The 72,089-nt window shown below is 42.9% G+C and overlaps 1 protein-coding gene across 1 annotated transcript; it reads left to right on the forward strand.

Moving 5' to 3' along the window:
* The first annotated feature begins 20,324 nt into the window (after positions 1-20,324).
* LOC115474769 (protein Tob2-like) lies at positions 20,325-31,354 on the forward strand. The gene is made up of 2 exons (XM_030210428.1): positions 20,325-20,478; positions 27,691-31,354. The coding sequence occupies exon 2, from the start codon at positions 27,752-27,754 to the stop codon at positions 28,682-28,684; it is 933 nt and encodes a 310-aa protein (XP_030066288.1). The 5' UTR covers positions 20,325-20,478; positions 27,691-27,751; the 3' UTR covers positions 28,685-31,354.
* Positions 31,355-72,089: the final 40,735 nt, after the last annotated feature.

Consider the following 72,089-nt stretch of genomic DNA (forward strand, 5'->3'; position numbering starts at 1 on the left):
TTCCTGGACGCCCAACTCCCTCTGCCTTCAGTATATCTCTATCTCCCAGCAGGTGTGGATGTCCCTTTCTCAGCACCTGGATTTCTGCCTGGGGTGGCGCCTGTGCTTTGCCAGTAGAGCAGGGGGGTGTTGTGGCTGGTGGTGCCCACTTTAAAAGGCATACTTCCCTATCCCTGCCTCACCCCATTCCCCCTCCTCCCGGAGTTCCTCTGTGGCTGCCTGCCTCTAACTTTCTTCACAGTAAAAAAAAAAAAAAAAAAAAGAGAGGCGATTTCTGAGGCTTTCTCTAGAACTCCTGGTTCAGTGCAGCTTGACCAAAGCTCGTTTGACTCAGTCTCCTGAGGTGAGAGTGGTGCCCAGCTCCTCCGGGGAGGTTCCCGCTGACAGCGCTCTGTGCGGGGTAAGTTGTTTTCTGTATTTGATGGCTGCTACCAAGGATTGGTGATTCTCATCGCCCCGGATTGGCCAAGGCGTCCGTGGTATGCGGATCTCTGACAGATGCTGGTGGACGCGCCTCTTTCTTTGCGTCAGGTTCCGAACTTGTTAGTTCAGGGTCCGGTGACTATGGAAGATCCTTGCCACTTTGGTCTTACGGCCTGGCTCTTGAGAGGGCTTAATTGAGGGACAAAGGGCTATTCTAATAAGGTTATTGCCACGCTCTTGCGGGCTCGCACACAGTCTACCTCTGTGACTTAAGCTCGGATCTGGTGCACTTTTAGGCGTGGTGTACTCCAAAGGCTATCTCGCCGACTCTGGCATCAGTTTTGCTTTTGCTGGACTTTTTGCAGGACGGGCTACAAAAGGGCCTGGCCTACAATTCCCTTCGAGTTCAAGCGGCAGCGTTGGCCTGCTTCGGGGGAATGTCTCCGGCTTGTCCCTTGCTGCTCATCCGGATATTGTCCAATTTCTCAGAGGGGCGCTTCGTCTCCGTCCTCCTTTGACCACATTCTTTGTGATGGGTTATACTGACTGAGCAGGGGCAGTACCATCCTGTAAGACAGTTCAGTTTTCTCTAGCTAGCTGCTGGTAAATGGGCACAACCCACATGTCTGATTCATCTGCTGCCAGGGGAGTGGCCAGAGGGGGGGGGGCGGGCCAGAGCCTGAGGTGAGGGATCACATTTTAGCCCCCCCCTCCAACCCTCCCCCGCCAGGTACCTTTGCTGGCGGGGGTCCCCAACCCCTGCCAGCCGAAGTCCCCTTCAGCGCCGGTCTCCGAGTCCGGCGCATTCGCTGATCTGGATTCTGCAGGATGTCGGGACTCACAGAAACAGAATCCAGATTAGCAAAGCACCGGAGACCAGTGCTGCAGAAGACTTCGGCTGGCGGGGGTTGGGGGACCCCCGCCAGCGGGAAGGGGGCTTGAATGTGGTGGGGGAGGGTGAAAGCAGGGGGCCAGGGCTAAATTTGCGTGGCCCCACCTAGCTACGCCCCTGGCTGCGACTAAAGGAAACAGTGTTACCCAGTAAAGCATAACTTCTCCACCCCCCCCCCCCCCCCCTTCTTTTTCTCTTGAGCTGCCACCTTTTGTCCTAGCTTTGGCTGGGGCTTTTAATACTTCTCTAGCTCTTCTTTTGTCCATATGGATCCTTGCCATGTCTACACCTTTTGCTTGACAGAGGTTGGTATGCCACACTTTTTTTGTTGCATTGGGCTTACAATGAATGAAAACATTTATTTGGTAATTATGCTGTGAAAGTCTCTGGAGTTAAATGACGGTTAGAAGGTTTTCTGGTCTTTGAGAGCATCATTCGTGCAGGAATTCTCGCCAGTGAAAGGGATGAAAACATTTTACTTTTGTTGCAGTTGTACAGTAAATTTATGGAGCTGTAGTAGAGTCTAAGAATATGTGAATGACTTGGGGTAGGGTTCTCACTTCTATCTGAGAAAAAAAAAATCTAACTGGAAATGGTGAATCTACCACTTAAATCACCTATATGCCAAAATATCATTTGTATAAATGCACACTCTCGCTTACCCTAATCTTAATTTTGTAGATATTGGTCAGTTTCTGTGATTTCTGCTATCAGCTGCTCTGCACATCTGCCAACAAGTAACAAAGAAATAATTTTAGGGGCAAGATTGTAATCTTCAGAAAACATTAGTCTTTAAAAACACAGGTCTAATGAAAGCCATATTCCCCTGAATTCTATATAACGCACGTTAAATCTGCACCTGTAACTCTAGGCATGGTTTACAGAATACGCCTACCTGTTTTTTTTTTTTCCCCCGATTCCATATATAGAATCTATTTCCATTAAACCGAGTAGGGAAAACATGCAGCAACATGGCTTCAGGAAAGCTTTCCAACATAGATTTGTAGGAGGTTAGGGTTGTGAGTGACAGGTGACTGGGGTGTATAGGGAGTTGTACCTGTGTAACAGTCCTGAGGAGGGGGTAGGGACCATATGGTATGATTGGGTGGGGGACAGGTGACTGGGGTTGTATGAAGAGTTGGAGGGTGTAGAAATATAGGAATGTAGTGGAGAGGGGAGGTCCTTGAAGACATCTTATTGGTACCCTCTATCACCAGGTGCTTCAGTTATTTTTCCTTGCCTTTGTTAAGGGTTGCTTTGTGCCAAAATGCTGGAGGAATGTTTGGAATGCAACAGTGGTCAAAATTCCATAGCACTAACAATTTTCCAAAAGAGATTCAGTTCTCTGTATATATTGAACTAGAATTTTTCAAAGGAGCAAATTTAGGACCCTGACACTCGGTTACAATAGCCCTTTTAAAAAATGGTATATATTTTACTAAATACTGGAGATGGGGAGGTAAAAGGCAGAAGAAAGGGTAGAGAATAGGTTTGCATAAGAGAGATGGAGTAGATGCTGAAGAGGAGGGGGATCTCCAGTCCTCACCACTCATGCATAACAATTATGTGCCCAATAGTAAGACAAACCCACACCAATCCTAGGAAAATCTTAAATAGAGATATTTTAGGCTTAGTTCTCTGAAACTGTTTTTGAACTTGTCCAGTATATTCTCACATTTTCTTCCTGCTTTCAAGTTTGGAGAACTACCAACTTTTGGGGAGTTATGCCTATGGGCAGACATACATCAACTTCTATATATTTTTCCAAGGGTCCATTTGTTGGAATGCATATAAAGGGTAAAAAGTCAACCTTAAAAATATATAATTTAAATGTTGAATTTACTTGAAACGTCAATCAGACATTGTAAAATTGAGTTCTCACAGATTAAAATTGTAAGGGATAAGGTAGTCCAATGATCAGTTTAGATCAATAATGAAAGACCTATATATAGTCATAAATTCTTGGATTTTACAAAGGTGAAAACTTGATTTAAAACTGATTTTCATCTAATTTTAAGTGGTTATAAAAGCATCTCCAGGGCAATAAGGGCATCTGGAACACCAGCTTAAGATGGGATAAGAATCCTTCCCCGATGACTGAACCCCACCCCACTCTCAAATATAATCTAAACAAAACATTCGTTCGTTCCTTAAAATACAGTCATTATGCACTGAAAAAGCTAACTCAAGCTGTTCACAGCATGTGGGTTTATGCAGGACATATGTTTAGGTTCTGAAATTAGAAGTGGGTCCCAGGACATTTTATTTTGATGAGTTTTATTACTATTGTCTATAAACAATAAACATTTTCAACCTGTATAGCTCAGTCTTGGTCTCATGTTTTCTTTTAGTCTTGTATCTGTTATTTTTATGTTTTTCTCACTCTTGTCTTTTTGTCTAGTGGATTTTTTCATTTTTCTTTTATCTATATTTTCTACCTCTTATGATTCTCTTCCCTTTTTTTTCTTTTTCTTCTTTCCCCTCTTCATGTACTGGTCTGCCTATTCCTCCCCCTCTTCTTCTCTGCAACTTATCCTCTTCCTCTCACACTATCTTATTCTCTTCATTCCTCTATACTGTCTTCCCATGACATAATCACCTTTTCTTCCCAAACAGCCCTGGCATAATCTTTCTCCTTCATTACTAAAACAACATCCCTGAGAGAAGATCCAAGATGGTGCCTGAAGTAGAAGTGCGTTTTGTTAGCTCCTGACTCCCACTGAGTTTCTGATAACTGGGCTAACCCTCGGACCAGAAATGGGAAAGAGGAAGGGGAAAGCCTGTATGCTCACCTCCACGAGCAGCGCTGAAGCCCCCCCCCCCTCCCCCCCCCCCCCCGCGACAGACGACACTGGAAGAGTTTGGGCTACAAATGCCAGGAGCTCAGGGAAACACTTTGAGGGGGACCAACGGACGAACAGGATCATAGCATAGAGGGAGTGACGCTTAGTCCTCCCTCATTTACAGCACCTCCGAGACCTGTAAGAGAACTGGTGGCAAGGGAGTTACAGCAGGCTGAGTCACCCGGAAGGGGAAGAATCTTGGTTGCTGCGAGTGGAGGACCCGCAGCCGTCTCGACCTCCTGTGGAAAACAATCAGGAAGGCAGATGTGCTATACTTCCTTACCCATAACAGCACAGAGTAGTCCTACGGGAGGGAATGGTGAAGTATCAAAACCGAAGAAATGCAAAGTGATGCATTTAGGGAATAGAAACTCCTCGGGAGACTATGTGTTATGCGGGGAGAATCTGATAGGTACGGACGGGGAGAGGGATCTTGGGGTGATAGTATCTGAGTATCTGAAGGCGATGAAACAGTGTGACAAGGCGGTGGCCGTAGCTAGAACGTTGTTCGGCTGTATAGAGAGAGGTGTGACCAGCAGAAGAAAGGAGGTGTTGATGCCCCTGTATAAGTCGTCGGTGAGGCCCCACCTAGAGTATTGTGTTCAGTTTTGGAGGCCGTACCTTGCGAAGAATGTAAAAGAATTGAAGCCGGTTGCAAAGAAAAGCTACGAGAATGGTAAGGGATTTGCGTTACAAAACGTATGAGCAGAGACTTGATGACCTGAACATGTATACTCTGGAAGAAAGGAGAAACAGGGGTGATATGATACAGATGTTCAAATATTTGAAAAGTATTAATCTGCAACGAACCTTTTTCCGGAGGTGCGAAGGCGGGGGGTAGAACGAGAGGACATGAATGAGATTGAAGGGGGGGCAGACTCAAGAAAAATGTCAGGAAATATTTTTTCACAGAGAGAGTAGTGGATGCTTGGAATGCCCTCCCCCGGGAGGTGGTGGAAATGAAAACGGTAACAGAATTCAACACGCGTGGGATAAACATAAAGGAATCCTGTTCAGAAGGAATGGATCCTAAGGAGCTTAGCCAAGATTGGGTGGCAGAGCCGGAGGCGGGGGGATAGTGCTGGGCAACTTATACGGTCTGTGCCAGAGCCGGTGGTGGGAGGCGGGGCTGGTGGTTGGGAGGCAGGGATAGTGCTGGGCAGACTTACCCGGTCTGTGCCCTGAAAAGGACAGGTACAAATCAAGGTAAGGTATACACAAAAAGTAGCACATATGCGTTTATCTTGTAGGGCAGACTGGATGGACCATGCAGGTCTTTTTCTGCCGTCATTTACTATGTTACTATGACTGTAAACACATTAGAACTTTTATGGAATGCAATTCAGGAATGAGTAATACCCTCCAACAAATTTCAAGCTCCCTTCGGGGAGATGTGACGGAAATCAAACAAACTCAGATTCAACTATCCGGGAAGATAGAGGAGCAAACCGTCAAGGTTGGAGTTCTAGAAAATGAGGTAAACGCTTCTAAAAATACTATCATAGCAATAAAAGACAATAACTACCAAGCACGCAAGATTGAATACTTAGAAAATCAGGATAGGAGGAATAATCTACGATTATTAAATTTCCCCAAGTCTCCTCTTATTCTGGCATTAGAAATGCTGAAGAAATACTTTAGGGAAGTTTTGGGTGTTCCATCTGAAGGCTTCCCGCCAGTAATAAAGGCCCAATATATTACGGGAATTAAGAAATGACTGATACCTCACAACCTGATTTAAATCTTTCAGACCTTCTTGAAAGTTCAATGGAAGTTATTTCCGAAAGAAACAACGTTGGTGTCAGTTTGCCTTAGAGCCTGACCGGAACAATATTTTAGATTATATTTCCGCCACATAAATGCTCTTTCCTAGGTGCCAAGATAAATCCAGAAAGATCTGTATCAAGAGACACTCAAAAAAAGAAGATAAGAGTTCTTGGCATTTAAACTAGGAATCCTTAGATTAGGAGGAGTTTTCCTCCTTAAATTTCCTTGTAGATGTATTGTCTCATTGAATTCTTCTAACTTTGTTTTTTTTCACACCTGGGAAAGTATTGGAATTATAAATAGTAAAGAATAAAATGGGGACATTCTCGATGCAGCTACGCTACTCGGCTGTGTATTCTTGAACTTCTACTCTATTGATTATTACTTAACATGTGAATAATTACATTAATTGTTGTACCTTAGTACTCAGCTCAGGAGAGGGACCTGGGGCTGATGGTGTCCGAGGATCTCAAGGTGATGAAACAGTGAGACAAGGTGGTGCTGAGGCCAGCAAGATGCTAGGATGCATAGAGAGGGGTATTGATGCCCCTGTACAACTCATTGGTGAATCCCGACTTGGAGTATTGTGTTCAGTTCTGAAGGCCATATCTTGCTAAGGATGTAAAGGACTTGAAGCAGTTCAGGGAAACGTGACAAAAATGGTACGGGGTTCGCGTGGCAAGATGTACGAGATGCTTGCTCAGCTGAACATACCAGGTGATATGATACAGACATTCAATATTTGAAGGTATAAATCCACAAACATTTTCCAGAGGACAGGAAGATGGTATAGAACTAGAAGACATGAATTGAGGTTGAAAGGGGGGCCGACTCAATAATAATGTCAGGAAGTATTTTTTTCACTGAGAACGGTGGTAGGTACTGGAATGCCCTTCTGCGGGATGTGGTGGCAATGGCAAATAGTAATGGAATTCAAAAATGCATGGGATAAATACAAAGGAATCCTGTTTGGAAGGAATGGATCCAAAGAAGTTTAGCAGAGATTAGGTAGCAACACAGCTCATTGGAAAGCCAGTGCTAGGCAAGATTTCTACAGGCTGTGCCCTCATTTGGATGGGCTGCAGTGGAGCTTTTCAGGGGCCTGACTTCAGAAATTTAGAACAAGAACTATGCCAGGCAGACTTCTACGGTCTGTGCCATGACAATGGCAAAGACAAATCAAGATCAGGTATACACATATGAAGTATCACATCATTACCATATGTAATGTTTAGCTTGTTGCGTAGACCAGATGGACCGTACAGGTCTTTCTTCCGTCATCTACTATGTTCAGTAGTCCATTTCTACTCTGCCTCCATTGAAGAAATTTGCAAGGTGCAATGTGGTGACCCACACCATCACTGTTCACTTCTGTGGAACAGAATTTGACGGGATAGCCGGTGTGGACAAGCAGTCCTGCAGAATCTTTTTACTACTTGAAAGGTCAACTCCACCTCCGGCCCTTTTCTTTTCCCCACCAGGCTCACTGCCTACTTAATTGCCAAAAAATTCATTTTGTGAGCCTGGTAGCTAGCGAGTCCACATCCTATATAATAAAAAGCACCTCCAACGTTCTGAAGCTGACTCTGTGAACGTGACGCCTTGAAGCATTCGTGCTCCTATGTATCCGTCTCCTGAAATGACGTTACATACTTCCGTGTCCGTAAAGACCAATCACTGGAAGGGAACGCTGCAGTTGCCAGCTAATGGAACGCGACATCACACGCATGAGGGTGTCATCGGCTGTCCCTTCCTCCCTCCAGTTCCAGGCCCCCTACCTCCAAATTTTAAAAGTCTACTTCATTTACGAAGTCGGGTTTACGGCGGCCGGCAACAGTGGTAACAGGCATGCAGGCTCGACTCTCTTCTCTCAGCTCTGGGCCCGCCCTTGCAGAAACAGAAATGAGGCGGGCCCAGAGACTGAGAGAGAAGGCGAGCCTGCACGCCTGTTACCACTGCTGCTGGCCGCCGTAAACCTGACTTCATAAGTGAGATGACTTTTAAAATTTGGAGGGTAGGGGGCCTGGAACTGGAGGGAGGGAAGATGACACCCTCATGTGTGTGATGTTGTGTTCCGAGGGGGGGGGGGGGGGGGACAATGACCCTGGAGCTCGGAATGGGGGGGGACGACCCTAGAACTCGGAGGGAGGGGGGGTCCATGGCACACACTCTTTTCTCACACATTCGCACCCGTCTCACTCTGTCACCACACACTCTCAAACATACCACTCCGATGAAAACCGTGCTAGCAGCCGTTTAATTTGTGTCGAAACGGGCCTTTTTAACTGTATAGAATATTATGCCTGCTTGTCCTTGGAGAAAGCTGTTACTTACCTGTAGCAGCTGGTTCTCAAGCACAGCAGGCTATATCTCATATCCCTCCTGCCTCCCCTTGGAGTTGTCTTCTTAGCTTTAGTACTGTACTGTCGGTCCTGCGCTTGAGTGTCTGGTGGGAAGGCACCTGCACAGTTGGGGTAGTGGCTCTAAGATAGTGTCTGTTCACTTGACAGTGTCCACCTAGGCTCCATGGATGATGTCACCCACATATGATACTATATGCCAGCTGTCCTCAGGAAAACACCTGCTACGGGTAACTAGCTTTTCACATATCTCTGCATTTTTCCCAAGGCTTCTTCTTTGAGGGGATTTTAATATTTATATACCTGCCCTTGTACTTCAGGCGATAAAGAGTTTGTTCGCCATAGCCCTATATGTCAGGTTGGCATGTTCTGGGCTAGATTCTAATGCAGTTACCATCTTGCATCCCTTGTCCCTGTCTTGGTGTGATCACTTTTTTTTTTTTATATCAAATTAAATCAAACTTACCCTGAACACTTTTTCTGTCACAGAAGTATTTGTGAGATTTCATCTCTAGATGTCAATAACTGGCTGATGCCTGCCCGAATTCTGTCTCTACACTGCCTTCCTAATCTAACCAAATACACAGCAGGGTGAGCTTAACACACAATGTAAGCTGTGTATGTTAATAGCATAACAATAGTAAAATGACCAAATGAAGATAACATTCCAACTGGATATAAACTTTAAAGTAGGCAAATAAATGTTAGTGGTCGTTGCTTGGATACTGTTTTACAGGCATCTTTTATCCTGATGTTACTATGTTGCTACCAGTATCTCTGCACCAGCCATACAACCAGTTGCTCTAGCTCACAGAGAATACTGGTATGACCCCTGAGGACAGGTGGGCTCCATCCACCAAATCACAGGCCCGGTTTGGGTCCTTAAACCTTGTGCTTTGCATATCTTCCAAGTTGCTTATCAGTTGGTCGACTCTTCTTCATCCTGTTGTGGTTCTCTTCCTGTCTGCTATCATAATAGGTAGCATGCAAGAACAATAATATATTCTATTTGCCTATTTGCGGATGATACTAAGATCTGTAACAGAGTGGACACCCCGGATGGGAGTGGAAAACATGAAAAAGGACCTACGGAAGCTAGAAGAATGGTCCTAAGGTTTGGCAATTAAAATTCAATGCGAAGAAAGTGCAAAGTGATGCACTTAGGAAGTAGAAATCCACGGGAGACGTATGTGTTAGGCGGGGAGAGTCTGATAGGTACGGACGGAGAGGGATCTGGGGCGATAGTATCTGAGGATTTGAAGGCGACGAAACAGTGTGACAAGGCGGTGGCCGTAGCTAGAAAGTTGTTAGGCTGTATAAAGAGAGGTGTGACCAGCAGAAGAAAGGGGGTATTGATGCCCCTGTCTAAGTCGTGGTGACGGCCCCACCTGGAGTATTGTGTTCAGTTTGGAGGCCGTATCTTGTTAAGGATGTAAAAAGAATTGAAGCGGTGCAAAGAAAAGCTACGGAGAATGGTATGGGATTTTGCGTTACAAAGACATATGAGGAGAGACTTGCTGAACTAACACATGTACACTCTGGAGGAAAGGAGAAACAGGGTGATATGATACAGACGTTCAAATATTTGAAAGGATTATCCGCAAACGAACCTTTCCGGAGATGGGAAGGTGGTAGAACGAGAGGACATGAAATGAGATTGAAGGGGGGCAGACTCAAGAAAAATGTCAGGAAGTATTTTTTCACGGAGAGAGTAGTGGAGGCTTGGAATGCCCTCCCGCGGGAGGTGGTGGAAATGAAAATGGTAACGGAATTCAACATGCGTGGGATAAGCATAAAGGAATCCTGTGCCGAAGGAATGGATCCTCAGGAACTTAGTCAAGATCGGGAGGCGTGGCTGGTGGTTGGGAGGCGGGGATAGGGCTGGGCACTTATACGGTCTGTACCAGAGCCGGTGGTGGGAAGCGGGACTGGTGGTTGGGAGGCAGGGATAGTGCTGGACAGACTTGTACGGTCTGTGCCAGAGCCGGTGGTTGGGAGTGCCGGGCTGGTGGTGGGGAGGTGAGGATAGTGCGGGGCAGACTTATACGGTCTGTGCCCTGAAGAGCACAGGTACAAATCAAAGTAGGGTAATACAACAAAAAGAAGCAAATATGAGTTGTCTTGTTGGGCAGACTGGATGGACGTTCAGGTCTTTTTCTGCCGTCATCTACTATGTTACTGATATATGTCGAATAATAGAAGTGAAGCACCTAATAGAAACATTAAACATTCAAACAACATATGATGCTCATTGTCAATACAATGAAATAACAGGCTGCCGGTGAGAAGCAATGCAGACATCTAGACAGACAGGTGGCAAGACAAAAGGCTTTTCGGCGAAATAATGGGTGGCTATAGTGAAGATAAATTATATTTCAGTGATTAAGGTATGTGAACTGTCTTAGTTACAAGATGTGCAACATGCTGGACATGTGAGTGAACAGCATGTCACCACTGAGCATAGCCACGCTATCATCTTATTTTCTTTTCCATGTTTTATTTTGTTTGATTTCTACTGATAACCTGCATGTAGGAAACCTGTCAGCCTCACACCCCAAATTTTGACAGTGAAATTCAGATTAGTATCATAATCTGGCAATACACTTGCGCAGGGACTTTTATCCTGGGAACTGATGATCCCACTGCAGCTCCTTGTGACTCTGGGCAAGTCACTTAAACCCTCCATTGCCCCTGGTACAAATTAAGTACCTGAATTAAAAACCGCTTTGAATGTAGTTGCAAAAAACCTCAGAAAAGGCAGTATATCAAGTCCCATTCCCTTCCAAGGTATACTCCAAACACAATGAATGCAAGGTTCTTAATAGAATATCTTTAACCAGACCTGTGTTTTAAAAGGAGAAAAAAGACTTCAGAAGCTGTTTACCATCTCCTCTTGAAGACAAACTTTCTGCTGACCCAGCTTCCTCAGTCCTTAAAAACCTAGTTACTTTATTTTTATATTCCACACTTTTTTTTTAGGAGACCAGGGGAGTTCTAAAAAAAAAGTGTGGACCCCTGTAAAAGACTCCCCTGTCTCCTAAAACAAAAAGTGTGGACCCGCCTCGCTAGGCGCTCATTTCTTGTCAGACCTCGCTTCAACTTCTTTTGTCTTCTGTCTTTAATTCGGTACTGACCCAACAAGAAAACAACTAATGTTTCTACTTCCTATTATAAACACTAAAATAGTCCATGAGAAACTGAAACATTCTTTCTAGTAATACAAAAGGAGGCCTTTTCACTAAAGATTAACGCACCTTATCTGCTACAAAACCCATTGTATTCTTATGGGCCTGCAACAGCTAGCCTTTAAAGATTCCACTATCCCTACTCAACACGCATGGCGCAGACCTGCTGGGAACCACCGTAGGGGTTAAAAAAAAAAAAAAAAGACTTCTGCAGGTACCCGTAAAATACGCAGCGCAGCTTCCTCTGCTGAGACATCTCGGGCTAGTGCTGCTGAGTGGGGAAGCGACTAGGCCTGAGACAGTACGGGTGTCTACTAGTACCTGTAATAAAGAAAATGTGATCGTAAAGCAACCAGAAGCTAAAGATAGGCCTCTCAAAGTCTACTGAGTCGGATCATGATGTATCCCAGAAACCTCCACTCGAAACGTTACGTTTCTTAGTCTCCACCCTTTGTCCCTGTTACACTCCTCCACCCCACTTCTTGCGCAAGTGGTACGCAGCACACCCCTCAATCTTACAGGCTAACGCAACAGACCAATCAGCCCACGCCCTATATGCTGCAGGCCAATAGGAAGTCCGTTGCTACCATGCCGTTTTATTTTTAGCTCAGGATCCTCCCACGCCATGGTTTCTTTTTACTCTATCCTGCTGTATCAATACTCCCCGGACGGACCCCGTGAAATATAGAGAAAATAGTCCCTGTGTGATGTCAGTCAGTGGTGGTAGCTAGTGGCTTCTTTTTTTCGGGGTGTCCTCCAAGGCAAGAGAGCCAGGCAGCTACAGTCGCAGAGTGTGCGAGAGTATTCCAGAGAACGTATACGTTTGATTTTGTTTTTAAATTCATATAAGTAAGTGCTTTTGTTTGGGGATGGGGGGTGGAGGTTAGTTTTCAGGGATCAGAGAATTCCCCTAAGGTAGGAAAGTATATTAATAAAAGTTCAACCAGCACAGCTGTAAGTCATGGGAGTCAACTTTTCAGAACAAAATTATGGTGGTGGGATATTATACTCAACGCACACTCCCACAGTAAAGGAAATAAGGCATTGATTCAAGCAGCCTTTTGTGTGTCTGGAATTGGTACCCAAAACATAGGAGCCGACTAATTTTGAAAAGTTGGCTCCTGGAAGACATGCACTTTACTTTCAGCTTGTTTAAGGTCCCTGTTTTCTTCATCTGATGAGAGCTGAGGCCTTGCGAAACAGCGGAGTATGCGAGCCGCCCATTAGAATCTCTCACCGGTCAAATTTCCCAGGCCTTCCTTACTCAAGACCCATCAGCTTAATTTGGGGGAGATGTGCTGTGTTACGATTGCAACTTACTCCATCTTTGGGCGGTGGGGAGGAGTCTGGCTGATATAAACCTCTCAACTAGAGATTACACTGATTCCCCAAAGTATAAACCAGCCGCAGATAAGATGCTGTGCGTGTGTTTTATATATAACGATATTAAGTAGTAACATAAATTGAGAGCAGATCAAGGCCTGTACAGTCTATCCAATCGACTGGGGTGTAACATGGCCACTCTGTGCAAGTTACGCCCCTCTATGCCCTATCAGAGGGTAAAGGTCATTTAAGTTTTATTTGGATTCCATTCTCTTTCTATATAGGATCCTCGTGATTTATCCCTTGCATTTTTGAGTTTTGTCATTATTATTTTTTCCAAGACTCCTACTGGGAAAGTATTCCAGGCATCCACCACCCTTACCATAGAACCTAACCAAATCTTGACCAAAATTGGCTGCTCGGTTTCAGCAGAAACTGTAATGAACCCCCTGCGGCTAAGGTTGCCAACTAGAACCAGATCGCCCAACAGGGTTGATCCAGTCCTAGTCTTACCCAATTGCATACAGGGACTTGTGGTTCAGATTTCCCCCATTGGATTCTCTAAAAAAAAAAAAAAAAAGCCAGACAACATGTATTGAGGTAAGCCCATGACTGCATCAACCCTGTCGGGCAAATCTGGAGCTAGTTGGCAACCCTCCCGCAGCAGTCTTGGCAGCCATTGCAAAATTTTAAACATCTGTATTGTATCTCTCGTATCTCTCCTTTTCTCCAGGGTATACATATTTAAGTCTTGAAGTCTCTTCTCTCACATCATTTGGTGCAAACCCAAATCGTTTGTTTCCTTCTTCTGAACCACTTAAGTCGTTTTATGTCCTTAGCAAGATATGGCATCCAAAACTGAACACAGTATTCTTTTTTACAGGGACGTGAACACCTAATTTTTCTGCTGGTTATGACTGTGTGTGTAGCCTAGCACATAGTGGCGTGAACCACCACCTTATTACATTGTTTTGTTTTGTTTTTTGCCATCTTGATATCCTCAGACACTGTCCCTTAAGAAGTGTTCTCTAATGCAAGACCCTGGGGACTAGTGATGGCCCCTGGATGACCTCTGGGCAGCCTTTCTCATCATTCTATTTTTTTTCTTCTGCTCTCTTCCTTTTTACCCAAGCTCATAACAGTAAGAGAAAGTGGATGTAAGGATGAGCCACATGCTTGAAGAACAAGGCATCAAACATATAAACGGCGAGTGACCGACTCACTCGCAAATGCGCAGTAGAGACTTCCCTCTCTGTCCCGCCCCGCTTCAATACGTGATGACGAGGGCGGGACAGAGAGGGAAACTGCGCCGCCGAGGTTACCGCACCCGCCCACCCGAGGTCCATGTTACACCCCCACCCCCACCACCCACACACCCCCCCGGCCAGGGCCCTCTCTCCGCTACTAAACTTACACATCCATTCGCCGGAATGCGCATGCACATCAGCTGAGCTGCCACGGCCTTCCTTCCCTGCCTGTGTCCCGCCCTCGCTGACGTTGATCATCACCGGAGGGCGGGACACCAGGCAGAGAGGGAAGGGCGACGGCAGCTCAGCTGATGTGCGTGCTGCGTTCCGGCGAATGGATGTGTAAGTTTAGTAGCGGAGAGGAGAGAGGGCCCGGGCCGGGTGGAGGGATGGCGGCGACTCCGGGGGGGGGGGGGGGAACGGTAGCGGTGGCGACCTCGCGAGGAGGGAGGGGGGAAGGAAGAAGGAAAACACCAATACCAGCCTGTTTTTTACGGGCTCAACCTGCTAGTTTCTCAAATTTGAAGAGAATGGATTTGGAAATGCCCATCTTCTTGACAATTACACACATAAAAAGTTGGAAGGCAAGAATGGTTAGCGTGGATGTTATTGACACACACTAATCAGTAGTGTTGATGCCGGGTGTTATTTTCAGCTCATTTGGATCCAAAGTGGCTCTGACGTAATGAAGACCACCGCCTTAAGGTCTCTTCCCTGGTCTGTGCATATCAGCCTCTGCTCTCGCCCCCTAAATTTTACACCTTCTTTGGATTTCTATATGCCAAATTACTGTGCACTTCTTTTCATTAAATTTTAACAGCCAAATATAGACCATTCTTCTAGTTTTTGTAGATCACATCTCATGTTCTCTACTCGCTCAGAGTTGTCCACTTGGCTGCAAACCTTTGTGTCATTTGCAAAAAAGGCAAACTTTTCCTTCTAACCCTTTAGCAGTGTTGCTCGCAAATATACCAAATAAAATTGGCCTCGGTAGTGGTCCCTGAGACACTCCACTACTCACCTTTCTTCAAGTGAATTCCATCTGTCAGTCAACTAGCTAATCCAGTTCCCCACTTTGGGTCCCAACTTCAGCCTGCTGAGTTTATTTATGAGCCTCCTATGAGGAACCATGTCAACTGAAAGCCACGTGGACTACATACAGTGTGTGTCCTTGATCCAGTTCTCTGATCACCCAGGCGCAAAGAAGTAAGTCAGATTGTTTTGGCGCAATATTTCTTTGGTAAAACTATGCTACTTCAGATTTTGCCATGTATTTGATTCTAGGAAGTTCACTATTGTTTCCTTCAGCAGCATCTCCATTACTTTCCAACCACTGAAGTCAGACTGGCCTGTAGTCTCTCCTGGTCCTCTCTCACCATTTTTGTGAAGAGAAACCACCTCCAATCTGTGAAACTCTCTTCCAGAGAATCCTTTATGCCAGTTTGGAGGATTTCATTTCTCTGGACATCTGGTCTGATGAGCCGATTTTCAAACTCATTTTGTCTTTTTCCTGATTTTTTCCCCTCCAAATTTGATCCTGTTTCATTAAATTTTCAGTTATTTTGTTCCCAGACACATTTTGTTGTGTTGGAAAGAAAAGCAAAACCAGCTGAAATTTTCACTACATGTCCAATAGAAAAAGGCTTAATTTAATGTACTTCTTTGTGTGTGGAAAACCGACAAAACTACTAAGGTGGCCAGTCCAGTTTTCTGTCACCTGTTCCTGGTGCATTATGGGAACTGCAATATTGATTTGAAATGGGTAAAATCAGGGTCTATATACCAGCGGAACTGGCCAAAAGGTTTCCCTCCTGGAGCATTGTAACTTTGCGGTTCTGAATGAGTAGCCATGTTTTGGAGAAGAGAGAGAGCAAGGATACACATTCATCCTCTTTTTCTTCCACCAGAATTGGCTTTTAATGGTATACAGATATTCCTTTAAAGAGAGGTGTTTGACATTAGGCATGATGCCCTGTTGAAAAGATTGATAAGCATGGCCCTCTCTACAAGTTCCTGCTTTTGTGGCCTTCATCTGTGCATCCCCAGAGCATTTTTCTGACAAGCTGAAGTTGAAACTGAGAAAAGAACAGGTACGAAAAAGGAAGGGGGATATGACAAACATTTAAATACCTCAAAGGTTTCAGTAAGGCTCAAGAAGACAACCTTTTCACAGGAAAGAATGGTCTAGAATAAGAGGTCACATTATGAGTCTAAAAGGAGGTAGACTGGAGTAACGTTAGGAAATGTTTTCTGAACAGAAATGATGGGAACATAGAACAGCATTCTGACAGAGATGGAAGGACAAAAATGGTAACAGAATTAAAGAAAGCATGAGCTTGTCACAGAAGATTCCTAGCTGTGAATAAGTGAAATCTGAAGCTGGGAATCCAGTAGAGTCAAAGAAATAAGATGCATAATAGCAGATAGAACCCTAAGGCCCACCTTTTCTTCCCAGTAGACTTCAATTGATTTAATTTAAGAAAGTAGCCAAGACCCTTCTTGATCTGACTCCAGCTTATTCCTCCCTTATTTAGGAATCCTTTATTTCTCCCAGTCTTTCTTTAAAGTTGGTTTCCATTCCCCTTTCCCTACCTTCCCTGAGGCTGGTTCCTAGCATCTATCATCTTTCTATAAATGAATGTTTAATGTATTCCAGTTTTCCTCATGAATGATCCCCACTGGAAACTCATATGCTTATGTTCTAAAACTTTTTTCCCAATGAAACCAGTGTATTTATTGCACCATTTCTAGCTTTGGGGGTTTTTTGTTTATCCTCTAGCAGTGTGTGTATTTAGGTCCTCGTTGACTCTCTTAAATCTTTAGTGTGATGGACTACCTCCAGAATTATCTATGTCAGAGGCCCCAAACTTTTCATAAGAAGGGCCATATGGGAATTTGAAATGGCTAAAAAGGCCGCTGGGGGCGAGGTGGGGCAGTGGCAACTCTTTGGTCTGTGACTTTGTTGCCAGTCTCATTGTTCTTCTGCCTTTGCTGCTGCTGTACATGAAACAAAATGAAATGTCCTGTGGCAGGCCCTAGTCTGGGGATTGGTTTATATTCTTTCAGAGGTGCAGCCTCCAGATCTGGACACACTACTTCCAGATGAGGTCTTGCTAACAATCTGTAGAAAAGCATTATCAACAACATTTTGCTACTATTTATTTTATTTATTTATTAGAATTTATTTACTGCCCTTTTGAAGGAATTCACTCAAGGCTGTGTACAGTAAGAATAAATCAAACATGAGCAATAGACAATTACAGGAGTAAAATTATTCCAATAATAATACAAAGTAAGGCAGAGTATACTACTTACAATGTCAACACGATATGTAATAGAACATTTTAATTGACAGTGTAGGGTATAAGCAAAGATGGAACATATAGATAGGCAAGAGAGTAAGAGGAGGCCCTGACCCTACTAGTGATTTCTATTATGCCCTGTCAGTCCACTGAAAAACAGGAAAGAAATAGTGAAGAGATGATGGTACTGTGTAGCAGTTAGTAGTAGTATTGTAAAAAGAACAGCTTAACAGTTTTCACTCCATTCTTTTTGGGGCAGCTACACTGCTGGTGGTAGGGACATATCTCCTTAGTGACGCTGCTTCTGACAACCACAACCTTTGCAGAAAGGGTATGTCTTTTAATTAAGCACATTAGTATGTCTGTCTCTTATTTGATGCTTTTCAAATTCATTTTAACTAAAACGCCTGTGGCATTTATTTAGGTACTATGTGTTCAAAAACAAGTAGAGAAAGCATGTGGAGCATGTTTCATTGAATTCTTTCCAACCAGTCTGCATTTATGTTGGCTGTGTGTGTGTGTGTGTTGTCTGACCTGGAGGAAATATGGCTTGGGTGGTTTGAATGGTGTCATATGCCAATATTCTGTGAGTTTGGAAAGAATAATAAAATGAAATCAGTTGTGATAGCCATTAGATGTCAGTGTTAACAGATTTGAAAGGATAGATCAATACAGTTTAAGCACAAGGCACTACTGTCCCAAGGCAACAGGTACTGGTATGCTTCACCACCAGGTAACAGTATACATAGCAACCAGTCACAAGCTACATAGTTCAGTCACTAGGTTTTACAGAGAATATGTAATAAAGTCAATAAAATACACATCAGAATTACCAAGTTAGCCCTGCAAGAAATTGGAGTGGTGCCATATGAAATTATTTCCATAGCCTCTGTGCATATGTAGGGGGGGTTCAGACTTTTTCTCTGCCCCCCCAGTTCAGTCTGGCCCATTTTCATCTGTGTCATTTTTTCCCAGCGTTTCTATTGGGTTGGAAGGAATAATGCTGATAAAACTGGTAGCTGTTGGTCACGGAATGGGAAGCAGAAAATGAAACAGAAACCAATGCTACATGCAGATTTCCAGGCCGCCAGTATTTGATTTTCCAGGTTTACCTACCCTTTCCCCTTAGCTAAGGATCCAGTCATTGGGTGCCTCTGATGATGGAATTCAGGCTGCTATTGACCCTAGCAGATCAGCAGCATTGTTTGCCAGCGCCTTACCATGGATAATGTGCTGGTGTCCCTCTTGGAAGGGCATGGAAAACTGCAAGATGGGTGGCCATCAGCACTGTTCTTCTGTCCTAGTTTTCTTTTTGTGGTAATGATGTAGCTACGTTTGGAAGAATACATGAGATTGTGGATTTCTAGCCAAATCTACAGCGTTTTTTCTGCAGGATACTCTTGTGTTTGCTAGGGTATTGGACTCCTGATGAAGGCATAGGCCGAACACAGACCGTGTTGAGTCCATCTTCAAGCAAATGTCAGCTTTATTGTACTGATGTGATTATATACACGCTTATTAAAAACTTGTGCTATTAACCTGGACTATTGCATTGGTCATTCCTAACCTTTTGCTTTTGTCTGGTTTTCTTTATCCCTCTACCATCTCCCCTGGGAGATAATTATATGCATCCACCACAAGTTTCTGTGATGAAATATTTCCTGATGGCTACTTCCTTAGAGCCTCACACCATGCCTTCTTGTTCTAAAATGTCAGGGCAAAGACATGAGGATTTATTTTAGATGTCACCTGAAGTAGGTAGAGTCACCATTTAGTTTTTGTTTTTTTTTTCTTCTTTCAAGCAGCTGCAGTACATATTAGCTGAAAACATTTGCAGCTAACTTGGATTTCTGCCTTGAATTGTCCTTAGCAGTCTCCACAAGCTCTGCTATTGACATACCTACCAGCAAGAAGGTAAAGGATGCAAACAAATGATCAAATATGTCTGTGCAGTTCCTGGCTAATCTTAATTCAGCTAACTTTAGTGGCATGACCATTATGTATGAGTTGCCAAAATAATACATTTACCGCTAGAGAAAAAGGTTATTTACAAAGTTATAGTAACAACATTAGAATAAAGATATGTACAGAGAGGTCAATAACAAAAACAATACTTTGCCCTACTCCCTGCCCTGTTCATTAAAACAATAATATGTGCATCTTAGCAACAGTTAAGGATACTTGGTGCACTGACTGACTCCAAGAAAAATTAATAATAAGAAAAAATATCTTTATGTAGTCTGAAATGGAAGGTAATGAGCATCTGGCACTTGGCCTTGGCCAGCTGTGTGCCAGGTGGAGGGAAGGCTGGCAGATCTAGCTTCAGCCCTGGTGCTGTAATAACTGCAATATTTGGTGGCCGGTTCAAATTCCACAGCAGCTTCTTTGATCTCAGGTAAGTCTCTTAACCCTCCATTGCCTCAGGTACATACTTATATTGTGAGCCCAACAGGGACACGGCAAAATCTTTCAAATAAAACATGATGTTGTTACTTCAACCCAGGTCAACCGAATAGGCTGATCCAGTTCTGGTTTTGGCCTGCGGAAACTTGTAGCTTACTAGATTCTTGGGGAAGTACAGCCTGTACAAACCCTATAAGTAATGGGTAAACGCGGCCTGGATCAGCCGGTTAAGCAGTTAGGGGTACGATGGCAGTCTCTAAGGCAGAGGCTTTCGCTCCGCTGTGGGCGCAGACTGGCGGGGTGGAGGCTTTTCAGTTACTACAAACTGAAGAAACTTAGGTGGTAGCAGCTAAGGTAGTTACAAACCAGAAAGCGAAAAGAGACGGCAGGATAATAGTCACTTTCGCTCTGGTCAGGAGAGAGTTAAGTTCTCGCCCCTCCCCTTTGGCCTGTCTTTGGAAAGAAGTCCCGGCTCTCCCCCCCCCCCCCTCCCTTTCCCTTCAAGGCGATGGGCTGCCGCATCGCGCTGGGCGTGTAGAGCGGTGTGCATGCGCGGGGTTGCTAAGGGTGAAACTTTTGCCTGACTTTGCTCACTCGGGCCGGGGAGAGGCAGCTCGGGCACAACGCACTCAAGAGAAAGAGGTAATCGCCCGGGCCGGCCAAGACTAGAAACCAAACAGCTGCCACCGACACTAAAAGAAAAGAAGAAACCTTCCCTCTCCGCGCCCGCCAAGTAAGTACTGGGGAGAGAGAGGTAAGGAGGAGCGGCCAGGCCACCTCTTCCCTGCACCTGACTGAGGGGAATCTTGTCTTTTGCTAAAGCTTAAGTCGAGTTATCTATAGCAGGGCCTATTTTATTCCTATGGGCCCTGCTGCAGATAACTCGAGCTAAGCTTTAGCAAAAGACCCCCCTCCCTCCTGTGGTTCGCGCTTTGTAAAGATAATATTGCCCTTTTTTAGCCTTTGGGGGGGGGGGGTTTCCGCCCCGTTGAATTACTGCGTTTCTTCAAATTCTTTTCTGTTAAACTTTGCCCCTGTAGGACAATTTGTGACTTCTATCTTGTTGTTATTAGCCCACTTAACACCCTTTTTTTCGGAATGGGGCAAAGAGGTGGAAAAATGGGGGATACAAATGCAATAAATTAAAAAATATAAGCTTTATTAGCTTTCTATATGGTACTTTTGTGTTTCTGATTTTTAATTATGGTTTGTGTAAAATGAAGGATGCTTATCCTTGCTGAGGCAGGGTAGAGAATTGTCCTCGCTATTTAAAGCCTTGATTTACGGTCGCTTAATATTTTCCTTCTTGAAGCTTAAAAACTTCACCTAAAAAGCTGGGTTTTGTTAGTTTGGCAGGCAGTGTAGATTAGAGGGTGTGCGGGATCCTGCAAGTGACAGTGTGACTTGAACTCTGTTTTTTTTTCGTAGTATATGTACACTACTACCAAGGTGTAAATTTCACACGACGGGGGAAGGCGGTCACGTTTAGTTAAATGCCCCGTTAATATGTGTAATATTATAATATCGAAGATTTTTTTGTTTGTTTAGGGAAACAAAATCAGAACGTACCCGAGGGAAGGGAAGTCAGATAATGCAGCGCCCCCCCCCCCCCCCCAAATGGAGGATTGCTTAAGTATTAGCCTTTGAGGGGCCCTTCTAGTGGTTTTGTTATTTACTTAACCAGTTTTTGTTCCGTATGGGAATCCTAACTTAAGGGATGTTGAACCAGAGACCAAAGCAGCATATTGTGCCCTTGTGGCTTTAATATCTCGGGCAACACTGTAGAAGGATAAAAATGAATAACAAGAATCTGAGAGGAAAAGGGTGTGGGGGTAGGGCCATCCAGGATCTCGCTTGCATTGAGCAATGGGTGTGGGGGTGGAAGGACGGAGTGCGCATGTGTGGTGGAAAATTTTTGCTTGCTTAGTCTTGAGTGACAAAGCATTTTGGGAAGTGAAGTTCCCAGGAAAATAGGTCACTGAGCAACGTTGTCGAAGAACTGCAAGGGAAAAAACTACACTGCCCAGAAAGCTGTAGGAACCATCATTTTGTAGAAATTGCCTTTGGTTAGTTATTGAAAATGCATCATCTTTTATTCCTCCTGCTGTGCTGGAGGAGCAGTACCTAGGTTCTGGGCTGAGCAGAAACTGCAGGTCTGCAAGGAGGCATTCTTTTGTATGTATGGGGACAGAACAGCATGTTTTTTTTTTTTTGTTTTTGTTTTTTTTAAAGAAAAGGTCTGCAACTTCTTTCCCTTCTTAGTTTGCATGTTACAAGGCAGGTTGATGGTTTTGGCAAGTTGAAGTGCTGTGAAATAGTAACTAGATAGGCTAATGATTCTAGCAGTAGTTAACCTTATCCCTAGTTAGAAGGTTGCAAGGCAGGATTGTGGGTTTGGCAAGTTGAAGTGCTGTGAAATGGTAACAGGTAGGCTAATGATTGTAGCAGTAGTTAACCTTTTCCCTGCAACAAAAAATCAAGGTTGTGATAACTGCTGGTTAGAAGAGCCAGTGAGCAGAGAGCAATTGAGTATTGCCAGAGGTTGGCTCAGGATCGTGGTGAGAGAATAAGACTACTTGCCCAGTTGGGTGTGGTCGTCTACCTAAAATGGCAGATTATTCCTCCAGCCTTGTTTTTCAGGGGTGTTGTTGAACTCTAACCTGCTCTTTAACATCACTGAGTGGAGACTATTTGTTTTCTTTGATGGTTGAAAGCCTTTAAACTATATCTGGAGCTTTTAAACTAAATATGAAGCTAAGGTGGTCGTTTTAGGTTTCCAGTCAGACAACCATTGCATAATGAAACAGTACATGGAGGATTTGGTTTGCTTTTAAGTATTTATACTTGTTTACGTGTCTGTGGAAGCTGTTTAGACTTTTCTCTGTTGTAGTTTTTATAGTTAGCAGTAGAAAACCTTAACATTTTTCCTTCTTCCTTGAGTTTAATTTGTCCCGGTTGCTTATTTGGACTCTATTTCTCAAATAAGCGCTATTGTGTATTTATTTTCTGCTTATCTCCCTGTAGACTTGGTTAAATAATAGCTCCTGCTAGCTTTAGAAAGTATGCTTTCCTTTTGGCCTGCTTGATTGATAATGATAACTTGAGCTTTGTAGCTGTCTGTGGCCTGCTTAAGTAGGGTTCTTTTCTTTTTTTTTTTTTTTCCCATATTGTGATAAACCAGTTGGTGTGAAGGGGGGAAGATCTGGTGCCACCACAGGGTGCTGGTTTTCCTTTCTGCTTTGGATAAACCAGTGAACTGCAGCTTCTGCCAAATCTAGTTGATGTAGTAGTTGGGATTTTCAATTTAGTGCTCAACTTTTTCAGTAGTAGCGTGAGGTGAATTACATTTAGGTACAGTGGGTTGTGACTTGTAGCTCCATATAGAAAGGTAGTGCACGGCCTATACCTTTCAACGTTTGTTTTTATTTCATTGCTTCTGAGAAGCCAGCTTTCTCGAGACCACTTCAGTAATTTTTTATATTTGAAAAGGTAACTGTGCCATCGTCTATCGCCTTTTTACTCACCCCCCCCCCCCCCTTCCTTGTTTCATAGATGGGATATTTTGTCCGTTGATGTGTGGAACAGCTGACATCTTCTACTTTAGGGAACTTTTGTACTTAAGAGTTGAGTAGAACTGGATGCTGGCCCTGGGTGAATATTTTTGACTGAATTTAGTAGTGAAATGAAGTGAGCAAAAAGCTGCATCCACTGTTGCTTCAGTATTCCCCAGACCAGAGAAAAATGTTGTGGCACCCTGTTTCTTTGTATTGGTTTAAATATTGAAACATTAAATCTGATGAGGCTACCTGGAGGTTGGTCCAAGAGTTCATGCATACAGTTCTGCCTGATGGAAGCAAAACCCTAGGACTGCAGAGGGCTCAGCAAACACACACTGCACTCTAGAGTAGGACTGGGGGAGGTGCTTTTTTTTTTTTTAACCTTGGCACAATGTTTCTGAACCTAGTATTAAAACCAGGGTTCTGTTAAATCACTTTCTTCCTTTACTGTTGTGGAGCAGTGAGGCTAGGTTTTTTTTTTTTTTTATAATGCTTACAGCAGTCTCTCTGTTCCAGGATCCAAATATACTACTAATAAACATAGCGTCTAGTACACAAAGGCAGAAGAAGCCATTGCAATTTCTGCTGTGCTTATCTCTCCTGTAACTTAGAAACTATTTAATATCTTTGTATCTGGTACACCAAAATGAGGTAGCACGCCTACCAGTGGCCTGTAGTGTCATGGAAGGATGTGCCCAGAATAGGTGGTTTATGCTAAATGCTTTTGTAACTTAACCCTTTAGTGTCCAATGTTCCCATCAATCTGTTCCCATATGGCTTATTACGGGAACATTGGACACTAAAGGGTTTTAAAACTATGTCCTAGTTACAAAAAAGATTTCCTGTTACTGACTTTCTTCCTCCAGCCAGCCAGAGAATGATAGCTCACACAGATATGCTTATTACATGAGGAAGAATCACATAATTCAAAGTAGATGGGCAAATTTTGAACAGTGGTTTAGTTTAACCTCAACAAAAAGAAAATATCAAAAATCCTGACCTATTTTTCTAAAGCCAGAAGTCCAGACGCTTTCAGCATCGTGCAGTGTGCCATTTATTTTGGAATGCTGTAGGACTAGTGTGAAAATACAAAATTTTACAAACCTGATTTTTGTATAATACATGCAGCATTTGATAGTTAATATTTCTATCATTGCCTAAGTTAATAAAAACATAAAAATGTAGGCAGATAAAAAACATATCTATCCAGTCTGCCCATCCATGCCATCTACTCTCCTTAGAGATCCTATGTACTTGTCCCAAGCAATTTTGATTTCAAATGTTGTTTTTGTCTGAACCACCTCCAGCAAGAGGCCATTCCACGAATTCACCACCCTTTCCATGAAGAAGTATTTTCAGTGTGCCCCCCTCATTCCAGAGCTTCCTTTCAGTTGAAAGAGACTTGCCTCCTGTGCATTTACCACGTAGGTATTTAAATGTCTGTCATAACATCTAGATTGGAAAATGTGGGGTACAGATGCAGAAATAAAATATGTCCCCTCTCCTGCCAAAGTATACGTATTGAGATTTTTAAGTCTGAGTGGAGGAGTGGCCTAGTGGTTAGAGTGGTGGACTTTGGTCCTGGGGAGCTGGGTTCGATTCCCGCTGCAGGCACAGGCAGCTCCTTGTGACTCTGGGCAAGTCACTTAACCCTCCATTGCCCCAGGTACAAATAAGTACCTGTATATAATATATGTAAGCCGCATTGAACCTGCTATGAGTGGGAAAGCGCGGGGTACAAATGTAGGGGGGAAAAAAGTCTGTTCCCATATGCTTTATGACGAAAACCACTGACCATTTTAGTAGCTGTCCTCTAGACCGACTCATCCTATTTATATCTTTTTTGAAGGTGTGGTCTCCAGAATTGTACACAATATTCTAAATGAAGTCTCGCAAGAATTTTATGCAGGGGCATCATCACCTCCTTTTTTTCCTACTGGCCATTCCTCTCCCTGTGCACCCAAATATCCTTCTAGCTTTCATCGTTGCCTTTTCTACTTGTTTGGCCATCTTAAGATCATCACAGCTGAGAGATGCGACCAGAGACTTACCCTGTGCATTGAGCTGATGTCCTCATCTTGATTGAGGAAAGCACCCTGCTGGTTTTTTACGTTTCAATCTCATGTCCTGCTTGGACTATTAGCCCCTGACGCAGCCCTTGTGGGCGAAACAGTCTGTGTCGGGCAAATCTCTGAAAATAAAGTTTTGAACCATATCACTGATTGATCTGCTTTGTCTCCACGTTGGATTTTGCGGATCGCTTGCCATCTTGTTTCTTAGTTCCACACAACTACTACTACTTGACATTTCTAAAGCGCTACTAGGGTTTTGCAGCGCTGTACAATTTAACATAGAAGGACAGTCCCTGCTCAAAGGAGCTTACAATCTCCAGTTCCTAACTCAGTCAGTTCAGTGCCCATACTGTTGTGGAACCTTGCCAAAGGCTTTTCTAAAATCTAAATACACCACATTTAGTGCTGTCCCTCAATCTGACTCTATGGTCACCCAGTCAAAGAAATTAGATTTGTCTGCAAGACCTGCCCTTAGTAAAAAAGCATGTTGCCTTGGTCCTTTAATACGTTGCATTCCAAAAACTTTACTATTCTCTTGTTTTAAAAGCATTTCCATTAATTAACTTACCACAGTCAGACTTACTGGCCTGTCGTTCCCAACCTCTTCCTTCTGCTTTTGTGGTGAGGGACCACAAAAGCTCTTCTCCAGCCCTCTGGGACCATTTTCAACTCTAGAGAAATATTGAAAGGTCGGGTAGTGGGGGCAGCTAGAACTTAACGTATCTTAAAAAAAAAAAAAGTCTTGTTCCCCCATCCACCACCATTTTAATGTATTGGCTATTTTCTTTTTCTTCTATTTGCATCTTTGCTTTCCTGAGTGTTCTGCCAGCTTATCTTGGCTTTTCCTAGATATTGTCCCCTGTCTTCCTCTTCCTGCGTTCTAGTAGGTTCCCAAACCTGGTCCTGGAGGCACCCCTAGCCAGTCAGACTTTCAGGATATCTGCAATGAATATTCACGAGAGAGATTTGCATGCACTACCTCCCTTGCGTGCCTCCAGGACCAGGTTTAAAAACCACTGGACTAACCTATTTTTAAACCACACATCTTGTGATCACTGGGTTCAAGGTGATCACCTGCTATAACATCTGAGAAACTCTCCAGATTAGTAAGCACTAAGTCCAGTATTGCCTCATCCTGCTTAGGTTCTGTTACCAACTGCTGGAATAGTTCCCCTTGTAGAGGATCAAGGATCTCCCTGCTTCTAAAAGAGTACACAGTAAGGATACCCCAATCAACATGTGGCATATTAAAATCTCCTGTTGGTAGTACTTCCCCTTTCACAGGTATATTTTGGATGTCTTCAATTAAATCTCTAAACCATCTTTTTAGCCTGCACGATCTACATTCCTTGGATGGGTATAATAAAATATAGTTTAATCTTAGTTGTTTTATGTATATACTAGAAAAAAAATGCCCGTTTCTGATGGGAAGGAAACAGGCGCTAGCAAGGCCATCCCCCACCCTCCCTCGTTGTTCCAGACTCCGCCCTGCTTCCATTTTCACCCCGCACCGCGTTACGGACCCCTGAACCCCCCTTCCGTGACCCTGTCGACCCCCCCCCCTTCTTGGCAAAAACCGTCCCCCACCGCCTTGGGGGACCCCAACCCTGGTCAGCCGAAGTCCTATGCTGGCCTTTGCGGCGTTGCTTCCTCAATGATCTGTTGAAGTTCCTCTGTGTGCGTCTGACGTCAGACGCACGTAGAGGAACTTGAACAGAAGATCATTGAAGAAGGAACACCGTGAAGGCCAGCACAGGACTTCGGCTGACGGGGGTTGGGGTCCCCCGTCAGCAGAGGGAGGTACTGGATGGCGGCGGGGGATGGTTTTCGACGGAAGGGGGGGGGGTCGACAGGGTCGCGGAAGGGGGGGTACAGGGGGCCATAACGCAGGGGGAGGGGGGTTTTGAAATCGGAGGGAGGGCGGAGTGTGGAACTCGGTGGGAGGTGCGTGAGGGGACACGGGGTGTTGATGCTCGTCGGGTGAGGGGGTGGGTTGGTGATGCGGCGAGGGGGGGGGGGTTCTGTGTTGCCCCGCTCCCTGCCACGAGCGGTGCACTGACAGCTGATTCCCATGCAGGTGGAGGAGTAGGGAAACACGCTTCGCGTGCTTCCCTACTCCTCTCCTTGCTTTGGAATCAGCTGTCACTGACGTCAGTGCGTGCCTGCCTAGCAGACCACCTCTGAGAGAGGCACGGTCCCAGGCACATTAGAACGTTGGAGGTGAGAATTATTATATAGGATATGTGTGTATACAATTGTTAAATGCAGAGCATAGTGAAGTTCTAACTTATTTTTTTGTTTGTTTTTGTTTTCTAGGATTGTTTGGAGCCTAATCTATTTTTTATACACTGCCCTAATTTCTTTGCTGTGAAAGAGTATGCATCTGGAGATTAAAGTTGCCCTGAATTTCATCATTTCATACTTGTACAACAAACTGCCCCGAAGACGAGCTGACCTGTTTGGGGAAGAATTAGAGAGACTGCTGAAAAATAAGTATGATGGTCACTGGTACCCTGAAAAACCTTTGAAAGGTTCTGGGTTCCGTTGTGTGCACATTGGAGAGACTGTGGACCCAGTGGTGGAGCAAGCAGCCAGGAGAAGTGGCTTGGACATTGATGATGTGAGGGCCAATGTTCCCGAGGAGCTGAGTGTCTGGATTGATCCTTTTGAAGTATCCTATCAAATAGGCGAGAAGGGTGCTGTGAAAGTGTTGTACCTGGATGACCTGGAGAGCACTGTGGAGCTGGACAAGGAGATAAAGAGCAGCTTCAACCCTGAAGCACAGGCTTTCATTCCCATCACTAGCCAGGAAAATTCCTTATCCAATTCACCCTCCCCATCTTTTGGTCAGTCTCCAAGCCCAACTTTCATTCCTCGCTCGGCCCAGCCCATCACTTTTACTACTGCTACTTTTGCTGCCACAAAATTTGGCTCTACTAAGATGAAGAAAGGTGGGCAGAGAATGTCTAGGTCACCCACCAACACCCTGATGAAGCACAAGGGCCTCTCTCTCTCTATGCACACTCTGAATTTTGGTGCAAATCAGGTGCCTCAGTCTCAACTCTCCCCCAATGCCAAGGAGTTTGTTTACAATGGTTCCTCTGGCCTCTTCTATGATGGTGAGAACCAAAACCTGCCTAGTCCAGCCCAGTTTAACAGTGCATTTGATGTGGCTCAAGTCTTCAGTGGCAGTAGCACTAGCAGTGGCCTCTTCATGGAGAAGACTCAGTTTGTGGAAGGGCTCAACTTCAACTTCAACACGATGCAGTATCCCAACCAGCCATTTCAACCTGTAGTACTGGCAAACTAAGAAATGGTTTTGCAAAAAAAAAAAAAAAAGTTATATAAATTAGCTACTGGAAGACAAACCACAATTTGTCATATTGTTGCAGAACACTTGTGAAGAATTTTTTTTTAATATAGTCAGGTGACTAGCCTTTTCTGCCATTTTTTTCTACAATTTGCTCTGTTTTTGGAGAATGATATAAGCTTAATTTTCTTCCTCACTGTTCCTCCAATTCATCAGGAGAACTTGAGCATTTGCCGGACATCAGCATAACCATGTTCTTCATTTCCTCCATAAGATACCTCTGTTCAGGGCCCAGATGGATGAGATGCCTCCGTGTGGCTGCCAGAGCTGCTTGGCTGTTCTACAGGGAACTGAAAAACTTGTTTTGAAGAAAGGGGAGGGAGAGAAACTATGTGATGTTAGATGAGTATCATAGTCTACCGCCTTCTACCAACACACCACAAAAGCTAGCATTGTCTGCACCAGTGGGGAAACGTGATAGAATTTGGACCTTATGCCAAGAGGATGGAGAGACAGTGGCTAATCCTGTGTAATGGAGCACCATTCTTTTCCCTGTTCCCTCTTATTACGAACATGCTCCCAGTACATCAGTAGAAATTTTTTGTTTCCCAGAAACGTTTTTCATTTCCCCATTCCAGAGGATATCTGGATTTATTCTGTTGAAAGTATGTGACTATATTAGCCCATTATTTCAGGGTCTGTTTTTCCTCAAACTTTTTTTATCCCCCCCCCTTTTTTTTTTTTTTATTACTTTGGGTGATCCACTCAGTCATTGGATTGCTTGCCTCCATAAGGCTTGCTGTCTTGTAGCTTTGCTCCTGGCTTGGAGATCAGATGGTGCTCCGTATGTATGTTGAATATCTGTGGCCTTTTTAAGGGATAGCTTCCATTGGTACTTTGCTTTTGGGAGTCATTAGCATTACCCTTTGTGTGCCCAACCTTTCCTTCTTTAAAATGAGAAGAGGTAGTTGTGTGTGGGGGTTGGGGTTTGTCAGTATTTTGGTTGCAGTTCTCAAGGGTTCCCCATAGTTGGAGAAGTGTATATTTTCTTTTCCTGGCCTGATTATGCAGAATTTTGTCCTGGGGAATAAATTGGAGGTGATGCACTTAAAAAAAAAAATATTTTTCTGACATACATTTCTCTCCATCCTAAACTCTGGCTTAGTAGTGACCTAGACTGAAGGTTCTCAGTTGGGGGCAAGGGTTGGAGTTGGGGAGAAGAGGCTGAATAGTTGTTCACTTTTTTGGTGCTTGATATTTTGGATTTGAAAAAATATAAAGTTCATGGTAAGAGTTTGGAGCCTGTGGGCATGAAACAGCTTAAAAAGTTTACTAGTCTCCTTTCAGGAGAATGGTAAGAGAGAGCAAGCAACCAAGGTAAAGAACAAACTTTCTTGTTAAGGCTGCTATGTTTGTCAACCTTATTTTATGATCAGTGTTAATGTTAGAAGAACACTTGAGTGTCACTGCTTTGTAAAGAGTGGTACTCTTGATTTCCCCTTCTTCCCTCTCCCCTTTGTGTTGGAACACCTTGCATAAGGGCTTGGTGACCTCCAAAATTGCACAAATGCACGGATGCACTCTGAGCTGAATTATTAATACTTTTAAGCACTCTCCCTCACCTCCACTTCACACCCAGTGCCTAATCATTCCTAACACAGGTTTTGGAAGCCTGAATTTGCTTCTAAATTTAAGCACCCACATGGATATTGTGGACTTTTTTGTTTGTTTAATCTGTTCTGTTTAATGTACAGATGCATGAATGGCAGGCTGTGTTTTAAAGCTCCTTGAAGAATGAAATTATTTCTTCTGGGAAGTACCTAGTGACTAAACAGTTGGGTGTTCCACTCTTAGCTATTGGACAAGAATGTGTATTATCTCGAAAGATCCTGATGACAAAGTTGAGGAAAGGAGCACATTTTGAGATACAGGAGAGACTCCAGGACTGGTACTGGATTGTACAGTGCCCTTTTTTTTTTTTTTTTTTTTTTTTAACAGAATGGATTGATGTACAGAACACTGAATGTAGGTAAGGGTGGGAAAAGACAAGGGGCCAGTCAAAAGTAAGACTTGTTACTGTATGACACTAGTAGGATTTGGTCACAGCTGCTCCCCACTCCAGGGAGTCTGCTGGCTTTGTCTGTGTGCTGTTGACCTTTTGTATGATGCTGAAAGCTTGTTGAGAATGTGGATGAACGCTAACGCTAAGTGAATGGGATGGATTGAGAGAAACTTTTAGAAAACTGGAAATGTCCTGTTGCCTGAGCTTTAATGTGTTTAAAAAATGTGGCAATTGGGGCAGGAAGGGGAGGGAGTGCAACTAAATGCCACTGCTCTGGAATTTGAGACTTTACCTAGTTGACCTTTTGTAGTTTGTGGAGGGTTATTAGGTGAGCTCCCTACTGTGCACTCCTATGTCTGGCTTTTTTTTTTTTTTTTTTGTCGAGTATTTCAGTTGCCGCTAATGCATAAACTGAATCATTTATCAAGTATCCTTGCTAACTATGAGCACTTGTTTTTGAGGTCAGAGGTTTTGTTTCAAGGCTGGTGTCAAATATATTAAATGTGTGGCAAAATGTTTAAATTGTTGCAGTGACTGACAAGGCTGTGAACAGGGACGAGTGACAGAAATGGCTACTGAAGCCCAGGGAACTGTTGACCTACTGACTCGAAAAAAGTGTTACGTAAATATTGTTGACATTGGTGTTCTGCAGTGATCCTACCTCTTTCAGCTTGTACATTTTAGTGTGTGGGTTTTTGTTTTTTGTTTTGTTTGTCACTGTGAACAACTGCCTTTGCATCGAGAGCCATCGTGTTCTTCAGGGTGTTTTCTATGCCAGAGAGACTCCTTGCATAGTTCTTGGACCTCCAATTCTTCTGCCATCAGTTGTTGGGCCCCTCAGTTCTTCCACATGACATGCAAGAGACAATTTGGACACCAGGCAGCACTCATTCTAGAGAAGAGAAGCATAGGAAGGCACCAACAAAAGTACCATGCAAGTGACCAGGAAGACTGCCAGGAATAGGACTGCCTGTCACATAATGCTGACTGCTTGCTGGTGGGATGCACTGGACCCATACGTGTGTGAGAACTTAAAAAAAAAAAAAAATTGGACAAGTGCAATTTGGCCTATGCCAAAATGGCTTCTCCCATTCCCCAGTTCCTTTAACAACATGTAAATGTGGAACAGCAATCACCAGAACTAGATGAAAGCTTAGATACAACCTGCATAGTGGATGTTAATTCACCATATCTAGTGAATGAGCACCTACTATGTAAGGGGGGGAGCCTCTTTGGGAATCTTGCATGTTGCAAGACATTGAGGAGGAATCAGTGTGGGGTTTTTTTTTCCCTTGTATTTCAAGAGTATGATGAAACTGTATAACATATACAGTAGCTTCACAAGTACATTCTGAGCAATGTGGAAAACCATTTGTCTTTCTTTTAGATGTTCAACACTTAATTTTGTTTTCTTGACTTTTTTTTTATTTTTTAAATTGGCACTAACCTACCTGGTTCTTAAGTTGATGTTGGATTTTTTTTAACTTTTTTTTTCTGTTTATAAGAATAATAATTTGCTACATTTTGTAAAATGTTAAGAGGTATATATATTTCTAAAAAAAATTGTAATTTCTTTTCAGAAGTTTTCTTAAGGAAAAAATATTTTTTTAAAAAAAGAAAAGGAATTTAATGAAAGGAAAGTCTCTCCCTCCCCTCCCCCACCAGCCCCCATGTTCTCTCGACTTACCCTTTCATTCCTTCAAACCAATCGACAATTGTAAAATCTTGTACAGGAAAATGCAATCATTTTGGATCTTAAATTATGAATGTTGAAGAGGGTAACTGGTTTTGTTTTCAACTTTATTTTTTTTAGGGGGGGGGAGTGGGTGGAAGGGGGGCTATCAAGAGAATTTAGTTTATTTACCAGAGAGAAAACAAACTTGAGGGGTTTTGTATTTGGAACATTGTGCAATATATATGATGGGGGGGGGGGGGCGGAATTCTAGAGTGTTTTGGTTTAGTTTAAGAATGATCTAAAAGCTGTACAGTTTCTATTGTTCCAGATTTTTTAAGTTTGTATTAAAAGCATGGTATCAGACTTTTCTTCTGTGTTTTTCATTTTTTACCGGTGGATGAAAGGGGATGGTGTTCAAAATTCTTTGTGATAAAATTGCATTTTTCTTTCTTTTGCAGCCTTTTGCATATTTCTCTGATTTTTGTGATGATGAAGGGGGTTTGGTTTGGCAGAATCATGTGAGTTAGATCAACCTGCATGGCTGCCTGTCCTGAAACTGAGCAGTCAAATTTTAACCACTCACTGATGTGGGAGTAGGAGTGAGAGTAATTCCAGCCCCAAAACCCCTAATGGAAGTTCTGGAAGAAATGAACCTCTGCATTTTTCAAGCACTTGAGACTTATTTTGCTTGAAGGGCAGTACTAGTCTCTTCTTAATTGCTTTTCATGTTGTAGGTACTGTTGAAAAGCAGTAGTCTTGGCCCATGGAGGAGGTAGGGGGGGGGGGTGTTTGTGAAGAGCAGCACTCATCAGTCTTAAGCTTCAGCGAGATCCAGATAACACTAAGCTAATTTCTTAACACTACAGCCTAAATGGGCCATCTAGTGAGCATTGAGAGATTTGACATAAGCTGTGCTTGCTGCCAGGTATGCACTCAAATCAGTTTAACTTTTCAGATGAAATATATTACATAAGTCTCATTCAAAATTGGGTCCAGGAATTGGTTCAATTAGAGCAAAAATCTTCACACTATTTTTAGAGTTTTCTACTTCTCAAACATATAAAAGGTTTTTTCAAAAACATACATTAGCCATTTTCCTGTTCTTATATTTTTCAAAGGCAACCTCAGCGGCACTCATTGCCAAAGATGTAAATCTGGCAATGTAACTAGCGCCCACTTCTTCATCGGTTCAGCCCTTGAGGCAGTTGAACCCTTTGGTCTGACTACAAAAGATAAGTAATTAAATTGATAAAAGTAAAAGAGTTTGAGATGAAGAAGTGGCCTTTGAAAAATATAAGAACAGGAAAATGGCTAATGTATGTTTTTGAAAAAACTCTCTTTGGAAAAACCTTTTATATGTTTGAGAAGTAGAAAACTCTAAAAAATAGTGTGAAGATTTTTGCTCTAATTGAACCAATTACTGGACCCAATTTTGAATGAGATATTTGTTAGAATCTATAGGGGACTGGTGCACAGTTTTTTAAACTAGCCACGATTTGGTTTATATATTACAAAAGAGCAGGAGCCACGTATATCTAACTTGTATGCTCAACATTCAAAAATACTACAAGTCATTCTAATTGACCTAGGTGGTGACTTTTTTTTTTTTTTTCATAGGAGCCACTCTTATGGCTCGCCTGCCTCCTCGTCGGTCAAACTCAGAATTGTTTCCCAAAAAACACTTTTTTTTCCCCAGAAAGTTTCTCCTAATACTTTCAACTATGAAGTTTTAAATAAAATAAACTTAGCTGTATATCAGCTGTGATCTTCAGATCTGCTGCCAACGCGGACCATGGTTTGCTTGGCATTAAGCCAACTGCTTTATCGGGGTGCAGACCTCAATACAAGTAGCTTGCCGTTTTCCATATTACCACTCGTATGAAAAACAGCAGGTTACTTATATTATCACTTATATATATTTTTTTGTTAGCCTTTTAAACTGGATTAACAGTGCGACTGCCCTAAATAAGCAAGGACATTGAATAAAGCCATCTGTTATTTTCCTTGTATCATGAAAAATATATTTAGGCTTTTTTAATCGGTGTTTATTCAGGGCCTCATTTACTAAACTGCGCTAGAGGCGCATTAGTGCTTTTAGCGTGCGCTGTGTAGGTGCCCACAATATTCCTATGGGTGCCTACACAGCGTGCACTAGCGCACCTTAGTAAACGGGGCCCTAAGTTGGCAGAAAATGTTCGTGTGTGGCAAATATTACATTTTCAAAAAGGTTAAAACACTTGTTAATCTATTTATCAACAATGTATATTGCCTTGAAGAGTAGGCAACTTATAAGATTCTCAATGGGTGGACTCAGAAGTAGTAATAGACATTTTTTAATGTAGAAGTTAAGTAAATAACTGCTATTAAGAAAGCTAGGATTAAACACAGAGTATCCTTAAAAGGTGAAGCAGAAGTAGGGATCAATCAGTGAGCCAAAATTTTGCAGAGTGATTTTTTTTCCTTCTCCAATTTATGTATTATGTTTGGAAGTATAGTATAAAAATAAACTGAACAAAGATTGAAGCACACAATGAAACTTTTCACAACGTACAGAATTTTTACATATTCCAAAACTTTCCTCCTAATATTGTTAACAGTGAGATATCTGGGACTGATGTGCTGCACACACTTCTTCACTATGAGGTTGTGGTAGACATTTGCTTTAAACGTAATGCCAGTATCAAGAAATTTGTACCCGTTCTGGAGTTTGTAAAGTGATGTGAAAAAAATATTTACCCCCTCTTAATTTCCCCTGTTGTTGTATGTCTGAACAGGTTCTGATTTTTAAACAAAATGTAATTTTAGACAAAGGGAACTTGAGTAAACATATTTATTTAAGCAACAAACGGGTACGTTAACTGTAATTCCTAACTCCCTTTAGTAAACATGGATTTTTAATGCATGTTAACTAAAATCTAACGCTGTTCTTTTGGGGGGAATTTTTTTTTTTATGTAGGTTGTGCGTTAATGCAGTTGCATAACTGCAAGGTTTTAATATGGGAGCGGTTATCAGGAGGTACTAAGTGATCAAGCGTTAACTGAGCTGTTTTCCCATTAGTGTGCATTAACAAGGACACACTAACAATCATGTTTCCATGCTCATGTCACACCCACATCATGCCTTCTCCCAGAAAAATTTCCTATTGTGCATGCTAACAGGTATATTACTGCAGAACACCTTAATTTGCTTATGCAGTAACCCTGTTAATGTGTGTTAAGGGCTTAACTGACATATGCTTACTAAAGAGCATTATCAGTACACATATTGATCGAAATTTAATTGATAACTAGATTCAGCTTGATTGCAGCCCCCCCTGTTGAATCTGTGTACCATGAGATGAACTAGTCACCACAAAATTTCTACAAAAATGCTGTGCTATGGATACAAAGAAATTCCAGAAGTGAGAGAAAAAGTTGATGCAATAACACTCGGGGGGGGGAAAGGGTTACAAAACCATTTCCAGAACTCTGCAACTTGACCAAACCACAGTGAGAGCCATTATCTTCAAGTGGAGAAGACTGGTGAATCTTCCCAGGAGTGGCTTGCCTGCCAACTTAACTTATTCCAAGGGTGTAGTGCTAACTCATCTGCAAAGTCAGCAACATCCGAGCAGCACATCCAAAAACTATGCAGGCCTCAGCTAAGGTCAGTATGCATAACTTCATCGTAAGAAAGATGCTGAGCAAAAGTGGGATTCATGGGAGAATAGTGGGGTGAAAACCACTGCTATCCAAAACTAACATCACTGCTTATTTTACATTTGCAAAAACACACATGGATGATCCCTAAGCCTTTTGGGATAATTTTATAGGAACAGACGAGTCAAAACTGGAACTTTTTGAACAACACAGGTCCCATTATGACTGGTGTAAAGCAAATATTGTATTCCACAGTCAAACATGATGGTGGTAATGTGATGGCATGGGGATTCTTTGTTACCTTAGGACCTAGAAAACTTCAGATTATTGAAGGAACCATTAGTTCTGCATTGTACCAGAAAATTCTTAAGGAGAATGTCTATCAGTCTGTGATCTGAAGTTAAAAGTGCAATTGGGTTGTGCAATCAGATGATTGAAATACAAAAGGAAGTTTACTACATCTTGAATGGTTGAGGAGAAACGAAATTAAAGTTTTGGATTGGCTTAGTCATGCCTTGAAGACAGTTGAAATGCTGTGGCAGGACCGAAGACAAAGCAATTCATACATGAAAACCTATAAATATGTCTCCATTAAAGCAGCTGTGCAAAAATAAGTGGGCAAAGATTCCTTAGAGGAGTGGCCTAGTGGTTAGGGGTGGTGGACTTTGGTCCTGGGGAACTGAGGAACTGAGTTAAATTCCCACTTCAGGCACAGGCAGCTCCTTGTGACTCTGGGCAAGTCACTTAACCCTCCATTGCCCCATGTAAGCCGCATTGAGCCTGCCATGAGTGGGAAAGCGCGGGGTACAAATGTAACCAAAAAACAAACAGCAGTGTAAAAGACTTAATTGTTGCTGCTAAATGTGGTGTAATCAAGCTTAGGGGGAGTTACTTTTTCCACATTGGGTGATAAGGGTGTTGGATAATTTTTGTTCAACAGTTATATTTTTATTCATTTATATGTTCAGGTTCCCTTTCTCTAATAACATTTTGTTTAAAAGATCAGAAACCAGTAGACATGCATGTAGCTATAGGAGAAATCAGAAGGGGGCTAAATATTTGTCACTGTACATAGGGGAAAACATTCTAGATATCTGCTTATAGCTTGCCTAACAAATTGGAATTTAAGTTATGGTGTCATTTTGGTAACAGCAACACAAGATCCCTCCGTTGCCTGTTAACTCCTTCTGAGAAACAAAAAAGCCTGCAACCAAGTTATTCAAACTATGTACCATACCAGTAATAGCTCTCAGGACCCTAATAGTATTACAACTTACAAAAAAAAAGGGCTACAGCCACTGGAAAAGCTGAAGAAGGTAGACTGCTAGCAGAATTCCTTGCCTTGGTCAAACACGCCAATCTGCACTCCTAAATAAAGGATAAAAAATTAGAAATGAAAATCCTAAACCACTGTGAGCATACAACACAGGAAGAAATAAACATAATTAAATTTCTCCTGCACTGCATAAAATAGAAGAAAAATACATATTCTAAACATGACATAGTAATCATTTTGGTGATTGGAGCAAGGTTTTTTTTTTTTTTTTAACCACCATTGTATAGGCAGTTTTTCTGTGGTCCTGATCTTGTCACCCTTTTTTTTTTTTTTTTTTTTTTTAAATCTTTAAATCCAGTTCATGGTCTCCTTCCTCCTTCCCCCATTTCTTCTTCCCTATATCTCTCATGTATTTCCTTTTCATCTTTTTTTTTTTTCCTCCAGTTCTCTCTTAGCTAGATTTTAATTCTCCTTTCCTCCTTCTCTAGCCTACAGTCCTTGATCTACATTTTTTCCCCTTACCTATCTTCCTGCTTTCCAATTTCTATTCCCTTTTCTCCCTACTCAACTAATTCCCTTGTCTCCCACTTTTTCCCATCCTTCTCTTCCCCTTCAGTCTTTCACTTACTCCATAGAACCCTCTGTACTTGAGCTCCTTTCCAGCCCTTATCAGTCTTATGTTCTTCTCACATCCCTCCTTTGGCCTCTGGCCATTTCTTTTGTTTTTTCTTCCTGCTTAAGTTCCTATTGCCCTTTTATCTTCTCACAACTCTGTTTTCTACCTTCTCTGACTGCTTCACAGACCTGTATCTTCCTTCAATCTCCCTGTATCTACCTACCCATTTAAAACTTGCCCTTATTATACCATGTCCCTGCTTCCCCACTCCAACCATCCAAAACCCCTATTCAGTTACCAAATAGGTATGTTCCCACCCAGTTCCTGAGTTCTTGTTCTGTTATCACTAAGACTTCACTTAGTCTGAAACCCATGTTTTGAGGGGGAGGAGGGAGGCTACTTGCTATTCTGAGGGTTCCTGTCTTGTAGTAAGACTATTACACAAAGCTCACATCCCCTTCCACCATTCACCCAGTTTCTCAACATTCCAAGATTTTCCAACCATAGGTTTATCTCCTTCCCCCACACCCTCCTTTCTATACCCACCCCCTACACTATTTTAAAACTCCTCCTCCACTTAATTCTCAGAGCTAGCAGGCCTTGGCTCCTGCTGTTGCAGAGAGAAAAAGCAGTGATCATGGCCACAGAGAAGAGAAGGACTTTATGTTACTGGGGCAGCATTTATTGTAGCAATGTGGAAGGGTGCGGAATACAGTGTCGCTAGTGCAGGCTGGTGGCGGCAGTGATTGCAACGGGTGCAAGGGTAGGTTCAGACTGCAGTTGTAATGACTGCCCGAGGGGGGTGGATAGCAGACCTGCAACATTTCCAGTGGAGCCAATGGTAACTGATCATTGGGGGGTAGTGAACATAAATAAGAAATGGTTATGGGGCTATCAAGCATCTACCTCCATTTTGCCCCAGCCTGTAAGCACAAATTTATTAAGTAAAGCATAGGCTTGTTGACTTCTTCAAATTTTTGGTGACACACCTGACAAAGCGATTGAGAACCACACTGGCTTAATCATAACTAATAAAACATCACTTGACTTGCCAGGAATGCTACCTTGGTTTCAATGTATTCCTAAACCACATGTTAAGACGGACAGCTGTACATGTGACCTGTCTTCATCTACTCTTCTCTAAGCATTCATCTGCCATGATGTGGTGACAGGAAACTGAACTAAATTGTCCTGTGGTGTAATTCAGTTTGGCATTTATTTTAATGTTTGCTCATATTTCTAGCAGGATAAGTTTCATTATAATGTTTAATGATGTATATGTATTTGTAGTATTTGCATAAGACTGTTGAATTTTCAGTTAACAGTAGCACACTCGTATTTGCATTACAAGATGCACTGTAAACCTGTATACTCCAAAAGAAGGGGGGGAGACCCTAGTTGATAAAGCGCAAAATGCAACCAAGAAAGAAAGGGGGTCATTGATGAAGCTTGGCTTGTGCTTCACTTGCACTACATTTTGGTGTTTTGAAGCACAATTATTGGTTTACTGGACATTTGTACTCGGCATTTTTGGACACATTTATTGAAATTGTTTTGACTCCTGCTACAGGCGCTTTGTGGCGCTGAAATGCAGACTGCGTTGTCAGTCATTTTACTGATTGATTTTTTTTTAATATCCTTTGTTGTCTACTTGTCCACCCCATTCTTCCTTTTTTGGTTCTGTAAACATGTATGCCACATTTTAAGCTTTTTATTTAAATTTTTCCAAAAACTTAAAATTTGGGAACTATACAAAAGGGGAATTGAGGGTCTTCCAAATAGTCTTTATTTCTTTGAAATCTTCTCTTCATTTTCTTTCCCTCCATATCGTGCATCTATCACTTTTTCCAACAGGGATATAAAATTCAGTAACATTTCTTGAATCAATCCTTTTGATTATATTTTTCCACACTTTCTTATAATGATGATGCAATCTCAAATGGTCATCTTCTCTATCATATTTCTTCCACACAACCCCCCCCCCCCCCCCCCCCCCCCGTTTTCAAAGCCGCGCTAGCGGCAATGCCGATGAAGCCCATTCATTTTGAATGGGCTGTGTTGACACTGTCGTGTGGCTTTGTAAATAGGGGGTTACATTTATTGAGAGGATGGTTGAATGAATTTTTATGCGCTACTGCAGCTAGTGTGCTGGATCAGTACAGCTCTCCTGTTAAAAAGGTTTGCTCGTGGATAGTTCCAAAGATGCACAAGAAAATCTTTATCAGTCCTTTTTGTTAACACAGTTGCCCTTGCTCAAAGTTGCATGTTTAACTGAATCCTTAAGCGAGCAGAGGTTGACACATCTATCGAGTACAAAGCTAAACATGGTATCTTTCAGCAAATTTTAATACATAATTACACAGTGCTGACTTTGGCAGATTGAAAATAATAAAATGGGTGTGTTAATTAGAGCAAAAAGTTAGTGACTCACTGGGACTTCCATTGCTTAGGTGAAGACAGTTCCATGTTTAAACAAATACTCTGACCTTTCTAGTCTCTCAGCCTGTGCTTGTTCTGTCTACTCTCAAAAGACATGGGTTCCTTTAAGCAACTGTGTGAATATTTGAAAGGAAGGTAATTCACACTCCAATACAAGCTCATCATTATGAGTTCTCGGAGGACAAGCAGGCATAATATTCTCATATGTGGGTGATGTCATCCACGGAGCCCAATGTGGACACTGTCACTTTAATTCTCTGAGGACAAGCAGGCTGCTTGTTCTCACATGTGGGTGACGTCCGACGGCAGCCCCAGGAATGGAATCTACCTAGCAACAAAGCTTGCTAGAGCCCTCGCATGCACCGCACATGCGCAACTGTCTTCCCGCCCATAGCACGAATGTGCCTCAGTTTCTTTTTTTCCATGGTTCAGTGCGGCTGTTTTTTTGGCTGTTCTGCGTCCCTGAGAGAGAGCCCTCACACCGTCTCCACGGTTTTTGCATTTTTTCATTGTGTTTGAGCAAGTCGCTCGTGTTTCTTCGTTAAAAAAAAAAGTTTTCCTTTAGTTCTTAGTTTTTTCCCTATAAGTTTCCTTTTGTTGTCGTGAGTGGCCATTTTGGCCGCCCGTAAGGGTTTTTTTTCCCTTTTTTGTGCCCTTCCTTTGGCACCATCGCGGTTTTTGACTTCACCGCTGTGATTTTTCCATACATGACCTCGAAGATCACCAGCGGCTTCAAGAAGTGCACGCGGTGCAGCCGGACAATCTCAGCCACTGATCCACACGCTTTGTGTATTCAGTGTCTTGGGGCTGGTCATCGCCCCGATGCTTGTACTCTGTGTCTTTCCTTAAAAAAGCGGACACAAGTGTCGAGATTGGCCTAGTGGGAGCGCCTGTTCCGAGCTGTGCCTGGTCCTTCGGCGTCAACGTCGATAGCGGTACCGAGATCGTCGAGGACGGTATCGATGTCGGCACCGGAGAGTGCATTTACGTCAGGAGTGCAGGTAATGGCTGTCCAGAGACCCTCGCACGCTGACAGCAGTGACCCATCGAGTGGGTCTCCACCTGCCTTGAGGGCTCCTGCGGTACAGGCTCCCCGGGACCGACCTCTTTCGGACCCAGCCCTGAGGAAGCGTGTGGATTCCATGTCCTCATTGGTACTGGGAGGTACCGCTGACGTGCTTCGTGTGAAGGCAAAGCAGCAGCATCATTGGTCACCTTCCCGTCACGGTACCGAGAGCTCCGGGACGCAGAAGGATTCGGCACCCACGAAACGTCGACGCCAGGAGGGACCGCTCACCCTCCATACAAGAGGTGTCGATGCGCTCATCTCTGGACAGCCCGGTACCGCCTCCGCGCCCTAGGCAGATTCTGACCGTCGCCTGTACCGACCCCACAGCCTTGCCCGACAGACACTTTAGACGAGCGCCTCCGAGCCATCCTTCTGGGGATTCTGGAAGGGCTGCTGCGACCATCTGTGCCAGTACTGGTGGTGCTTGCGCCCTTGGTACCGTTGAGAGATGCGGCGGTTGGTTCTCCGCCCGTGGTGCGGAATACGATGCCGGTACCACTTGCGGTATCGGCCTCAGCTGCCACCCAAGTTGACTCCCCATTGACGTCACTGAAGGGAGCTTCATCGCCGGCAGCGTGGGAGTCTTCTTCTTGGCATAGCCATCGAGGACATGGCTGCTCGGCGTCGAGACAGGCCCGGCTTCGGACTGAAGTCGGAGAACTCATGTCCGATACCGAATGGGAGGCCTCGTGGGAAGCAGAGGAAGAGCCAAGATATTTCTCTGATGAGGAGTCTTGTGGTCTTCCTTCTGATCCTACTCCTTTGCCAGAGAGAGAGAGCTTTCTCCCCCCGAGAGTCTGTCTTTCTCTTCCTTTGTTTGGGAAATGTCTATGGCTATTCCCTTCCCTGTGGTTACTGAGGATGAGCCCAGGGCCGAGATGTTTGAGGTCCTGAACTATCCTTCGCCACCTAAGTAATCGTCCATGGTACCTCTGCATAATGTCCTGAAACAGACATTGCTGACGAACTGGGCGAAGTCACTAACTAATCCCTCCATCCCCAAAAAGATTGAGTCCCAGTATAGAATCCACAGAGACCCAGAGTTGATGAAGACCCAGTTGCCTCATGACTCTGGCGTTGTGGATTCTGCTCTTAAGAGAGCCAAGAGTTCGACGGATTACGCCTCGGCACCCCCGGGGCGGGAGTCTCGAACTCTGGACTCTTTTGGGAGGAAGGCCTATCATTCTGCTATGCTCGTATCCAAGATCCAGTCGTACCAACTCTACACGAGCATCCACTTGCGGAACAATGTGCGGCAGCTGGCGGACTTGGTCGATAAGCTCCCATCGGAGCAGGCCAGGACTTTTCAGGAGGAGTCAGGCAACTGAAGGTGTGTCGCAAATTCCTGTTCAGGGGTGCTTACGACACTTTTGATGTTGCGTCCAGGGCCGCTGCTCAAGGGATAGTGATGCGCAGACTCTCATGGCTGCGTGCCTCTGACCTGGAGAATAGAGTTCAGCAGTGGATTGCGGATGCTCCTTGCTGGGGGGATAATATTTTTGGCGAGAAGGTCGAACAGGTGGTTGAGCAGCTCCACCAGCGGGACACCGCCTTCGACAAACTCTCCCACCGGATGCCTTCAGCATCTACCTCTTCAGGTAGATGTTTTTATGGGGGAAGAAGGAATACTCCCTATGCTTCTAATAGGCGTAGGTACAATCCACCTTCCCGACAGCCTGCTCAGGCTAAGCCCCAGCGCGCTCATTCACGTCAACAGCGTGCGCCCCAACAGGCTCCTCCAGCTCCCCAGCAAAGGCAAGGGATGGGCTTTTGACTGGCTCCAGGCGAGCGTAGCCGCTATCAAAGTGTCCATGTCGGACGATCTACCGGTCGGGGGGAGGTTAAAATTTTTTCACCAAAGGTGGTCTCTTGTAACCTCCGATCGGTGGGTTCTTCAAATAGTCCGGCTAGGAAATATGCTGTTAGAAATATGCAATCTGTCCCTAAAATCGAGTGTAATACCGGAAGACTGGAGGGTAGCCAATGTTACTCCGATTTTTAAGAAAGGTTCCAGAGGAGATCCGGGAAATTATAGACCGGTGAGTCTGACGTCGGTGCCGGGCAAGATGGTGGAGGCTATTATTAAGAATAAAATTGCAGAGCATATACAAAAACATGGACTGATGAGACAAAGTCAGCACGGATTTAGTGAAGGGAAGTCTTGCCTCACCAATCTAATGCATTTTTTTGAGGGGGTAAGCAAACATGTGGACAATGGGGAGCCGGTTGATATTGTATATCTGGATTTTCAGAAGGCGTTTGACAAAGTGCCGCACGAAAGACTCCTGAAGAAATTGCAGAGTCATGGAATCGGAGGTAGGGTATTATTATGGATTAAGAACTGGTTGAAAGATAGGAAGCAGAGAGTAGGATTGCGTGGCCAGTATTCTCAGTGGAGGAGGGTAGTTAGTGGGGTCCCGCAGGGGTCTGTGCTGGGTCCGTTGCTTTTTAATGTATTTATAAATGACCTAGAGATGGGAATAACTAGTGAGGTAATTAAATTCGCCGATGACACAAAATTATTCAGGGTCGTCAAGTCGCAGGAGGAATGTGAACGATTACAGGAGGACCTTGCGAGACTGGGAGAATGGGCGTGCAAGTGGCAGATGAAGTTCAATGTTGACAAGTGCAAAGTGATGCATGTGGGTAAGAGGAACCCGAATTATAGCTACGTCTTGCAAGGTTCCGCGTTAGGAGTTACGGATCAAGAAAGGGATCTGGGTGTCGTCGTCGATGATACGCTGAAACCTTCTGCTCAGTGTGCTGCTGCGGCTAGGAAAGCGAATAGAATGTTGGGTGTTATTAAGAAGGGTATGGAGTCCAGGTGTGCGGATGTTATAATGCCGTTGTATCGCTCCATGGTGCGACCGCACCTGGAGTATTGTGTTCAGTACTGGTCTCCGTATCTCAAAAAAGATATAGTAGAATTGGAAAAGGTACAGCGAAGGGCGACGAAAATGATAGTGGGGATGGGACGACTTTCCTATGAAGAGAGGCTGAGAAGGCTAGGGCTTTTCAGCTTGGAGAAGAGACGGCTGAGGGGAGATATGATAGAAGTGTATAAAATAATGAGTGGAATGGATCGGGTGGATGTGAAGCGACTGTTCACGCTATCCAAAAATACTAGGACTAGAGGGCATGAGTTGAAGCTACAGTGTGGTAAATTTAAAACGAATCGGAGAAAATTTTTCTTCACCCAACGTGTAATTAGACTCTGGAATTCATTGCCGGAGAACGTGGTACGGGCGGTTAGCTTGACGGAGTTTAAAAAGGGGTTAGATAGATTCCTAAAGGACAAGTCCATAGACCGCTATTAAATGGACTGGAAAAATTCCTCATTTTTAGGTATAACTTGTCTGGAATGTTTTTACGTTTGGGGAGCGTGCCAGGTGCCCTTGACCTGGATTGGCCACTGTCGGTGACAGGATGCTGGGCTAGATGGACCTTTGGTCTTTCCCAGTATGGCACTACTTATGTACTTATGTACTTATGTAGGATACTCCCTCAATTTGATATCAACACCTCCAAATTGCCCACCAGGAGCTCAATCCTTCAGCTTCCAGCACAGGCAGGTACTTGCAGAGGAACTCTCCGCCCTTCTCAGCACCAATGCGGTCGAGCCCATACCACCAGGGCAGGAAGGGCTGGGATTCTATTCCAGGTACTTTCTTGTGCAAAAGAAAACAGGGGGGATGCGTCCCATCCTAGACCTAAGGGCCCTGAACAAATATCTGGTCCGAGAAAAGTTCAGGATGCTTTCCCTGGGCACCCTTCTTCCCATGATTCAGAAAAACGATTGGCTATGCTCTCTGGACTTAAAGGATGCTTATACTCACATCCCAATACTACCAGCTCACAGGCAGTATCTTCAATTCCGTCTGGGGACACGGGATTTTCAGTATTGTGTACTACCCTTTGGTCTCGCCTCTGCCCAGAGTGTTTACAAAATGCCTGGTGGTTGTAGCGGCGTCTCTGTGCAGATTGGGAGTGCACATGTTCCCCTACCTCGACAATTGGCTGGTGAAGAACACCTCGCAGGCAGGAGCTCTACAGTCCATGCAGATGACTATTCAACTCCTGGAGCTACTAGGGTTTGTGCTAAATTATCCAAAGTCCCATCTCCTTCCAGTTCAAAGACTAGAATTCATAGGAGCTCTGCTGGACTCCCAGACTGCTCACGCCTACCTCTCCGAAGCAAGGGCAGACAATCTTCTGTCTCTTGATTCCTGGGTCCGAGTGTCTCAGCAGGTCACAGCTCGGCAGATGTTGAGATTGCTTGGCCACATGGCCTCCACAGTTCATGTGACTCCCATGGCCTGTCTTCACATGAGATCGGCTCAATGGACCCTAGCTTCCCAGTGGTTTCAAGCTGCCGGGGATCTAGAGGACGCGATCCAGCTGTCCACGGGGTTTCTCATATCCCTACTTTGGTGGATGATTCGATCCAATTTGACCTTGGGACGGCCCTTCCAAATTCCTCAGCCACAAAAAGTGCTGACAACAGATGCGTCTCTCCTCGGGTGGGAAGCCCATGTCGATGGGCTTCACACTCAAGGACGTTGGTCCCTCCAGGAAACCGGTTTCCAGATCAATCTCCTGGAGTTGCGAGCGGTCTGGAACGCTCTAAATGCTTTCAGAGATCGGCTGTCCAATCAAATTATTCTAATTCAGACACAATCAGGTTGCAATGTTTTACATCAACAAGCAGAGGGGCACCAGATCTCGCCCCCTGTGTCAGGAAGCCGTCCAGATGTGCCTTTGGGCTCGCCATCATGGCATGTTTCTTCAAGCCACGTATCTGGCGGGTGTAAACAACAGTCTGGCCAACAGGTTGAGCAGGATAATGCAACCTCACGAGTGGTCTCTCAACTCGAGAGTGGTACGTCAGATCTTCCGAGTGTGGGGCACCCCCTCGGTGGATCTTTTTGCCACTCAGACCAATCACAAGGCCCCTCAGTTCTGTTCCAGACTTCAGGCCCACGACAGACTAGCGTCAGATGCCTTTCTCCTTTATTGGGGGGAAGAGCCTCCTGTATTCGTATCCTCCCATATCCTTGGTGGGGAAGACTTTGCTGAAACTCAAGCAGGATCGCGGGACCATGATTCTGATTGCGCCCTTCTGGCCACGTCAGATCTGGTTCCCTCTTCTTCTGGAGTTGTCCTCCGAAGAACCGTGGAGATTGGAGTGTTTTCTAACCCTCATTACTCAGAACGAGGGGGCTCTTCTGCATCCCAACCTCCAGTCCCTGGCCCTCATGGCCTGGATCTTGAGAGCGTATACTTTGCCTCCTTGCGTCTGTCGGAGGGTGTCTCCCGAGTCCTGCTTGCTTCCAGGAAAGATTCCACTAAAAAGAGTTACTCTTTTAAATGGAGGAGGTTTGTCGTCTGCTGTGACAGCAAGGCCCTAGATCCTCATTCTTGTCCTACACAGACCCTGCTTGAATACCTTCTGCACTTGTCTGAGTCTGGTCTTGACCAACTCCTTAAGAGTTCATCTTAGTGCAATTAGTGCTTATCATTACCGTGTAGAAGGTAAGCCTATCTCTGGACAGCCTTTAGTTGTTCGCTTCTTGAGAGGTTTGCTTTTGTCAAAGCCCCCAGTCAAAGCTCCACCAGTGTCATGGGATCTCAATGTTGTTCTCACCCAGCTGATGAAACCTCCTTTTGAGCCACTGAATTCCTGCCATCTGAAGTACTTGACCTGGAAGGTCATTTTCTTGGTGGCGGTTACTTCAGCTCGTAGAATCAAGTGCGCTCCAAGCCTTGGTAGCCCATGCTCCATATACTAAATGTCATCATAACTGAGTAGTCCTCCGCACCCTAAGTTCTTGCTGAAGGTGGTGTCGGCGTTCCATCTGAACCTGTCAATTGTCTTGCCAACATTCTTTCCCCGTCCTCATACCCGCCCTGCTGAACGTCAGTTGCACACATTTGACTGCAAGCGAGCATTGGCCTTCTATCTGGAGCAGACAAGCCCATTCAGACAGTCCGCTCAAATGTTTGTTTCTTTTGATCCCAACAGAAGGGGAGTGGCTGTCGGGAAACGCACCATTTCTAATTGGCTAGCAGATTGCATATCCTTCACTTATGCCCAAGCTGGGCTGACTCTTGGGCTCATAGTGTTCAAGCCATGGCAATGTCAATGGCCCACTTGAAGTCAGCCACTATTGAAGAGATTTGCAAGGCTGCGACGTGGTCATCTGTCCACACATTCACATCTCATTATTGCCTTCAGCAGGATACCCAACGCAATAGTCGGTTTGGGCAGTTGGTGCTGCAGAATCTGTTTGGGGTTTAGAATCCAACTCCACCCCCCTAGGCCCATTTTTTGTTCTGTTCCAGGCTGCACTCTCAGTTAGTTATTACTTTTCAGGTCAATCTATGTTACGTCCTCGCCGTTGCGAGGCCCAATTGACCCTGTTTGTTGTTTTGATTGACCCTGGAGGCTAGAGATACCCACATGTGAGAACAAGCAGCCTGCTTGTCCTCAGAAAAAGCGAGGTTACTTACCTGTAGCAGGTATGCTCCGAGGACAGCAGGCTGATTGTTCTCACCAACCCGCCCACCTCCCCTTTGGAGTTGTGTATTCCTTGTCTTTGCTTGTTATCTGACTGAGGCACGTTCGCGCTACATGCGGGAAGATGGTCACGCATGCGCGGTGTGCGCATGTGCACAAGAGGGCTCTAGCAAGCTTTATTGCTAGGAAGATTCCATTCCTGGGGCTGCCGTCGGACGTCACCCACATGTGAGAACAATCAGGCTGCTGTCCTCGGAGATTACCTGCTACAGGTAAGTAACCTCGCAATCTTTGAGATAGTGCCCCCACTGCGTATGCACGGGTGCCTTCCCACCTGACGTTCGACTGCAGAACTAGCAGTCTATTATTTTCCACGGAGCAGAAATGTTGGTTTTCTAATCTCTCCTCAGCACATCAAACTTTGCATCTTGGTGCCTTCCCTTTTTTGGGGCTATTTTATCTTTTCTGTGTTAATTTTATTTAGTTCATTTTTTTTTCTTCAAATGATTTTCATTTTTCAATTTTTGGCCTTATGGGGCCTCTGCTCCCTTCTTTTGGTCAGGAAGCATGGATGATTTTCTTGTACACGACTACTCAAGTTCCTCGGGCCATAGAGCCTTGTGTTGGCCATTTTTCCCTCCATGTCAATGAGAGTGCTGAGTGGCTTTAAGAAGTGTATTTGATGCAGTAAGACTATTTAAGGCACATACTCCCATAACTGGTATGTTCCGTGCTTGTGGCTGGAGCACCAGGACAAATAGTGTAGTCTCTGTCTGTGCATGCAAGCAAAGATCTTTAAAGCCCATAGAGTCCAGCATGAAAATTTGTAAAGTAGCAAGTTGCAGTTTGGAAGCACCTAAGCTCTGGAAGATTCATATACACACAAGATTTGAGTACATGTGGATTAAAACAACATCCTGATCTAGGTAAAAACAATGATCTTCCTGCCATAGGCGCCGACTCCATGAGTGCTGTGGGGGCTCGAGCACCACAAAAACTGAAAAACAGCCAAACCCAATCTCAAAGGGTCAAATGTAGTGAATATACACTAATAAATGACAAATGGGAAATACCCTCAGAAACCAAGGTCACTGCCAAGGTCTGACCATCAAGACACTGATATCTATATAAGATTTGTGTGCCTGTGATCTTATCTCTTTCATGGGGTATATTTTCCCATAGTTTGTCAATAGAATTGATTCACAATGAAACCATTACTTCAAAACATTACTGAGCACAAAAAAACTCCAAGCAGCAGCATTACTTAAATAAACAAACTTAGCTGTCTCATTGCTAGCTGAATGCCCCACACTTCAAACTGGTGACTTTCAACGGGGCCCAGATCGTTTAGCCCACCTCAGGGCTTCGTCAGGAACCACTCAACTTTAGCATAATTGTTGGGGTATGAATCTACAAAAGAAAAGTTTTGTGTCTCAGAAAATTCAAAGTAAATGCACCATTCACACACTCTCACCATCCTATCCCACAATTACAATGTTCAAAGATAAAAGATAAGAAATGAAGAAACCCACCCAATCCAATGGCACTTACTTCTAGCTATCCAGTTTCTCAGGTACTATTGGGTTATCCCAGGGGCTAGGAGGATACACAGAATCAGTAGTTTGTTAATGGCAATGACACCCTTCTAACGCGGGCACACCGAGGTATCCAGTAGTGTAAGGGGATGTTTGAATTTTGGGGATGTTTATGCCCTTTTGGAGAACAGAATTCTTCACTGCTGTGCAGTAGATTTCCAGTATTGGGATATAAAAACTTTATGTGAGATTGGATATCTAAATGGATATGATTCGAATTTTATATTCTGTCGCAAATAACTATATCATGAATGATAGGGGTATGGGTTATACATTAAAAAAAGTTATATATACGGTCAATTGTCTCTGACCTTTATCGGGAATAAGCAGGTTCAAAGTGTCAATTTTGCAACAGATGGGTCACTTTAGAATAGCAGGGTTTTACTAGAGGTGTGGACAAGTTCCTGAAAGAAAGTCCATAAGTCACTATTAAGAGGGACCTGGGAAGACTTATAGAATATTCATTTCAGGCTTTTCTAGGGATAATCAGCGAAACCTAATCTCTAGTTTGGGATCATGCCAGATCCTTTTGACCTGAATTCAGGATACTGGTCCTGATGGCCGTCAGTCTGTCATTGCATAACAGGATTTATGTTTTCATGTTGCTTTTCAGGAATTCTATCCTAAGCCCAGTATTGCTACTGGGGGGGGGAACATTCCTTGTGGGTCACATCACGTGGACATTCCTTCCTGCAACACAGAAATGTTGGTGCTTAAAAGGCTGGTGGGTATCTCTCACCAATTATTTAGTACTGAAGGGGGGCATAACTCTCCTGAGGGGTACCGGTCTGCTCTCATACCATTTACCGCCTGGGTGTTATGTAGGGAGCCAGCCATCGGAACTGGGGGTGCGCCATGCAGTCAGCCTCCTGTACTCAGTAGATTCTACCTTAATGGTTGTCCTATCCTGGTGTTCTGTTTCTTATCAATCGGAGCGTCTGGATGGGTGTGGGAGAATCCTTGCCTAGATTCTTCCTTTTAGGGGAGATATTGATTCTTCAGTAAGGGGGAAGCTAGTGCCTCTGGTCACAGATGCCTGTTGATAATTTTGAGTTATTGCTTCTGTATTGCAGGCATTGGATAACATATTTGGGTAGTATGCTCAAAATACCTGTCTTGATCGTCTTCCCTTAATTATATAAGGGAATACATTACTTAAATCTGTAAAAACGGTTCAAGATCATCTGACTTTCAGGAAGTCTCTCAAGACCTACTTATCTGGGCAAGCTTACCCTAAAGATCCCGTCCTGCCTCTGTAATTCCTGGACTCCAACTCCTCTAAAGATCTTGTGGACATAACTACTTTCTCTTAACCCTGTACCTTTCCGCCCCTCGTATCACTTTCCATTTATTGTACTTTCCTCTTTGTTAACTAAATGTTGTAAGCCACATTGAGCCTGCCAGTGTTGGGAAATTGTGGGGTATAAATGATATAAATAAATAAATAAATAAATATAGACGATCCTCTAGCTGGCATTGGGTTTTCATTATTGGCTTGTCTTCCTTAGCTTGTAAACTCTTAGGGACAGGAACTACTTGTACCTGTATACAATTTGTTATATGGTGCCCTGATTTAGGGTACTATATAAATAAATAAATTGCCACTTAGCATGTGACAATAAGAGGAGCTGATAGACTTATATATAGAACAACATCAGTTCAACTGTAATATTTTGCCTGCATGGCACAAAGTTGCCTTGCCAGTAGAGTTTATTGACTCTATCACCTTGTCTATTTGAATTTATCCTGGCAGGGTTTGATTGTTTGCAAACCTTGTCCAGCTGCTGTTGAAAGGTAGCAGATTTGGTAGTGTCAATCCGCTTGATCAGTTTTATCAGTGCAAGATACATCATTCTACTTTCATTGATCATTTTTTCTTCAATTACTGGTATCTGGTAGCTATGCTGATCTTCATAATTAAAAGCCCCATATACTGACCAGCATTTAAGGTTTGGCTTGACTGTGATTAAAATATCTCGGTAGATGGAGGTTATCTACATAGTTTCCCTCTTGCTATGCAGTTATGGGTCCATGGATGTTGTTTGCCCTCTGCCTGGTAAAGCATTTAAATCTGTGGTCTATCCTAGGTCCCAGTTCACATAGTTTTATTTATTTATCTACTCCTGTATCCCACTATTATCCAAATAACCAGTTGCGGTTCAAAGTGGCTTACAATTTACATTTTGGTGGAGTTCCAAAGGTGGTGTGCAATGTGGAGAGGACATCTATAGTTTGTGTGGCTATTCAGAGAGATTTTGAATAGATAGATTTGAAGAGGAAAAGGTAGTGGTAGCTTTCGTGTTCAATTGTAAAGTTTTGGTGAGTTACTGCCTTAGGGCATACATGCTTTCAAGCATCAGGTGGGCAGTACAACGATGTTAGTTGGATGTGCATCATCCGGATTAAACTGGGCAGTATCTGATTTAGGGCGCGAGGCTAAAGGATGTTCTGTTTTCCCCAATGGTTTAGAACTCCATACAAGCAGATGGTTGCATCAAGACCAGCACGGGTACCGTTAACCCTTTGTTTGAATTTACTGTTCCTCAGTGAGGTGTAAAACACTGATGGAAGGCAACGGCTTACAGTGTGGAATTAGATGGTTCCAAAGTCGAACGGGGGCAGCAGGGACTCATACTATTCGGAAGCATCTATACCTATTGGTTTTGTGATACGTCTGGCCCTAGCCACCGAGAGTGTCCTTGTTGAGAAACATCTCTCATGATCCGGGTAGAATAGATTGGGCATCATCCCCCTAGGCATGCCTGCTGGGAGAACCAAAGTGTGAGGATACAGCTGGCATAAGCGCATCTCTAAAGGCATTCAACTTGTATGATGGCAGTGGACACTGTACATGTCAGCATGGTGATATTGCTTTACCCTGACGACCAACAGCTGCATCCCCATTGAGAAGCATCGATCTTTAGCTGTGTAAGAGGGACTGGGCATCATCGCCTAGGCATGTATAGCGAGAGAGCCAAAGTCTGAAGGTGCAGGTTACATAAGTGCATCTCTAAGGCCCTTTCACTGTCATATGATGACAGGGGCAGAATGCATACTTGGTGGTTACATGATTCAATCTTATTTTCTTGTTCTGTTTCTGCAGGTTTTGACGATCAATCACAGGAGAGTACAGGCAGCATCTCAACTGTTGTTGTTGGCGATGCAACTACCTGGAGCACTATAAGAATTTGGAGTGTGATATCCCCCTTTACTATGCTATTAGCACTGCAGTGGCCAGAGAAGGGATCCAGGAATGTGAATGGATGAATTGACAATCAGGCTTGCAGTGCAATGATTGGCGGTTGCCACATTCAAGCACAAGTGCTGTCCAAGGACAGAGGTATCTCAGCTCTGGGAGATAATGTGCAATTGCTCATTAACAATGGCTCCCATTATAACTACTTAACAATGGCCACCCCCATTAGCTGCGGCCAGGGGCAAGTTAAATTAACTACCCCATGCTGGTGGCGGGAATACCCAAGCCTGAGTGATTGGAGGAGCACTAATTCATCAAGTTACGGTTTGGTGCAGATGGGTTCACTGCACATGGGTTGGACGCACCTTGCTGCACTGCGGGAGCGTCCTGTGTACTGCATATAGCGCATTTGGCAGTCATGCTTCTGGCAGCGGACTGGGTGCTTTCATTGTAGCTTGTTAAGAGCTTACAGTGTGGCTCGGGTATCCTGTTTTTGATTGGCTGTATTATATACAGTTATGTCTTCTGATAAAGCTGCGGCCAAGTTATTCCCACTTAATCCAAAGTGAATGTGTTATTTATTAATTTGTGTTCAGAGTATTAAGGAGCTGGGGCAGGGTGTCACGGTTGCCTATGTTAAACCCACAAAGGTGTGTAACCTGCATGGAGTGGCAGGTACAACCTTAAACAAAGTCATAGAGGGACGTAGCCCTCACAGAGTGGCAGGTATAACACTAAACAAAAGCATAGAAGAGTACAATCCATCAAATACAACCCTAAACAAAGGCATAGAAGGGTGTAACCTGCACAGAACAGTAGCAAACAATCTTAACCACCTTAGCGGGGCAGACTAGATGGGCCATGCTGGTCTTTACTTGCTGTAATTCCATGTGTGTACCTGTGCACAGTTTTACAGGGGCCTGTTTCTGCTTGCAAAATGTACTTTACATGTGGAAAAAGCTTTAGAAAATGGCCCCTTTGTTAGATCTGTTAATCTTGGCCCTAGTTTACCTTTATTGTTAAGGTTTGCATATTATCTTAGCTTCTAACAGCTCTGTTCCAAGACTTTCTCCCCACCTCATCCCAAATTCACTTCCCAGCTCTCTGTTCAATAGCTGAAAGTGAATTTTGTGTTAGCACATGAGTTAAATAATAGAGTGAAGAGGAAACCTTTATACAACTACCAATAGGTTTGAAAGATGCAAGCAGTCAGGACCACTGAGGAGCATTCCCACAAAGGGATCATATTAATCCCCAAAACCAAAGCCTACACCCTGAAATGTCATCTGTAACCCAGCTCTGATGTTCTCCTTTCCTCTTAGTGAGTCCTTTTCAGATGCCAGATTACATTGCACATCTTTTGGATGACAATCAAATAGTACTTCTACTTAATTTCCTTAAACAAAGAAAAGCAGCATTTTATTGAGGATTTCTTCTCTTTGTTTTTAATCACATAAAAGCAAATTATAATATGTAGGTCCTAGGGTCCTCATTCATCAAGACCTTTCCCCCAGAGACCCAGAAAGGGACAAAAAGCTTTAGAGGGAGCCCAAAGGGAGATGTACTGTCTGTATTACTTGCTGTACTATACCAGCATGGCTCGATAGTTCTTCTGTTTACCTCCATTCACTATTAGCAGAGGGAATGCTGCCAAACACAGGAGTATATGTGCTTGTGGCAGATGAGGAGATGCAGAGTTCAGACTCCTATTCCCCTGTTTCTTCATCTTTTTTCTTGTTTGTCCTTTATTCTTTCCTACAGTTGTTCATCTTGTGCCCCAGTTCTCAGAACATCCTTCCTCAGGAGTGAGGACTTGCCTCTATCCCCAGCAGCTCCCCTCTCCCTAAACAGCTCACTCTTGTTCAGAAACAGGCCTCTCCCCATCCCCAGCACTATATCATCTGCAGTAAGCCATTCATGTTCTGGCTTGAGTTTCACACTTTTCAGTTGCCTCCTTTGTGCCCACAGTTGCCTTCAATCGCAATGTGCTGACAGCAGCAGAGTCAAGCCCGGTTCTTTCCCTTCCCTTCCCTGGAGCCAGGGCTGGTACCAGGAGCATTCTGTCTCATGGAGTTGAGGCAGCTGCACACCTGAATCTTCTTCCATCCCTTCCAGCTTGTGTCTGACTCCTTACTCTTGGGTTCTCATTGGTTCCTGTTGCAGGTATGCTCAAGCTTTGAGAAACTTTGGTGACCTCTTCTACAGTGGGAATGAAAAACAGAACCGAAGCTGGAAAGGATTCAAAAGGTGGTATTCACAGTCTCCAGAGAGTGAAAGTACCTTTCAATAAAAACACATCAAATTATACATTAAAAAAATGAAACACTTGAATTTGTAATTTATTGTCATACACATTACCCTATGTAGACATGAGAGCCTTGAATTAACAGACAGAATTGTGAGGACAGTGACATAGCACAGGCTTCCAGCACTCGGCACTCTTCCTCCTCCTTCATAGGGTTTTCTTCGGTAGAGGAAGGGCAGAACTGCTAAAGGAATAGTGTTGCTTTCTGCTGGGCCCAGGTGGAAGAGAAAGGAGAAGCTAAACAAGACAGGGAGGTGAGCTGAGGAGAAGGAGGATGGAAACTTTAATGCCAAGAAGTGCAGAGTGATGCACTTGGGGTGCAGAAATCCAAAAGAGATATACCGGATAGGAGGAGAGAGATTGGTAAGCTCGGCTCAGGAGAAGGACCTTGGGTGATGGTGTCTGAAGATCTCAAGGTGATGAAACAGTGCAACAAAATGGTGGCCACTGCCAGAAGGATGCTAGGCTGCATAGAGAGGGGTATAACCAGCAGAAGAACGGAGGTCTTGATGCCCTTGTACAAGTCATTGGTGAGGCCCCACTTGGAATATTGTTTTCAGTAGGTCTTATTTTGCTAAGCATGTAAAAAGACTTGAAGTGGTTCAGAGAAAAGTGACAAAAATGTTAGGGGTTTACATAGCAAGGTGTACATGGAGAGACTTACTGACCTAAACATGTATACTCTGGAGGAAAGTAGAAACAGGAATGATATGTTACAGACATTCAAATATTTGAAAGGTATTAATTCGCAAACAAACCTTTTCCAGAGACGGGAAAGTGGTAGAATTAGAGGTCATGAATTGAAGTTGAAAAGGGCCGACTCAGGAATAATGTCAGGAAGTAATTTTTCACAGAGAAGGTGGTAGATGCATGGAATGCCCTCCCGCGGGAGGCGGTGGAGATGAAAATGGTAATGGAATTCAAAAATGCATGGGACAAACACAAAGGAATCCTGTTTAGAGAGATCGGATCCAAAGAAGCTTAGGGAAGATTAGATAGGAAAGCCAATGCTGGGCTGACTTCTATGGTCTGTGCCCTGATGGAGGCTGAATTAGATTTGGATGGTCCGGAGTGGAGCTTTTCGGAGGCTTTGACAACAACTTCAGAAATTTCAGAACAAGGCCAGTGCTGGGCAGACTTCTATGGTCTATGCCCTAAAAATGGCAAGGATAAATCAAAAACAGGTATACATACCATATGTAATGAGTTTATCTGATTGGGCAAACTGGATAGACCGTACAGGTCTTTATCTGCTGACATCACTATGTTACTATGAAACAATTAGCTAGAGCTAGAAGAAGGGAAAAGTTCTGGGTGTGGGAAGACTGGAATTAAACTTGAAACCTGAAACTTGAGACCAATGAGCAGAGTGGGTCTTTGAAAGAGAGGGAAGGGGCTCTTGAGAAACAGAGAGTTGAATGGAATGGAAGGGTAAGAAAAGAGGAAACAAAGGAACAGAGAAAATGACAGCAGAGAAAGGCCATATGGCCTGTCCAGTCTCCCATCCATTACTATCTTTCTTTCCCTAAGAGATCCTATGTATTTGTCTCATGTTTTCTAAAATCCAGATACACTCTTTGACTCCATCACCTGTACCAGGAAGGTATTCTATGCATCCACCACCCTTTTCGTAAGAAGTATATCCCTAGATTACTCCTGAGTCTCTCCCCTTTCACCTTATGCCCCCTCATTCCAGATCTTCCTTTCAGTTGAAAGAGACTCACCTCCTGTGCATTTATGCCACAGAAGTAGTTAAATGTCTATATCGTATCTCCCCTCGCATGCCTCTCTTTCATACAGACTTAAAGACTTCAATGTGTAGATTGTAGGGGCAGAGATGACAGATGAGAAAGGTGAAGAAATGATGAATAAGAGAGAGATGATAGTGTAATATATGGTAAGAAATATATTAAATGGTTTTTTTTTTCTTACCTGGGGCTCTGGGGAGGCCAGTTCGGGATTTTGGTGGCTGGTGCTGGCTGGGAAAGGTTTAAGTTTAGTTTGGGAATTTTTAATAGAGTTAGGTGAAGAAATTGTGAGATGTTTCTTGAATATGATTTTGTAACAAAAGAATAACCCATGATTAGGTGGGGATTGTACTATAAAATGTTTCTTGGTGTTTTGGGTACAGGTTAGGTTAAAATTGACTTTAAAATTCTATATATAGTAAGTTTTCCATTAACTTCTATGGGGGAAGGGGAAGCCAAAACGGAGATTCAGTTAGGACAGTCAAGATTGTAAAACAGATAAGGAAAAAAAAAACAGTCTTTAGCTGACAGGCTGATTGTTTGAGGGATGTCAGATGTTCCTCTGGGGGGGGGGGGGGGGTGAGTTGCCAGGGAAACTTCTGAGCTGAGAGAGAGAGGAGAAGGTTGAAGCACTGTGAGTGAAAGGAACGTGTTGGTGGTGGCCTGTGAGAAAGAAAGAAAATAGTTTGAAGTTTTGGCTAGGGAAGGTATAATTGCTGAGGAGGACAGTTGAGACACAGGTTGTGGGTGACTGATAAGAGTGTGAGAGACTGTGACTCTGGTTGGTAATTGTACTAAATGAGAAAAATATAAGGATGTCAGTAAAAAGTGTGAAAGGATTTAAAGTGTGACAGAGGGGGGACTGAGGTGAATTTGTTATTTGGAAAAGGAAACGTTTAGGCTGTGTCTGTGTGAAAGGTGTGTCGTGTGTTAGTGTTCTGTGATCAGTGCAGGGTTTGGAATCAGACTGCAGATTAAAGAAAATCCAGCACTGTTTTTGTATGAGTGTGCTGTATTCTCAAGATTAATTTGATAGCTATACAGGGTAAAGTTATGCATTTATGTGAGGTTTGTGGAATGGAATGTTGTATTACTATCTGAATAGGGAATGTGTTACTGTGTAAGATCCCTGAATACAGTGCAAAAGCCTTCTGCAGCAGCTTAGAATAGGGAATTAACAGTGAGAAATAGGCTGTGAAGTGAGTAATCCTGTAAATTATTTTGTTTCAAATACAGAGTGTGGCCACAGTATTGAGAACTGATTGTCACCAGCGTGGAGTCAGTTTCTGAACAAGCACAGGGAGCTTAGGGTTTTGCCTCCTATTTGATTTCATTAATGTGAGGTTTAGGAAGAAGAAATCTGTGAATTATCCTCTGCAGGGTTTCCTGCTGAGCTCCAATGCAAGAAAGAAGTCACCCAAATCAATTCAACTACAGCTAAGTGACCTTTGCGAAGGGTGTTGAAAGAAATATGGTTTTTCCCCAACATTTTAAGGGAAAAGAAGGAAAAGAACCTCATCAAATATCAAAAATCCATACTTACCTGACCTGGTCTAAGTGTTCTGGTTCCAGGGAGATCCCTGCAAAAACATCAATAATACACACAAAGACTCAAATTCTTAAATCAATAGCCAGGAAAGGAGAATAACAACAAACATCTAATTTTCATAAAAGACAATTTAAATACTCATCTGAAAAGGTTCCTTTCTGCCTTTTGAGGTGATTCTTTTGAAAGAAACATAAATAGTAAAGGGTATGAATTTAGTTCCACATTTGAATGTTGAATATGTTATTGCAGTTCTATTAAGCCACACACTAATTGTGAATTTGAGTTTATTTGAATGAAAATTTGCTTGCATTTGTATTCAATATAAAAAGATAATTTGCAAATCTGAAACTTTGGTTCTTCCATATCAGGAACAAATCCTAAATTTTAGCTTCTTTTCCTCCTTTATTCTTTGAGAGTAAAGGTCGAGGCTAGTCTATTTGTTCTACCCCCTCTGCTGTAACGGTGTGTTTCCTAGATATTCGCCACGACTACAACAACAGGCATCTGGGAGCACACCACTAAAGTCCAGCTGAGAGGGGTAGTTTCAACAAAGTGAAGAATGAGGAAAGAAAGATATAGATAGATGAAGGAGGGGAGATTACAAAGGAAGAGAGATACTTGTAAAAAAATAAAAGCAAAAAGATTCAAACAAAGGAGCAGTGGTGTGTGATATTTACAGAAAGGGATTCAGTAAATGTGATAAACAACAAGAGGGGCACCAACATAACACATCCTACCTCTACTACAAACACAACAGAAGGAGCTCAGCAGCTCCAACACACTACCACCCACTCCAACAAAACAACAAGAGTGGTTTGTGGCCCTAACCCCATATCGCATGTCTGGCAATAACACCAAGAGGGCTTGAGAGACCCCACCGTAACACCTTCAGTAGAGACAAGTGGGGATCTATGACTCTCTCCCTCCCCAGTTAAAATAACATAAACCCTCTCCAGTACCAGGCATATTGTGAAGTAATTCAAAACCTAGAAAGGCTGCTCAGGACTTATAGAGCAAGTCTACAATACTCACACAACAAGGAGCCTACCCAGAAAAAGGTAACACCATAAACTTTGCAGCAGGCCCTAGAATATTCTTACACCTATTGGGAAAGCTGAAGATGTTGTATTACTACATTACAAATGCCTATGTAGAAACTCCATGCTGACTGAATACCTAGCCTCTGTAACACACTTAGAATATAGACAGACTTCCACCGAGTACAGAATAAATGATTACAAACTAAAAATTGAAATATGTAGACAGAAATAAAACCAAAACCCAAAGAAGCCAGGCTCTGTATATAATGCAATACCAGAGAAATTACTCTTTTTCTACCTCTGTATTCTGGCCATTTGGTGGTCCCAGTTTCTGCTTTCCTCTGCCTCTTCAATTTCTTCCATATCAGATATTGATCTTTTCCTTTCAGCTCTGTTGCATTTACTTTTCTCTTTATATCTACTCACATTTCACTTCTTCTTTTTTTTTGTTATGGATTTGATATACTGCCTTTCTATGATACAACAAAAGCAGTTTACATGTAGCATATGCAGGTACTTTCTCTGTCCCTAGTGGATCCACAATCAAAGTTTTTGTACCTGGGGTAATGGAGGGTTAGGTGTCTTTCCCAGAGTCACAAGGAATTGCAGTGGGAATTGAACCTGGTTCTGCACTTACCACTAGGCTACTCCTCATCTTTTACTCCATCTGCCTACAGCTTTTTAATTCTCCCCATAACCCATTATTCCCCAGTCTTTCACTAACTCTCTTCTTTCTCTCTCCGTGTTGCATCCAATATCTCTCCCCCGCCTTCCAATTTACCGTAGAATTGGTTTAGTGTTGAAAACACAATTACAACTTCTACTATAATATTCCAGAATTCCATCACTCTGAGTTGTAGATCATTTCCTTTGAAAGTGATAAAATCTTTGCCTTCTGCATTACACTTTCAGGAAGAAAAAAAAAAAGACTACCTGCAAGATCCCTGCAGGATGTGTTGATCTATTTGCACACTATAATCAAATCTCCCCCTAATCCTATATTTCCAGTGTAAATAACCATGGACACATTGAGAGCTGCTGACAGCAATTCCATGATGTCAAGATGAAGGCTTTAAATACCAAGAAGCCCCAAACACTTCCTCCTTAGCACCTCATACAGCACGATTCCAGTGAAGAGAGGAAGGCTACCAGGCCTCAAAACTGTTTAAACATTAGAAAAGTTCAAAATTGATGCCGTAAAAGGTTTTGCTGTACTTTGCTGCCTGCCAGGAATTTTTTTTCCTACTAATGATAACTTGATGTTCTTTTTGCAAGACTCTCCCAAAGAGTAGACTAATTTCTATACATGTGACTTTGATGCAGATGTTTTAAAATTTTGAAAATGGTTGAGGGTGCTGAAGTGAAAACAGAAATTTACCCTCTCCCCTTCCCTCCCCCAGCACAAAAATGAAAAACAAAGCAAAGGTTGTGAGTGTGACTAACCATCTTATATTTACTATAAATGTCAAGAGTGGAGCATGTACACCATACCATCTACACCATACTGTCTCCTCACCCAGACTGCTCCCATTACTTGACTTACTCTCAGCGCTGTGCTGGTGCGATGCAAAATCGCCTATCAGTTAAGTACAAGGGCTGCTGTTTTTGTTCATTGCTTCTTGTTTATTGTTTTTTTTTCTTTATATATTTTTACCTTTAATTGGAGTACAAATAAAATTAAAATTAGAAATTCATCAGTTTTTAAAAAATTATCACAGCTTAAGAGGCAGATGATTATCTCACAATTCGTGCTGCAGATCTGAAATAGCTTGAGGCTATAAGAGATCTCATAGCCAGCTCACCTGGTTGATTGATGGTGCCTTAACGCTAAATTTACTTTTGATATAGTTTAGGTAACATGTATCTCTTACCATTCATGCTCATGTAAAACACTTCTCCTTTGCTTTACTATTATCCCCATTACATCCCTGTCAACCTCCTGCCATTCTCTCATATTCTCCTAATCTCTTCTTCCTCTGGCACCATCCTCCCCATTATATCCCAAAGGACAGGGCAGTGAACACCTTTTTGGTTGGAGGGACCAAACAAAACAATCTTCAGCCCTGCCCCCAAGCTCTCTAATTGCTGATGTTACATCAGAGGAAGGCGGGACACAGTGAGGGAAGGCCCGACGAGGTGATCTGCTTCTTTCACAGACAGATGAGAGGCGCTGCACTGCTGATTCCGAGATTTTTGAAATGCAGGGGGCCGGGTGGCAGTGAGAAGGGGGCTGTTGAGGGAGCTGAGAGTAGGCAGGTGGGGACTGGGTCGGGGGGAGGGCTGAGATGGGAGAAGGGGGCTGGAGCTGGAACTGGGGTCTGAGAAGGGGGCAGGAGGAAGAATGGGGCCATGGAAGGGGCAGGTGGGTCTGGGGCTGAAAAATGGAGCAGATGAGAGAATGAGGCGGAAGAAGGGGACTAAAACAGGGGGCTGAAAAAGAGGGTAGGTGATATAAGGGGGCTAGTATTGGAACTGGGGGCTGAAAAGGGGCAGGGGCTGAAACTGTGGTGACTAGGGGCTGAAAGGGGACAGGGAGAAAGTGGCTGGGTCTGAAGCTCGGTACTGGTGGGAGAAAAGGGCTGGGGCTGAAACTAGGAGCTGAAACTGGGGACTGGTGGGATAGTGGGTTTGGAACTGAGGGCTGAAAAGGGGGGCAGGTGGGAGAAGTGGGCTCGGGCTGGAACTGGGGGCAGGTGGGATAATGGTGCTGGAACTGGGGGCTGAAAAGAGGGGGCAGAGAGAGAGGGAGGGCAGACCCTGGATGCTGGATGAATGGATGGGAGAGGGAGGGCAAATGGTGGATGGAAGGGGCAGAAAGAAAGGGCAGACAGTGGATGGAAGGGAGAGAAAGGGCAGACAGTGGATAGAAGGGAGAGAGAGAGCAGACAGTGGTTGGAAGGGGGAGAGAGAGAGGGCAGACAGGGGCAGATGGTGGATGGAAGGGGCAGAGATAGAAGGCAGGCCCTAGATGGAAGGGAGAGAAAGGGCAGATAGTGGCTGGAAGGGGCAGAGGGAGGGAGAGGGCAGGCACTGGATGGCAGGGAGACAGCGAAGGCAGATGCTGGATGGAAGGGAGAGAGTGAAGAGAAGGTGAGGATAGCAGAAACCAGAGACAACAAACTGCAAATAAAATATTTTTTTCTTTTTCTTTTTTGCTTTAGGATAAAGTAGTATTGTAGCTGTGTTAATAAATGTTTATAATAGAACATGGAAATAAGGTAATCTTTTTATTGGACTAATTTTAATACATTTTGACTCACTTTCAGAGAACAGAACCCCCTTCCTCAGGTCAGCATAGGATACTGTAACAGCACTATACTGTGATGACCTGAGGAAGGAGGTTTTGGCCTCTGAAAGCTAAATGTATTAGTCCAATAAAATGGTATTATTTTATTTTCTATATTTGTTTTATTTCTATTTGTTAATTTGTAAAGTGGTGATTGGTATTTGTTAGTTTTTTTCAAATTTACATCTGCTGTCTTTATATTTTGCACAGTACTAGGGGACATTTTCTGTTTCTGTGGTGTTGCATTGTATGCAGAATCTGGCATCTTGGAGGTTCAGTTTAATTTTTTTATAAATAGAAGGTTTATGGTTTCTTATTCTATAGTGGATTAGGGTGTATCTGTGTCTGTGAAAAAGACATGGCTTTCAGTTGGCATTGACTGTGCAGGATCAATGATCTGTACTATTCTGGCTGGTTTTGTTTTACAATAGGTGAATTGATGTTCTAGTGCTCACTGTAGTGTTTAAGATGCTTTCCTTTTCCTTGTGTGACTCGTAGAAATTACTGCTTATGGTATGGTAGAATTGCTCTATAGGTCCTGAGTGTTTTGTATTCTCGGTATGCCTAGTACTGGATTTTGGAGGGGGTGTTAAAAAATGACTGGCCCTTGGTATGAAATACCCTAGGTACGCCACTGGCTTTTATCACATTCTCTGGTAACAAATTCCAGAGTTTAATTACACGTTGAGTGAAGAAATATTTTCTCCAATTCATTTTAAATTTACTACTTTGTAGCTTCACTGCATGCCCTCTAGTCCTAGTATTTTGGAAAGAGTAAACAAGCGATTCATATCTACCCATTCCACTCCACTCATTATTTTATTTATCTCTGTAACATCTCCCCTTATTAGCCGTCTTCTCCAAGCCAAGGAGCCCTAGTCTTTCTTCATTGGGAAGTCGTCCCATCCCCTTTATCATTTTTGTCACTCTTCTCGGTACCTTTTCTAATTCCACAATATCTTTTTTGAGATATGTTGACTAGAATTGCACACAGTATTCAAGGTGCAGATGCACCATGGAGAGATGCAAAGGCATTATAACTTCCTCGTTTTTATTTTCCACTCCTTTCCTAATAATACCTAACATTCTATTTGCTTTCTTTCTCACCGCTGCATACTGAGCAGATAGTTTCAAATTATCATCAACGATGATTCCTAGATCCTTTTCCTTGTCGGTGACTCCTAATCAAGAAACGTGTTCTTATCCATATCTTTATCGAACACTGTCACAAAGGAATCTCCAATTTTCTTTACTTACACATCCAAAAAAAAAAAAAGTGTAAAAATCACAATGTAAAGTGACAGTAATCCAAGGATGATAGCTATTGAAATAATGAATATCTGTAAATCAAGCTTATCCTCCTCCCACACCAAAAAAACGTCAACATAACGTACCCCAAATTTCACTTTTTGAAAAAAATGCAGCTGTGTGTACATGTTCTTGTTCAAAGGTAGTCATAAATAGATTTGCTATTGACCGAGCTATTGTGGCCCCCATAACAACTCCCGATATTTGGTGATAAAGGGGTCCTTCTACTAAGGTACGCCGAAAAATGGTCTGTGCTGTTGTAGATGTGTGTATGATGTGCGCAGGTCCATTCTTCAGCGCGCCTGCAAAAAAGGTCTTTTTTGGGCAGAAAATGGACGTGCGGCAAAATAAAAATTGGCGTGCGTCCATTTTGGGCCTGAGACTTTACCACCACCCACTGAGTTAGCAATGAGGTCTCACACGTTAACCGGGCAGTAATCGTCAGTGCATGTACACTGCTGATTACCACCCGGTTAGCGGTAGAAAATAAAAAAATATTTTTGGCCGCACGTATTGGATGCACGTAAAAAATGGAATTACCGCCCGTGGCTCACGGTCACCGGGCAGTAGTTCCAAATTGACATGTGTTGGACATGCATAGACGCCTTCGCACCTTAGTAAAAGGGCCTCTAAATTTGTCCTGAAACAGAAAAATAATTATTTTTCAATGCTATAGTGGCAAGATCTACTATAAAAGAAGTTAGTACTGTCAATAATGACCTTTTCTCCAAAAGTCTATCCAATACTTTAATGACTTCATTCTGTGGAATTACAGTATAGAGGGAAGTGGTATCCAAAGTAGCAAGAAGACAATGTTGAAGATTATCCTGCAATTCAAAAAAACATCTCATAAACTGAGTAGAATCTTTAATATATAATTTCCCCTTCATCACTAAAAGTTGCAAAAAACAATCTACGTAAATTGATATAGGTTCAAGCAATGACCCTCAGCTTGAGACAATGGGCCTTCCAGGTGGATTGTCCAGAGTCTTATGAATCTTTGGCAATGAATACAACACTGAAATCTGTGGATGACCAGTATTCAGAAAATGAAACTGGGTAAGAAAACATTTTGAATACCCTTCACTAGTTACTCAAAAAAGTTTAGCCTTCAAGTTTGAAGTGGGATCTTCCTGTAATTCTATATAGTCGATATGAACTTGATGTTGACGATAAATCTCACTTGTATATTTATTCCTATCCCGGATAGCAATGGTGCCTCTTTTATCGGCTTTTTGAATCACAATAGCTGTATTATTTCTTAATTATTCCAGATCTTGTTTCTTACAACTGGACACATTATATATAGAATGCTTTCTTTTTAGCAACTCGTTCAATATACTGAAATTCTTGTAGAACCAGGTGCTTGAAAGAGGCCAATACCAGATCTAAAGGTCCAGAAGGAACCAAAGTGAATTTATTCTTAACAATGGATTGATCCATATGTTCTGCTTCTTTATCAAATAAAATAAACCTTAAGCTGCAATGTTCTCAAACATCTCTCCAGATCAACCCTATTTTGAAATGCATCAGACCTTTGGATGGATAAAAAAATTTTTTTTTAATCTTTATTTATTAGCTTTTAATAAACATAATATTCATTTATAAGTGTTAATTCACAAGAAGAAAAAAATATTCAAAATATAGAAATACAACAAATTCCTCAATATCCTCTTACTATCGTCCACAATCTCTAGGTAAATGATCCAAGAAAAGGAAAAAAATATTCTTACTTACAATTTAAGCACACAAAACTGTTAATCAAAAGAAACATCTATCTCAGATGGTTTCCTCTAGCCTGCTCTTACAGTGTTACATAAGGGACTTAGACTTGTACTCTAATCTCTTCTTTGCTTTTTAAAAATTCTTCCAACTGTTTTGGGTCAAAGAATTGGTATTGTTTGGATTGAAATTTCACTCTACAAATACAGGGAAATCTCAGAAGAAAGTCGGCTCCCACTGCTACTGTTCTAGAACGCAGTAGTAGGAACCTCTTACGTCTCCTCTGTGTTTCCCTGGAAAGATATGGAAAAACTCTTATCTTTAAACCCAAAAAATCTGAATCCAGGTGCCTTAGAGAAAGTTTAAGTACTGCGTCTCTATCGATTTCTAAAGCAAATGTTACAAGCAAAGTAGTTCTCTGTGTAATAACTTCAAGAGAGGATTCCAGGAATGCAGTCAGATTCATTGCCGCCTGTGCAGGTAAATTTTCAGATGATTTAACATCAAGCTGAAGGTAAAAAGCTCTAGTTATCGGTGGCAATGATGTCTCCTGCATTCCTAGGATCTCAACTAAGAATTTTTTAACCATTTGAATGGGAGGAATCAAAGGCGACCTAGGAAAGTTTATAAAGCGAAGAGTCAATCTCTTTGATTGATTCCCCAAATACTCTAAACGTCTTGAAGTAAAGTTTTTCTCCTTAATTGAAATCTGTTCAAAAAGTTCAAGTTTACCAGTTCTTTCAGTCAGCCTTTTGACTTCCAAAGCCTGAGAGTCATTAATTTGAAATTGATTCAACGCAGTCTCAGATAAAGCTCTAATTGTCTCTGTATTTTGATAAATCAAAGTTTGTAAAGCAATTTGAGTGGTAAAAGTCAAATCCCAGAGTGTTTCTAAGGTCACTACGGCAGGTTTCACTATCTTCCCCAATAAAATTTCCGGTTGAGGGGCTTTCACAGCCTGCTCCAAAATACTCACTGTTTTTGACAAAACTACGTGAGCAGTTGTTTGTTCCGGCTCTCCTAGGCTGTCAGCACCAGTTCTTCTCTCCTGTAGGCTCCCTCCCTGATCACTCTGTATACCACTTCGGTCCGAGACATCAGGGCTCACAGGAAAAGTTTCCCTTCCGGGTTGAGGGGGCGCCGCATGCTCAATGGGGCTCAGGGAAGCCCTGTCTACTCTACACTGCTGTTCAGTGTCGAAACACTGACTCCGGCAGAAGGAGATGAAACCGCCATGGGACCGGGCATGACACCAAACTGGTCCAACGTCGTCTGTTAGAGCCGGGGCACTCCACTCGGGACAGGGGGAGCCTCCCGAACCTTGCCTCTCCTTTTTCCCATCACTCAGACGGGTAAGGCGCTCATTTCAGCGAAAGTCAGATCAGCCTCGGCACCGTGTCTGTTGACGCTTCTTACAACGCGGCCATCTTGGATCAGTACCCTCCTGGATGGATAAAATTGATAACTCCTTAGATAATACCAGGTGCTCATCCCTAGAGAGGGAATAACTTAATAAATTTACCACTACATAATTATTCATTGTTGTTATGATCAAGTATTGGGGCAATCTTGAGGAATCTGAGGAGGTGGAGGTACTTGAGTATAATCCTGATGGTCTTGTTGGCTTATACCCCATCTCATCCATTGCTGTCTGTTTCCTTTGTAACACCTTCAAAGTCCTCGCCTCTTGCCTAAAAAAGGTTTCACAGACCCAGAAAAACTATTAACCCCTAAAATTCTGATACAGCAGTGAGGGATGTGCCTTATACGAAACACTGGCCATCGCTGGTCCTGGAGATTTGAGAAGCTGGCTGAGACGCATTATTAAGTTAAGTTTGTCTACAATGATGATAAGTCTGTGCACTATATTTGAATTACGATCAGTATAGCTCTATAAGCTGAAATTGCTTGGAGCTCTTTGAGGCTTTTCCTTCCAATTAGAAGTTATTATCACTTGATTTTTGTAATGTGCAACATTTTTAAAGTTATATTATTATTTTGTTACCACATCCCTTTTGGCCGTTGTTTAAAAATACCATCTTGGAAGCCCAGGCCAAATGTATTCCACGTATTAATAAAGGCGGAAAGAGGAGCAAATGGCAGTCAGTGTGGTTATAAGGTGAAGTAAAAGAGGCTATTAGAGCCAAAAGAACATCCTTCAAAGAATGGAAAAAAGATCTGAATGAAAAAAATAAGAAGCAACATAAGCACTGGCAAGTTAGATATAAAGTATTGATAAAGAAGGCTAAAAAATATGAAGAGAAACTTACTGCAGAGGCAAAAACTCATAGTAATAACTTTATCAGGTATATCAGAAGCAGAAAGCCTGTCAGGGAATCAGTGGGACATTAGATCATCAAAGAGTAAAAGGGGCCCTCAGGGAGGACAAGGTCATAGCATAGAGACTGAATGAATTCTTTGCTTCGGTCTTTACTGAAGAGTATGTAAGAGATTTTTCTGTGCCAGAAATGGTTTTCAAGGGTGATGGTACAGAGGAAATGAAACAAATCTCAGTGAACCTAGAAGATATACTGATCACATCGAGAAGTTAAAGAGCAATAATTCACCTGGTCTAGATGGTATACACCCCAGGGTACTTAAAGAACTCAAACATGAAATTGTTGATCTGCTATTAGTGATCTGTAACCTGTCATTAAAATAGTTAGTATCTGAAGATTGAAGGGTGGCAAATGTAACACTGATTTTTAAAAGGAGTTTCAGGAGTGATTCAGGAAATTACAGACTGGTAAGCCTGACTTCAGTACCAGGCAAAATAATGGAATAAAATTACTAAACACATGGACAAAAATGGTTTAATGGGACAGAGTCAACAAGGATTCAGCCTAGGAAAATCTTGCCTCACCAATTTGCTTCATTTCTTTGAAGGCATGAATATACATATGGATAAAGGTAAGCTGGTTGATGTAGTGTATCTAGATTTTCAGAAATCTTTTTAAAAAGTCCTTCTTGACTCTTGAGAAAATTAAAAGGCCATGGGATAAGCGGTACTGTTCTGTTATGGATTGGGAACTGGTTAATAGATAGAAAACAGAGGGTAGGGTTAAATGGCCATTTCTTTCAATGGAGGAAGGTGAATAGTGGAGTGCCCCAAGGATCTGTACTAGAACCAGTGCTCTTTAACATATTTATAAATGATCTGGAAATGGGAACAACAAGTGAGGTGATTAAATTTGTAGAGGACACAAAACTATTCAAAGTTGTTAAAACACATGCAGAATGTGAAAAATTGCAGGAAGATCTTAGGAAACTAGAAGACTGGGCATCCAAATGGCAGATGAAATGTAATGTGGGCAAGTGCAAAGAGGTACACATTGGGAAGAATAATCCAAATCATAGTTACTTGATGCTAGGTTCCACTGTAGGAGTTATCACCCAAGAAAAATATCTAGGTGTCATCATTGACAATATGTTGAAATCTTCTGCTCAGTGTACAGCAGTGGCCACAAAAAGCAAACAGAATGCTAGGAATTATTAGGAAGGGGATAAAAATAATATTTTAATGCATCTGTATTGATCCATGGTGCAACTTCACCTTAAGAATTGTATGCAATTCTGGGCAACATAGCTCAAAAGAGATATAGCAGAATTAGAAAATGTTCAAAGAAGGGCAATCAAAATGATTAAGGAGATGGAGCTCCTTTCATATGAGAAAAGGCTTAAGAGGTTAGGAATCTTCAGGTTGGAGAAGAGACGGCTGAGGGGGTAGAGGTCCACAGAAACCAGTGGTTTTGGTCCTGGCCGAAACTGAATCCGCAGCTGAAATCTGCCACTTGGTTTCAGCCAGAACTGAAACCATGGCCCCAACTACAGAGGTGAGTTAACATGCATAAAATTGTGTTTATTAGTAGACAAAAAAAAATTAATGGTGACAAAAATGCATAAAAAGATTGCCTGATTCTATTACATACAAAAAGGAGCTTGCAATACACACAAAAATATTGCCAGACTCGACAAAGATCTGTGTTTTGGCAGTAAACATCTGCCTCAGGGTCACAAAATCTAACTCATATATTTTCAATAAATCGGCATGGTTGAGCAAAAATAGACAGAACAATCTGCAAGCGCTTCAAGAGTTAATGGATCAAGCTGTATGCTTCTAAAGCAAACTCCTTTTTGTATGGAATAGAATCAGGCAATCTTTATATGTATTTTATAGTTTTAGAAAATGTTGCCATCATTGATATTTTTGTCTACTAATAAACACAATTTTATGTCTGTAGATGGTTGGATTTTAATTGATCTCCCCTCCTGTTTGTTTGATTTGCATATATTCATAGGTGTTTTTTCTCCTTTCCTTTTTTTTGTGATTACCTTTTACCAAGGTCAACAGATTTTTATTTGTTCCATTATGGCTGAAAAACGTCCAAGTATTAGGAATGCCAAGGTCCCGCCCTTAACATGCCCCTGACACACACCCTTGTGATTTGAGCACTTGGACTTCATAAAAGAACCTTTAAAAATTGGTTTTGAAAATACCAATTTGGCTGTTTTTGTGAGAAAAATGTCCAAATACAGATTTATGTCACTTTTTGGACGGTTTTCTGTTTTGAAAATTAGTTCCTTATTTTCTCTGTATTTTACTCGACATTTACAGGGATATTTCAGGAGAAAAGTAGCTCCTATCTGCAATACTTTAGGATGAAGCAGGAGAATCAGCTGCCTCTTCTTTTATTTGGTACTAGTTACATCTGAAATATCTGAATTTTCAGCCCACAAAATACAGCATCTCTATTTTTTTTGTTACATTTGTACGCTGCACTTTCCCACTCATAGCGGGTTCAATGTGGCTTACATATTATATACAGGTACTTATTTGTACCTGGGGTAATGGAGGGTTAAGTGACTTGCCCAGAGTCACAAGGAGCTGCCTGTGTCTGTAGTGGGAATTGAACCCAGTTCCCCAGGACCAAAGTCCACCATACTAGCCACTAGGCCACTCCCAATCAGTGCCCAAAGTTAAAAGCAATCTCAGTGTAGAAGGGGTCATTTGCTGCTCAATAGAGATCTCTTAAAAAGTTGTTAAACTCATTTTTCAATATCTATTACTGGATCCAGAAAATCAGGAGAAATTCCAGAAACAGGAGGTTTAGATTTTACAGACATAATAAGCTTTCACTATAGAGGGATGACCGGTTTCTGGAATTTTCAAAATCTCCAACATGTACTTACTAATCATTTCTTCTGCAGATATATTTGGTTCTTTTGGAAAGTTTATAAAATGTAAATTCTTATTTCTCAAAACATTATCTGTGTTTTGAAGTATTATGTGTAATAGCCAGTTATTCATTAAAGTTGAATTCTGTTGGAAAACATACTCTATTTGAACATCTGTTTTCTGAACATTTTTTTTGAAGAGTTCAGCTGCTGTTGTTGTTGTTGGGAGTTAAATTTCTCAAGAAAATACTGATTTTGTAGAGACTGAGGAGTGAATGGTAGAAATAACAGTTTACCTAGCTCTTCAATGGCTGACCAAATAGAAGTCAGAGAATTTCAGCCAGCCATTGCAAAGTGAAAGCAAAAACCAGAACAGAATGCCCTCCACCTGAATCTTGTCTTTGAGCCTTTAATCCAGGTGATTCCCCACACTTCCACTAAGGGAGCTGTTGTGCCTCCCTCATAAGACACAGCTGTATGCATGGAATTCGTCGACAGGTCTGCTCTTGATGTTGCTAATGTTGAGACCACCACAATATCCACTCTTGCAGTTATTCCTGTGGCTGGATTAGGCGGGTGCTGCTATTCTCCCAAACTCAGAGATCTCAACGACCAGAGTAATAGCATCCAAGGGTTCCTGCACTGTTACCAATGGCTGAAGTCCAGGTCCAAAACCTGATACAGAGTGCTAGAGATGCCTATCCATCAGTCCCAAGGTAGGTTTATTTATTATCTCATTTATACCCCATATTTTCCCAACAGCGTCAGGCTCAATGTGGCTTACATCGCACCGCAGAGGCAGACGCCAATGCAGTAAATTATGCTAATACAACATAAAACCTACATAAGAAATAATGGAGAGGATGGGGAAGGAACAAAAGGAATAGGGAAACCAGGGGAGAGAAGGGAAGGGTGGATGTGTCCAAAATTGTTATTAGATTGATGTCTATCAAGCAGTGGATACACATGCTGAGTCCTTGGGGTAGGCTTTTCCAAATAACATGGTCTTAAGAGATTTCCTGAAATTTAGATGGTTGTGGATGGTTTTTATAGTTTTTGGCAAAAAATTCCATAGTTGTGAGCTGATGAAGGAGAAGGATGAAACATATGTGGATTTATACTTAAGCCCGTTGCAGTTTGGGTAATGAAGGTTGAGTTGGAGTAGCTGAAACAAACCCTTGACTACCT

Source organism: Microcaecilia unicolor, chromosome 1 (genome assembly GCF_901765095.1).
Source record: "Microcaecilia unicolor chromosome 1, aMicUni1.1, whole genome shotgun sequence".
Lineage (NCBI taxonomy): Eukaryota > Metazoa > Chordata > Amphibia > Gymnophiona > Siphonopidae > Microcaecilia > Microcaecilia unicolor.

What these genes read in the sequence shown, in the direction of transcription:
- LOC115474769 (XM_030210428.1), top strand. Translation starts at nt 27,752, where the DNA reads ATGCATCTGGAGATTAAAGTTGCCCTGAATTTCATCATTTCATACTTG.